The sequence below is a fragment of the Electrona antarctica genome, assembly GCF_951216825.1.
Source record: "Electrona antarctica genome assembly, chromosome: 7".
NCBI lineage: Eukaryota > Metazoa > Chordata > Actinopteri > Myctophiformes > Myctophidae > Electrona > Electrona antarctica.
In genome coordinates this window covers 57,921,585-57,982,201 of record NC_136812.1, presented here as the reverse complement: position 1 = coordinate 57,982,201, position 60,617 = coordinate 57,921,585, and the positions used below count along the sequence as shown (strand labels likewise).

Sequence of the window (60,617 nt, the reverse complement as noted above, 5' to 3'; positions counted from 1 at the left end):
AGACAGACAGACAGACAGACAGACAGTGGCCCCCAAAAATAGCAGACCTGCAAACTCATAGCGCGGCACCGAGTGCCGCGCTAGACAGCCAGGGGGGGGGGGGGGGATTCAGACAGCCAGGGGGGGGGGGGGGGGGGGGTATTCAGACAGCCAGCAATGGGTAGAACGCTCCCAAAAAAAATTAGTCTCTGTGACACATCTAGGGGCCGCAATCTGCATTCAAAGATGTTTCTAGAAGCTTTATCATTGGTCGAAAAAAACCCAGTCGCAATGACTAACCAGGAAGCAGACAGGCAAATCGACCAATGACAAATTGGCTTCTAGGAAAATCTTTGAATAGAGACACACGGGGACTACAAATTCCACGCCCCCAAATGAGACAGCGTCCCCACTTCTGCTCCGTTGGAACGGACGTGTACTGCAGGCCAGCCCATAGAAGTCCATTGAAATTCAACTGTAGTTAGCCTACTTTTAAAATAATATGAAATGAACTGGAGACTATATTGATTTGAATACAAATATGTTTCCAAATGTATGAAGTGTCTTTGTCAACATATATTGTTGTTTTCTCAATAGAGGATGTATTTCACATTTAATTTACCACTTGAATGAGTTACCCATAATGTTAACGGAGCAGAGGGGAGACGGCAGACAGAGAACCTGACGCTTTTAAGGACGTCACTACCTTTACAAGGCTACGAGTGGAATTCTCAATAATACATCCCGATCCCGACTTACTTTGTTATTCATGTCTATATTTTGAACATGTCACAGGCTTACTAATATGTTCTACCTACCGCGGAGCTCCGACGGTGTGTTTTACCGCTGTCAACTTGTTGTATAATAATTAACTTGGCTGAATAGTTGCATGGGGAACTAACCCAGCTAAATGGAGGAGTGACATCCTGACATTTTCAACTACCTAGTGAATTCTCCAGATGAGTATTAATAATAGTCTTGCAAGATGCTGTTTAGATCATTTTCAACAAATACAAGCATATACAACGAAATACAACAAATATATCTGGGTATTGAAAACCTCAAGGGATGCAACAGTGACGTATATACCGTGCGACCACTTTGACTTGATATTTACAATGCTAGCACTTTTCACAAACTGATGGAGTATATTATAGTACATTGTGGGTTGTATATTGAGATGGCAGGTATGACATTGAAAAGGACAAATGGCACACTTTATTAGAACACAAAAAAATGGCTACAGCCTCAGTAATGGACCAGTGAAATTAGGGTATTTCATGATGCCTCTCATAGGGATTGCATTGGCAGCTGCAGTACATCGTTCAGTTGAAACGGACCAGAAGTGGGGCCGCTGTCTCATTTGGGGGCGTGAAATTTGTAGTCCCCGTGTGTCTCTATGCAGATTGCGGCACGTAGATGTGTCACAGAGACTTACATTTTTTTGGTAGCGTTCTACCAATTGCTGGCTGTCTGAATACCAAAAAAATAAAAAGGTCATTACAATTTTGACATATTATTGCTTATAGCAGCTTTAACTCTGAGTGAACAAAAGGAACTTGTACTAGTTAGAGTTAGGCGCGATTCATACTCCTATTTTAGAGCCGAATAAAAGTGGTTTCGGTTCTGTAGAGCCTACAATGTGACGTCATTTGAGGTTCGGGGGGGGGGGGGGTACCGTCCTAAAGTCGGCTCTCTGACGAGCCGAAATCATTTCGGCACTACAGCGGTAAAATAGGAGTATGAATCGGCCCTTACAGACCTGTTATCGTCATTCAGGGCTACCTTTTTACGTGTTTCTGGTAACTTATTTTATATTTTATATGATCCGTGACAAAACTGGCCACTTAGGGACGGAGCTCGATAACCGATACCCGAAGAAATCCGATAACAAGCTTATTGAGTACCCGTTATCAATAAGATTTGGGCTTATCAAGCCTGCTATCGAGCATAAAGAAATGTATTAATCATCCCAGCTGGCACAAACATGATGTCGGTCTAAAAGTGTATTGATACCTGCCAACCCTGCAGGGCTGGTAAACAAAGTGTATTGATACCTGCCAACCCTGCAGGGCTGGTAAACAAAGTGTATTGATACCTGCCAACCCTGCAGGGCTGGTAAACAAAGTGTATTGATACCTGCCAACCCTGCAGGGCTGGTAAACAAAGTGTATTGATACCTGCCAACCCTGCAGGGCTGGTAAACAAAGTGTATTGATACCTGCCAACCCTGCAGGGCTGGTAAACAAAGTGTATTGATACCTGCCAACCCTGCAGGGCTGGTAAACAAAGTGTATTGATACCTGCCAACCCTGCAGCGCTGGTAAACAAAGTGTATTGATACCTGCCAACCCTGCAGGGCTGGTAAACAAAGTGTATTGATACCTGCCAACCCTGCAGGGCTGGTAAACAAAGTGTATTGATACCTGCCAACCCTGCAGCGCTGGTAAACAAAGTGTATTGATACCTGCCAACCCTGCAGGGCTGGTAAACAAAGTGTATTGATACCTGCCAACCCTGCAGGGCTGGTAAACAAAGTGTATTGATACCTGCCAACCCTGCAGGGCTGGTAAACAAAGTGTATTGATACCTGCCAACCCTGCAGGGCTGGTAAACAAAGTGTATTGATACCTGCCAACCCTGCAGGGCTGGTAAACAAAGTGTATTGATACCTGCCAACCCTGCAGGGCTGGTAAACAAAGGGACACTTTTAATGTGACGGTACACATATTAACCAGTTTCTTTAATATTATTTTATTGGTAAAAAGGTCAATTGACAATATAAAGCAAAGTTCTTTGTTTACCCAGGGGTAAGTGGACTAAGCTCGAGATGCTTGTTTACAGCCACGCCCTGCTCATAGAACAGTTCATGGTTGGGGTTCAAGGGCACTTCAGCGGTGGTAATTTTAACGTGCCGGTCTCGGGGATACGAACTGGCGACCTTCCGGTATCAAGACCGCTCCGCAAACCGTTCGGCCACCGCTGCCTCATAAGCCTTCTATGGGGGTCCCAGAAATAGAAATGCCATTAAATTGTGTCGTCTTTAGCCCATTCTGGGCAGGAACCCCTGTTGGTGTTTTAACCCATTTAGGGGTTTAGACGTCGACAAAATAAAACGTTCGCTCTAAAAGAATATATATTCAAAGATCTGTGCCGCATTTTTAAAAATAGCAGACCTACAAGCTCATAGCGCGGCACTCGGTGCCGCGCTGTGAACTTGTAGGTCTGCTATTTTAGACAGACAGACAGACAGACAGACAGACAGAGACAGACAGACAGTGGCCCCCAAAAAATAGCAGACCTAGAAGCTCATAGCGCAGACTGTCTGTCTGTCTGTCTGTCTGTCTGTCTGTCTGTCTGTCTGTCTGTCTGTCTAAATTGAAAAATAGCAGATCTACTGTCTAAATTGAAAAATAGCAGATCTACAAGCTCGTAGCGCGCCACCGAGTGGCGCGCTACGAGCTTGTAGATCTGCTATTTTTCAATAGCTAAAGTGTACATGAATAAACATTCTACCGCGTCGCTCCTTACTGTAAAACATGAACAACAACATATAATACATGAATAAACATTCTACCGCGTCGCTCTTTACTGTAAAACATGAACAACAACATATAATACATGAATAAACATTCTACCGCGTCGCTTCTTACTGTAAAACATGAACAACATATAATACATGAATAAACATTCTACCACGTCGCTCCTTACTGTAAAACATAAACAACAACATATAATACATGAATAAACATTCTACCGCGTCGCTCCTTACTGTAAAACATGAACAACAACATATAATACATGAATAAACATTCTACCACGTCACTCCTTACTGTAAAACATAAACAACAACATATAATACATGAATAAATATTCTACCGCGTCGCTCCTTACTGTAAAACATAAACAACAACATATAATACATGAATAAACAATCTACCGCGTCGCTCCTTACTGTAAAACATGAACAACAACATATAATACATGAATAAACATTCTACCACGTCGCTCCTTACTGTAAAACATAAACAACAACATATAATACATGAATAAATATTCTACCGCGTCGCTCCTTACTGTAAAACATAAACAACAACATATAATACATGAATAAACAATCTACCGCGTCGCTCCTTACTGTAAAACATGAACAACATCATATAATACATGAATAAACATTCTACCGCGTCGCTCCTTACTGTAAAACATAAACAACAACATATAATACATGAATAAACAATCTACCGCGTCGCTCCTTACTGTAAAACATAAACAACAACATATAATACATGAATAAATATTCTCCATAATATACTCCATAATTCTCATTTTTTTCCCATGAAAATATTTATTGTCTCTTAAAGAGTGTAACAAATGGAACCAAATGGACCCTTACAGGTCTACAAATGGAACCAAATGGACCCTTACAGGTCTACAAATGGAACCAAATGGACCCTTACAGGTCTGCAAATGGAACCAAATGGACCCTTACAGGTCTGTAACTCTTAGAGAGAACCAAATGGACCCTTACAGGTCTGTAACTCTTAGAGAGAACCAAATGGACCCTTACAGGTCTACAAATGGAACCAAATGGACCCTTACAGGTCTGTAACTCTTAGAAATAACCAAATGGACCCTTACAGGTCTACAAATGGAACCAAATGGACCCTTACAGGTCTGTAACTCTTAGAGAGAACCAAATGGACCCTTACAGGTCTGTGACTCTTAGAGAGAACCAAATGGACCCTTACAGGTCTGTGACTCTTAGAGAGAACCAAATGGAACCAAATGGACCCTTACAGGTATGAAACTCAGTGTAACAAATGGAACCAAATGGACCCACAAAGGTAAACATTTGAACCGTAGTGTTACCTCTAAATGGAAATGGAAAATGAAGTCGTCTTCCGCTTGTAGTTTTAACGTTAACACCCGGAACCAATCTGGCAGCTTCCAATGTTTTTAGCTAGCCGACTGTAGGGCTAACAGATTAGCACAGTACTGTACTGGCTGTAGTACAGTAGCCTACAGTTCTTGCGTGCGGGACGGACCGTCGGAACAGGACGGGTCCCTCGGACGCGGCCGTGGATCTCCCGGGGGTGCACCGGGCACCCCATTTATGATTATGATTATTATGATCGCCCTTTTTTTAATAGCCTACTTTATTATACAGAAACAAAAACACAATAAAACATGAAGACAATGAATGCTTTGTTCCTGATCATATCTGTTCTTATCCTTAATTGTTTCCATATCGCCTATCTTTTTTCAGTCCTGTGTGTGCATGTAGGCTACTGGTCACCGGAGGAGACAATACATTCATTTATTGTTTTAATTTATTTATTTACAATACATTTCTAAGCGATATCTTTATATAGTGCTGGGTGTGTGGATGACCTAATGCAATGATAGCCATTGCATACATTGCAATCGGATTTAGAATTAAATTAATCGATAAAATAACGCATTATTCAATGATGCATTATGGCTACGCACTGTGGGTGCAGATAGCCGATCTACAACCATCATAGCGACATAGCCTATATGTAATAGGCCTATATATGATGATAATAATAATAATAGATAAACTAGCCAAATGTGTTTCCTTGCACACTTTTGATTGCACCTGTTAAAATCTTATTCAGCTGTGAGCGGATAGAGATAGACAGACAGACAGACGTCAATCATGTCACTGCAGTTCAATTAATTTGAACTAATGCTAATAGTTAATGCTTTAACTAAAACTTTTAGCATCAATAATAATCGTATAGGCTATTGGCCTACTTCCTCTTGTTAAACATTTATAAAGTCATGATGGCACTTCTTTGAAGCCCTATGCTAAAAAGATAAGATTGCATTGCATTATAGAGAACAAGACAAAATGTTTGCGTGCGTGCGTGCGTGCGTGCGTGCGTGCGTGCGTGCGTGCGCGTGCGTGCGAGCAGGTGTGTGTGATGTCGGCTTTGCCACTTTGGCGTGAACTCTGACCGGTCTGTGTAATGTAATGGACTGCCAGGACGGGTGACGGTGTTTACAACAATTTATCTGTTAAAACTATTTATCTGTAAACATCTGTAAAATAAAAGTGTAAAGGATCGGACGACGAGTTATCATTGACCTGTCAATCAAGGCGTGCGCAAATAGCCGTATAGCCAATATTCCTGTACCGCGGCGATGGAACATCAGGTGCAGTGCCGCACTGTGTAGGCCTACCTTGTGTATAGCTGCAGCATCAGGTCAGGATGTAGGCCTAATGTTTACAAAGACTGTAGGCATATAAGCCAGGCATGACAGATGACAAGCAGTTACTTGAGCTGAATAACAGTCTAAGTCCACACTAATATATAATATATAAATACATGATGGATTAGGGGTCACGACAGCTATGCCTTTTCGGGGAGGTGTCAGAATAAATTATCGACTTCTTAGACTGTTATTCGTCTCAACTGCTAGGCTAGGCCTATACCAAAGATGTGTCACCCACGTTTGATTACTCTCTTGTGTTTTACAAAAATGTGTGAAACCAGAAATGTTTCAATGCAATAGGTGACTGACTGTGTATGTATGTGCTTGCAAATATAATGGCAAAACAGGATGTCATTGTGCTTTGACAAATCAGCAGAACAGCAGAGGTTTGTTTTCCTATAAAGTTGGTGTGCTTTTTATTCAAGTTTGGAGGAAGCTTTCCAACCATTAGGCCTACAAAGCCATGTATAGGCCTGCCCTATAGACTATAGGCCAGGCGTATAGGCAACCGTTTTGAGATGAAGTGCAGGTGTTTTTATTTACTTGATAGTCATATTAGGCCTGTAATATCAACATTAATGGCATTAAATAAAAAAACATGTCAGACTCAAGTGTATGACCTTGACTGCATGTGATTAAGTTTATGTGCATGCGTTGTTTACAGTCTAGGCACACAGAGGTTGTTTCGAGGGTGTTGATTGATTGATTGAAGTATGTATTAACAGTTAGCAGAATGGGTACATTTCACTGAAAACACAACTCAATACAAAGACTGTTAGGATGACACACTGATAAAGAATTACACTTGTTTACAACAGTTTTTTTCAATTCATCATTCATCAGTGTGGGACATCAGAAGCAACTGTAGTATAACTGAAAAATATCTGTGCCCTTGATTTTTTAATTATAAATGTGGACTCAAATCAAGAAATTGAAGTGTGTGTGTGTGTGTGTGTGTGTGTAACAAGTTAAAGCATTAACTATTAGCATTAGTTAAAAATAGCATTTCATTGAACTGCAGTGACGTCTGTCTGTCTGTCTGTCTGTCTATTGGTGGGATAAATTAGACCTTTTAAGCAGTTACCATTACTTATAAGAGTGTGCACCCTAGCTGTGCTCAAGCAAGGTTAACCTGGCTAATATCACACAACCGGCAGGCCATTCTTTTTTTGCCAACGGCTGATTCGGTCTGGCTTATTAGCCAGGCTAACGCAAGGTCACAGAGAGACAGAAAGATTTCTATATAGTGTCTGAAAAAGTAGAGACACATCAGAGTTCTCCAGGTCAGACGACCCCTCTGGCCTGCTTCAAGGGGCGCCCCGACCAACGGACTGATATGATCCAATCTAATTTGTGATGTGTGAATAAGTATCCCGGGCAATCATTAAAATATGCCAGTTCTTATAATTCCATGACTTATGTTTACAGCCTGTTTATTGGACTATCAGATAATTCTCGCACGATAACGAAGCATCACTATCTATCTATCTATCCGCTCACAGCTGAATATTTTAAGGTAGCCCTTTACAATAACGACCTGTTATAAAGCATTTATAAACATTTATTTAAAAAATTGCCTTTTTTTAATGTCGATTTGGCCTTTTTTAACATTGATTTAGAGGAATACAGACATCCCACCCTAGAAAATAAAATCACACCCATGTGAAGTGAGTGGGGGAGGGGGGGTTAAGACCCACAGGATCGAGCCCAGGGTGCTGGGCCGGTTCCAGCGAGCCGCACCGCGTCCAAAACGGTATATGACGGAGTTACCATGTTAGGGGCCCCGGGGGTCCCCGGAACCTCCAGACCCCCAGGAACGCGCCCGGGGGACCGGGCCGGTTCCGGTATGCCGCCCCGAGTCAGAAACGGTTGAGAAATGACAGAGCTACCGTGTCGGGGTCCCTCTTCTGTACTGTACTGTCACTGTACTGTACTGGCACACCCGAAATCATCATAAATACATGCAGTTAATATGTGCGTGTTTGTTTGTGTGTGTGTTAGGTTGTGCACAGGTGGTGAAAAACAACCATGATGTTTTCGTGCGCAGACCCAGCCAGCCAGCCATGCCAGCCACACACATAGGCCAGTCACACACATAGTGCTCAGATCCAGCATATAGCTCCATAAGGGAGTGGTTGGACCACTCAAAAAATCCTACATATTTGTGGATATATTTTCTTTTTTTTGCTTAAACTGCAAAATAAAATTATATCTGCATATGATGCTGAATAATAACCCACATTTTGTCCATGTGTCCATGTGTGCCCATGTCTCCTATTAAATATCCATATCGGTTTACATAAAAGTCAGACTTTTAAAAACGTATTCTGATGTGATAAAACAGACTACATCACAAATTAATCACCCACCTCAGTGGAACTCTGTCTGTCTGTCAACAAAACAAAAAACTGAAGATTGGAGAACCTGATTTGGATAGGGACACATGATCTGATGCAGGACAATGTCACTGACAGAAAGAGAAGATGGGTCTGTTGCCACATTCATTCACCCCATAATCTCAGTGGAAATTGGGGAATATGTTGTGAAATAAAAACTCTAAATTTGGGAAAATGCCTTATTTTTTTTACATTTTCTTATTTCATGATTTCCCCATGCCCACACACCTGTGGGCACTCTCTCTCTGCCTCCCCAGAGAGAGAGAGAGTCCCCCTATCTCTCTCTGCCTCCCCAGAGAGAGAGAGAGAGAGTCCCCCTATCTCTCTATGCCTCCCCTCTCTCTCTCTCTCTCTCTCTGCCTCTCTCTCTCTATCTCTGCCTCTCTCTCTCTGCCTCTCCCTCTGCCTCTCTCTCTGCCTCCCTCTCTCTCTGCCTCTCTCTCTCTCTCTCTCTGGCTCCCTCTCTCTCTCTCTGAACAGAACTAACGACGAGTCGCGATGCGGCCCCTCCCCCTTCACACACGCACACTCTCTCTCTCTCTCACACACACACACACACACACACACACACACACACACACACACACACACACACACACACGACTTATGTGCACACTGGCACCGTTCCTCATCTCGCGCAAGAGACGCCAGAGAGATAGTCACTTACTCACTTGTTGTGGAGGCTATTTTTGGCACATGATATGCCCCCCCTCACCGTGCGTATTGTGCGTGCGTGAGAAATGGGAGGTGTGGCGTGGCCACATTGCGTGACTGTCACTCTCAAAGCGTGAAAGTTGGCAGCATTGCCGTTTACAAATGTTTAACTACTATTGATGCTAAAAGTTTTAGTTAAAGCATTAACTATTGCATTAGTTAAAAATAGCATTTTATTGTACTGCAGTGACATGATTGACATCTGTCTGTCTGTCTGTCTGTATCCGCTCACAGCTGAATAAGATTTTAACAGGTGCAATCAAAAGTGTGCAAGGAAGCACTTTTTTTTGTGATCAACTTTTTATTTTATTTTTTGTTAAAAAGAAAATGGGGTTTCCCCCACCCCACCCCCCCACCCCCCAGGTTGAACAGCGAAAGGAAGCACATTTGGCTGGTTTATCTATTATTATTATCATCATATAGGCCTGTTACATATTCATATAGGCTATGAGGTTGTAGATCGGCTATCTGCACCCACACAGTGCGTAGCCATAATGCATCATTGAATAATGCGTTATTTTATCGATTAATTTAATTCTAGATTAATGATCTATTATCTTAGTGCTAAATCCGATTGCAATGTATGCAATGGCTATCATTGCATTAGGTCATCCACACACCCAGCACTATATAAAGATATCGCTTAGAAATGTATTGTAAATAAATAAATTAAAACAATAAATTAATGTATTGTCTCCTCCGGTGACCAGTAGCCTACATGCACACACAGGACTGAAAAAAGATAGGCGATATGGAAACTGTTAAACAAAGCTAGCGCATCGCGTCAAACCAACAACAAACTCAAAGCTAGCCTGAAACATGATGGAGGACAAACACTCAGAGAGACAGATATACTGTTGCCTCCCAGACAATGGCTGAGAGCTGTATGTTTATTTTCACTTCCTTATATACACAGCTCACTTGATCACGTGACCGGTATCAGGTCACGTGCTCTTAAAGGTATAGATACAAATATACACAGTGATATATATATACAGGCAATTAATGATCATACATTCCAATATATAAATATACATACAGTGACAATGATATATTTATATACACAGACAATTAATGATCACTTCCAATACATCTCAACACCCCCACTTGATCGTGAATTGGTAAACATAAAGATAAATAACCAAACAAAAAACAAAGAACCCTTGAAAAAAAACTTTGGACTGTGTGTTATTCTTCAAACATGAAACCCTCAAAATTTCTCAATTGACACAGCCTGGCTGGTTTTGTCATAACATCGGCAACCATTTGTTCAGTTGGACAATACTCGAGAATCACTTTACCATCATTGACAGTTGATCTTACAAAGTGGTATCTTATGTCAATATGTTTTGACCTCTGTCTCTGTACAGGATTTTTAGCTAACGCTATTGTACCTTGATTGTCCTCGTAAATCTTTGGCTGCATGTAATGAAATTCATCAATACATTGTAACAATTGAATCAAATACAAACACTCTTGTAGAGTTGCCGCTAAAGCCATGTACTCAGCTTCACAAGTTGAAAGTGCTACGGTGTATTGCTTTTTAGACCTCCATGAAATCAAAGGGCCCTCTGGGTTTAGGCTGACACAATAACCACTAGTGCTACGTCTGTCACTTGCATCCTCTGCCCAGTTTGCATCACTATATGCTATAAAGCCTAGTTCCTCACATTTCCTATAGCATAAGGATTTTTCCCTGGTTCCCTTCAGATATCTCAGCACATGTTTCACTGTGATCCACTGCTCTTCTGTTGGTTTAGAAAAATATTGTGAAAGTTTTCCCACTACAAAACTCAGATCTGGCCTGGTACAAGTAGTCAAGTATATTAGACTACCCACAACTTCCCTGTACTTTCTCACATCCCCCAATGACTCACTGCTGTCAGTGTAGTTCAATTTTGCCTCACAGGGGGTTGTTCTTGGCTTGCAGTCCTGCATGTCAAATCTAGTCAATATGTTGTCAACATATTTCCTTTGTGACATAGTCACATAATGTTCACCTTGTTCAAAATCAATACCAATGAAATGTTTCAATTTGCCTAAGTCTTTCATTCTGAATTTTGCTGTAAGCATTTCTTTGACATCAATCATCACATTGTCATCACTTGCTGCAATTATTATATCATCGACCCAAAATAAAATGAATACCTTTTGATCCTTCATTTCCCTTGTGTAAACACAATAATCAACTGGGTTCTGAATAAATAGATTTTTAGTTAAAAAATCATGCAACATCTTGTTCCAATTTCTCCCTGATTGTTTTAAACCATACAAAGATGTATTTAGTTTACACACCAACATGTCCCCATTCTCAGATGTAACTTCATATCCCTCTGGTTGTCTCATGTAAATCTCAAAATCTATTGGTGCATGCAAATAAGCCGTTTTGACGTCCATTTGGTGTAAGATCATATTCTCTTGTGCTGCCTTTTGCATCAATACCCTCACACTAGTCTGGTTTGCCGTTGGTGAAAAAGTCTCTTCATAATCCACACCTGGTTTTTGATTGAAACCTTTGGCTACATAACGTGCCTTGAATTGTTTAGATTCATCTGCATTTGTTTTTAAAGCATACACCCATCTACCCCCCACTATTTCTTTGCCTTCTGGCAGTTTAGTCAGGGTAAACGTGTCATTTTCCTTTAGTGATTCAATTTCCTCATCCATAGCTCTTGCCCATAACTTAGAGTCAGGTGATGCCATTGCCTGCTTTACTGTGTGTGGCACATCACAAATGACTCTATAACAATAATCAAAGGTTATGTCATCTAGGTCATCAGATTTTACTTGACACTCATAATCCTCCAAATACTGAGGTGGTTTCACTTTTCTTCTGGGATATGTTGCACTCTGGCCACTGTCACCTGCCTGAGCACTGACCAAATCATCCATCTCCCCTGCTTCTTGTTCCTGTATCTCACTGGTTTGGCCATCTTCACCTGCCTGAACATTTGCCAAATCACTCATTTCAACAACCACCTCTTGTGTCTCGTTAGTTTCCCTATCTTCAGGGAGGTGGAGGTGTTCTTGTGTCTCGTTAGTTTCCCTATCTTCAGGGAGGTGGTTTACAGTCCTTCCCCCACTGCAATCATCATCCCACTCTGTTTGGGTCTGAATCTCAATGACATTCCTTTGAATGAACTTTACCAATCTGTGCTTATTTACCTTCCCAGTGTCGGGACAAAACACTAAATAGGCTGGGCTATTCTTATCATATCCCACAAATATCCCTTTTTCACATCGTGAATCCAACTTTTTCTTATTTTGTTTATATGCATAGCATGGGGACCCAAAAGTTCTCATTCTTGAAAGGTTTGGCCTCTTTCCTGTCAGCATGTAATATGGGGTCTGTCCTACATGCTTATTGAAACATCTATTTCGAATAACAGCAGCCGTCATTACCGCATATGTCCACAATTCCCTTGGTAATTTGCACTCAATCAGCATACATCTGGCCATCTCAAACAGCGTTCGCCAATTTATTTCAGCTGTCCCATTCTGATGGGGTGAGTATGGAGCTGAGGTCTCATGTCTAATGGACTTTCCGCTTAACAATGCCTGAAAGTGACCAGAAGTATACTCAGTACCATTATCCGAATACATAATACACTTAATTTTCCCATAAGGTGAAACATCGGCAATGTACTTCTCTGTAGCTTGGACTGTGTCACTCTTAGATTTCAAGAAATAAACAAAAGTAGCTCCTGAATAGTCGTCAGTAAATGCTAAAGCATATTTGAATCCGTCTTTAGCCGTTGGATCAATTGGTCCAGATAAATCTGTGTGTACAAGTTCTAATGCTGCTTTAGCTCTTTGGTCTGGTTCTCTATTTCGGCTCTGAGCAAATTTACCTTCTATACACACATCGCATGACAACTTGGAAATATCAACCTTAATTTCCATACCATCAGTTACATTCTGCAGTTTTAACACATCTTCGTAGTTGCAATGTCCCAGAATCTCATGCCACGTCTTGATGTCATAGCACCCATGACATTCATCAACATCAATACTCTCATCAACGGTGTTTACATAAAACAACCTGTCATGTACCTTAATGTCGAATGTCGTGCCGTCTCTCTGGATGAACTTGTTCTGTCCCTCTTTGAAGATGAATGTGGCTCCATTTGATGTTGCTGCGTTGACTGAGAAAATGTCTTGGGGAAAGGATGGAACATACAGCGCCCCCTTCAGCATCGTTTCCACCTCTCGACCCTTGGTATCTCTCAGGAAAAACACTGCAGTACCTCTCTTCAGCGCTACGCCAGAGGCCCTCACTCCATCAGCCATCTCCAGAACATTCCTCCGTGGCTCGAAATTCTCATCGAAGTTTCGGAACTTCTTCACGTCGGTCACAATATGTGACGTAGCCCCGGTGTCGACCATCAGCCCTCTGCTCAGAGTATTACTCCGACAAAGTCTCTGCTTCGGTCTCCCGGCGCCGTCCGAGTCGCGGTTCACCTGGCCCACCTTGAAGGCGAATGTGTGCTCCTCTTCATCCTGCGTCACATTGACGTTGTCTTTCCGTCTTCTTCGTCTGCAGTTGGTGTCGTTATGTGTTGGACTTCTGCAAAGACTGCACCACTGTCTCTGTTCTTTCTGACCAGCAGCATCTCCGCACTCAAACGATTTGTGCCCCCTCTGGCCGCAGTTATAACAGGACAGTCTCACGTCGTTGTCCTTGCTTCTTAGTCTCATCACGCTGTGATCCCCGTAACTGCTACTGAACCTTTCAGTGATCTCGTAACTCCTCAGTTTGGCCTTAAAGTCGGCGAAGGTGATCCTGTCGTCACTTTGTGCGATGTGGATGGAAAATGGCTTATAAGATTCTGGCAGCCCCTTCAGAACCATAGCTGTTAGCAAGCCATCACTCAAAGTCTCTTCCGCATTCCTCAGTGCCGTGATAGCTATTTCTGCTCGTATAATATAGTCTGTCATTGTTTCATCTGCAGTTTTCCGGAGCGACGTCAGCTCTGTGTACAAACTGATCACCCTCGGTTTCCCCTTGCCCGCATAGTGATCTTTCAGAATCTGTAACGCCTTTCTTCCGTCATCCGCTGCCTCACGCATAACCAACGACAAACTTGTATCATCGAGCACTTGAACCAGTTCAGCGTATGCGTTTTCATTTTTCTCGGCGTCCTCAGCGGCTTTTACCTCGGCTGCTGCGTCTCTTACTGCGGCCTCATCTCCATCGAGTATTTCTTCGTCGTCGATATCGGGCTCGTACAGTATGGTGTCTTTCAGCCCTTTCAGCCGGAGGTAACCGAGAAATTTTACCAACCATAATTCAAAGTTCCTTTCATCTCCGTCAAAACTAATTCGGCTCCATTGGCTACCGTTGTTTCTACCACTGGGCTCCATGACCTGTTGAAGGTAGCTAGCGCGTATAGCGTCAAACAATCGGTAGTTCAAAGCTAGCCTGAAACATGACGGTGAATGAAATAAAGCGACACAGAGAGCAGATATTCCTTTTGCTTCTGAGACAATGGCTGAGATAGCGAGTGTTTATTTCAAGTCATTATATACACGTCAGACACAATTGGTACATCCGGCATCCGGTCATATGCTTTCAGTATAAAGGTATATATATAAATAGACATACGATGATATATATATATATATATATACACAGGCAATTAATGATCATCTTAATACATTCCAACAGACCCCAATGGAAACAAGCCATAATAGGCTTTCTTGGGCTATAAATCCTTTTACCAGACCTTGTATTGAACTTTACTTTTCCTGTGCATTTTTGTTCCTGCAAAAGTATTTTATCAATAAAATAAACAAATAAAATGTCAATACAATACAATACAATACAATGGGGGAAAAAAATAGGTTGACAACGCACCTTTTGGACACCAAGTTCCATCCAAAAATGTTAAAAAATAAAATATTTGAAAAATGGTCTTAAGTAGGCATGTCCCGATACCGATACTTGTATCGGAATGCCCTCCGATATGCCCTTATTTGGTCATATCGGAATCGACAAGTACGCCCCTTACCAATCCGATACCATCTTTTATTTAATCACGTAATGCGCGCAGCACGGTGAGACGGGGCCGCCGGTATTGAAAACGCGCATCTCCAGCCGTAGGTGTGAACGGCTTTGCCGACGTGCGAATGGGGGACAATTTAAAACAAAGGCGGCTTGCTGTAGTTTGCAGGTAACATAAATTTGCATGCACAAGGGCTGCCAAGTAGACTATCTTTTGTTGTTTTTCTTTCTCCCCCTCTCTTCGAAGTTAGACTGGACAAATAAACTCTTAACTGACTGGGCCACGGTGGTCTGACGCTCATGGTAACTTGCGCCGTGGGTGGAACGGGTGGAACATTTTGGTTACATTTTAATGCATCTGTCAATAATGCATTGTATTAAACCCAAATGCGATACCTTTGCATCATGTCTGCACCGAGTCGAAACAACACGGGAGCCGTCAGCTGCTAGCCTGGCGCGGCCAGACTCATATATGATATATATTTGCGGGGAGGAAGCGTAGTTATAATATCTCCCGCAGATCGATTGAATAGTCTCACATAATACGTGACGTATTCCAATGTGCATCAGTGCATGCAACTTCTCAATCTATCGTTGCTGAAAAGGCAGAGCTACAAGCTCACAACGCAGTGCAACCAGACGCGGTGTGAGCTTGTAGACTGGCTATTTTTGGTGCGTGACACCAACGTACGATGATGTATACATTACGCATTTAAAGTGACTGTACACAATTAACAGTTCCCTCTGTCTTTTAGAAAGGCACTGTATAAGGCCCTAGTAAAATGTAGTGCAAAGGGATGCCTTAGTTGGTTAAAATAAAGAGAAGATTATTAAAATATAATAAGCATATATATAATATGCATTGTGTGTGTGTGTGTGTGTGTGTGTGTGTGTGTGTGTGTGTGTGTGTGTGTGTGTGTGTGTGTGTGTGTGTGTGTGTGTGTGTGTGTGTGTGTGTGTGTGTGCTTGCATGCATGCAAAGTGGAACATCACCAGGGCTAAACTTCACTTTATTCTACGTGATAACGCAACCAACATGAGTACATGTACTTTACACTTTTTTTTTTAAAAGCACTGGTATCGGTATCGGTATCGGTATCGGCTAACACATAAATTGTTGGATCGGAATCGGATCGGAAACGAAAAAAGGGTATCGGGACATCCCTAGTCTTAAGTAATGTAACGTATACATCAGGGGTGGTCAACTGGCTGCCCGGGGGCCACATGTGGCCCCCACCTTCACTTAATGCGGCCCGCATGTTAATATCAGAATACTGATATAGTAGGGGAGAACGGGGTAAGATGAGCCAGCGGGTAAGTTGAACCACCCCCTTTATCTAGAAAACTAGAAAACCTTAAATCTAGTAAGCATCCATCATTTACACCTGGCTGTGAAGTTGGGAAGCACATGGGGGAAGTGGAAAACATTCTTTTACACAAAAAACAGGTTTTTGTCAGTCAAAGTAAAATGTCAACACATGTAAAATGATGATGTTTTACAAAGCAAAATGTACCTAGGTCTAAAATGTAATATCATACAATTTACAATTTAGGCATTTAGCAGACGCTCTTAATCCAGAGCGACTTACATTAAGCAATACACGTTGATGATTTGCCAATGGATAGAACCATGTGAATCATTTAGCAAATAAATTGTCTGAAGTAGCTTATTCTAGTTATTGTTTTCTAAAATGGAGGCTGGGGTAAAATGAACCAATGTCCGGGGGTAAATTGAGTCAATGGGAATCACTATTCATATTTTTTTTATTATGTCTTTGCTACTCAAATTATACTGAATGACCTTTAATTTGCATGTACATACTCATTTAAGAGAAGTTTGCAATATTGTATTAACAATATTGCAAATATAAGGTTCTGAATAACAAACTTTATTTAATTGTCTTAATATTGTTTAAATAACAAATAAATAAGACTATATATTTGCAAAAGGGAAAACTGTTATTATATTATTATCGATAAGTGAATACATTATCTGTTCAAGTTTAAGCTTTTAACATTCAAATATCATGTGGTTCAACTTACCCCTCGACTTGGATCAACTTACCCCTTACCTGGGGCAAATTAAGCCACATTACCACTTTTTTTAAAAAGGTCATATTTTCATGGCCCTTTGTCATAGATGCTTACTCATCATTTCAGTTGATAGAAGACATCCTGAAATATGGGTAGATCATTAGATTTTACTTCCATCTCATTTTGCCTTGCTTCCAGGACAACTTAAGCAGTGGTTCAATTCAGATTTCACGGGGGCCAGTTTCGAATTGCAGCCGTCCGTAGGTGCCCCTTGAGAGCGGATTTGAAGGAGTCAAGGGATTTGCATGTCTTAATGACTGTTGGTAGGGCATTCCACATTTTGGTGGCATAGGAGCGAGAAGAATTTAGTCCCTAATGTATGTATAATGACCAGTATTAAAATGTTATTGTCTTTTTGTGTCCAATGTAGTTATGTTAACAGTTCATAAAGTTAACATAACTATAACTAAATGCATTTCAAATTCAATAAGAAGGTTACTTTTCAGGATTCAAATTCAAAAATAGCAAAAATAATTCAGGTTTTCAATTCAAATATAGCAAAAAATAGCTGATCTACAAGCTCAAAACGCATCGCATTGCGACACGTTTTGAGCTTGTAGATCTATTTTTTTCTACGACAGTAATACACACTGTGGCCCTCTGGAGTGAGTGTGGAAATATATTGGCCCTCGCCAAAGTTGCCCACCCCTGGTATACATGATGTGAACATGCACGGTATAGTGACGGTATATCCTTCAACTTCTTGTTCATGCCACAAAATACATGGATATATACAGGTTTTGTAGCAATTTGTAGAAACATTAGCCAGGCCTTAATTGTGCAATATTTCTATTATTAAAATATCCACTCTTTCATTGAGTGAGCTGCACACCTATATGTTGTTCCTCTTCTTGACCAGCAGAGGTCACCGTTACCCTCTGAATTATAATACAAAGACAGAGAGCGAGAGAGAGGTTCTAGTAGGGGAGCCTATCAATCAAATTTTGATGCCCGTGATTTTGGAATGTTAATTTTTGGAGACAGGTATATCTTGATTCTTGGGGTTACCAGAATGCCAAAAAAACATGTCTCCAATTTTTTATGTCAGGTTTAGCATGTTTAATTAGCATAATTAGCTAATAAATTGTCAAAAACGGAAATGGCAATAACTTTGCTTCTAGGTAACTTATAAAGGTGATCTAAGAGTCTGAGTCCATGTTTGTGATGTCCAGAAATGCATCTGTTACCATTGTGAAGTCATACAAGCTTTCCTAATTAGCATAATTCCCATAAATTATGCAAAAACGAGGTGAACATCAGCAAATTGCTGCATGTTTTACTTTTAGTCAACTTTGAAAGCTTCTCACAGACTCCATGTGTATGTTTACAACTCCAGGAATAATTATCATCCTATGAATAAATCATGCAACCTTTTGTCTATGTAATAATTATGTAATAATCACACCAAAACCAGAAATAGCTGTATTTCTTTGCTTTAAGTTAATTAATACGCATGATCTTACAGACAGTGTAAGTCTGTTTGCATGTCTAGAAAATATTAGAAGCGACCTCGCACTAAAGGGCTGGGCGAGTGCTGGTGCTTTGGAATGGGGGGTCAGATCAACATATCTGCCTGGGTCATGACAGACTGCTGGGCGAGTGCTGGTGCTTTGGCATGGGGGGTCAGATCAACATATGGAATGTATTCTGAACTGGCCATATATGGAGCGTGTCTTGAGTGTACAGGGTTTGATGAGGTCAGATCAACATATGGAATGTCAGAACAGGTCAGCTCCATATAGAGATCTAATTTAATTTTCGGGCCTGTTGAGAACTAATAACTTTGGGGCAGGCCCGTCCATAATTTCCTAAAGGCGACCTGCAGTCGCAAGAAAGAACAATATGGGAAATGGTCACAGAATTATCAGATTGTTTATTCTAATATTTACAGAAAGTTTTGAAAATTGAAGGGTCTCCATCTTCGTCGTCATCGTCAATCCCCAACAGATGTGCCTTGCTTACCACACACCTCTAATCATCTGCCCCACACATGCACATCTCAGAGCAGTTCAAATTTTAGATCGACAAGAACAATGTGATATGCACTGTGATTTCTTGCAGACACATTTGATCAGTTGGGTAATGGTGGCTGGCCCGTGGGTATCCCGTGTTGTGACTGGCACCAGTTGAGCTCCCTCAGCCTCCCATCCATATTCAGTTGCTGGTTGGCATCTGTGGGTTAGGTACGTGCTGCGTCAGAACTGAGCCTTTTTGTAGCTCATAGTATATACAGTAGCAACTGCAGATACCACCTCCACAGGACACCTGTTTAGACCTGGCCAACAGGTTAAATTCCCTGGAGCTGTCTGATCAGCTCCAGAGACGGCATGGAACCCTGGTAAGGCTGAAGTCCTCGTTTTACCCAGTGCCTGCACTACTGGCTCCAGCGATGATACGTTTTTTGTTCCCCACACCGGTGATGAAATAGATGTCCTTGCACAGCTGATGGTACCGTCGTATTGTAAGAACAAAGACATCAGTGTCAGGGGACTCAATGTAGAGCTGTGTTGCCCCTCTTCGGACAGCATCCAGGCTGTGCAGGATTATCCTTGTGTCAGCCTCTTCCTGTACGCTGTGGAGATGTTTTACATCGATAGAGTTTGAGTGGACAGCCTGCCTTGACGTGATTATAAAAACATTGGGTTTCACCTGGAAGTGTTGGAGGGCTTTCTTAGCAAGATAAGACAGTCAGCTCATCTTTGGTGCTGATACCCGACAAGAACTGTTTTTCTGACACTTCCCTATCGGTGTGTTGTCTTCCACATGATAAGTGGTAGGGGCCCGGGGCTTTCCACCCTGGCGTCGGTCAAATACTACATGGATCTCACTATGTTCTTTGGTCTTCCTGTCCAGTGTGGCTATGGAGTGGTCAGCTTACTGGGAACATGTCTTGATCCATGGTGGCTTTCCCATTGCCTGTACCAATGCCATTCCATCTATGACAGTTACACTCTTAGCTGGAAGGGTACAACTGTCAAAAAAGATTGAAGCATTTGTTTGCCAGCTGTACGAGCCCGGTACAAATCCTGTGGATGTTGATGAGCTCAGGTGGAGGTTATTCACAAAGAAACAATTAGAAGCCGAGAAGCTGCCACCTACACAAGCAGCATTAAATCAAGCCATTACCCATGCATATTATCAGGCAATGGTATGGGATCAGGACCACGTACCTAACCCACAGATGCCACCATAAACTAAAAATGGATGGGAGGCTGAGGGAGATCAACTGGTGCCAGTCACAACACGGGATACCCACGGCCCAGCCACCATTACCCAACTGATAAAATGTGTCTGCAAGAAATCACAGTGCATATCACATTGTTCTTGTCGATCTCAAAATTTGAACTGCTCTGAGATGTGCATGTGTAGGGCCGATGATTAGAGGTGTGTGGTAATGTAAACAAGGCACATCTGTTGGGGATTGACGATGACGAAGACCCTTCAATTAAATGTGTTTTCAAAACTTTCTGTAAATATTAGAATAAAAATCATGTGATAATTCTGTGACCATTTCTCATATTGTTCTTTATTTTATGAGGGATATATATATATATATATATATATATATATAAAGCTAATAATGGAAAGGTTGCATATCCTAGTTATGGAAAGAGAATATTTTCTAGACATGCAAACAGACTTACTGTCTGTAAGATCACATTTATTAATTAACTTAAAGCAACGAAATACAGCTATTTCTGGTTTTGGTGTGATTATTACATAATTATTACATAGACAAAAGGTTGCATGATTTATTCATAGGATGATAATTATTCCTGGAGTTGTAAACATACACATGGAGTCTGTGAGAAGCTTTCAAAGTTGACTAAAAGTAAAACATGCAGCAATTTGCTGATGTTCACCTCGTTTTTGCATAATTTATGGGAATTATGCTAATTAGGAAAGCTTGTATGACTTCACAATGGTAACAGATGCATTTCTGGACATCACAAACATGGACTCAGACTCTTAGATCACCTTTATAAGTTACCTAGAAGCAAAGTTATTGCCATTTCCGTTTTTGACAATTTATTAGCTAATTATGCTAATTAAACATGCTAAACCTGACATAAAAAATTGGAGACATGTTTTTTTGGCATTCTGGTAACCCCAAGAATCAAGATATACCTGTCTCCAAAAATTAACATTCCAAAATCACGGAAAGTGATAGGCTCCCCTACTATTCAGATTGTTTTTGTTTGACCCTCTGGAGATGTTTCTGGGATTGTGTTCACCCCGCCGCCCCCGCCCCCCTCAGCCCCTCCTACTCCAGTCTTATTTAAAAACCCTCCACAGTTCACTGTGAAATAGAGACACACACACAGAGACAGACAGACAGAGAGAGAGAGAGAGAGACGAAGGGACAGACAGACAGACTGAAGAAACTGCGCTCCTTTGTGATCCGTTCTGTCAGCGTTTCTCATGAGAGACAACATGGAGCTGTTGTTTGTTCTGCTGTGGATGTTTCACCTTCATACAGGTAATGTACATACTACTGTATAGCTGCTTTATACTGTTTATAATGTTTATGTTTAATTATAACCTCATTAATCTGTTTATTCACCTTCATAGTTCACACATGGGTAATGTTATGTTTTATTATAACCTCATTAAATCTGTTTATTCACCTTCATACAGGTAATGTAGCTCTGCTTTATGCTGTTTATATGTTAAACAGCATATGTGATTAATCTCTTTATACTGTTTATCTGTTTTATTATAACCTTATAATCTGTTTATATATTTTATTATAACCTCATTAATGTGTTTATATGTTTAATTATAAGCTCATCAAAGTGTTTATATTTTTAATTATAAGCTCATTAATGTGTTTATTTGTTTAATTATAAACTCATTAATCTGTGTATGTTAAATTATAAACTCACATTAATATGGTGAATAAACATATAATTGTGTGTGTACAATAATGTATTTTGCATTGAACATTGGAACGCATTTCTCTTTGCCTTTGTGGGCTTCGTAATCACAGATCGCACATCAGGGCAGATAATATGACAACAAATAACTTCATTACACAAAGAAATCACTGACACGTTTAATCCTTAAAGTTACCATTCTGTACGGGAACCCCTTTTGTTGTTTCAAGCATTGTTATACTTTAGCTAATGAGTGCCGCGCTACGAGCTTGTAGATCTGCTATTTCTTTTTTAAATCGTGAAAATGTGGTGCAAATCTTTTAATATAAATTCTTTCACAGCGAACGTTTAAATCTTTGCTTCTGGGGAGGTCACTGGAACAACATATTTTCAGATGGGGGTCGGCAGCCAATTACATATATTTTGGGGCTCCTTGACGTGAAAATGTTTGAGAACGACATGGGTTTTTCAGAAAACTCAGGATTTAGAAGACATAGAATCGTCCTCAGGTTAAGAAAGTGTACACAATAGCAGAAAATAGCTGTTGTAAGCATGCAGATCTGCTATTGTCTACATGTTTCTATACATGGGAACAACTGAGGGAGGATTATGCAAAAATAATTGTGAATATCTCAAATAACTGCGATAGACGATCATGGGATAATTGTGACACGCATAAATGGAGCTGCTTTACACCGTTGTTCTGTTTTATGTTATTATAACCTTATTATTCATGTGCATCATTATACTGTGTTTCATCATTCATCTGCGTCACGTGAAACATATACGCATGTGTGTGTGTGCGTGCGTGCGCATGTTCACTGTAGTTGCTTGTTGTTACATTGAGACAACTTAATGTTATTCGTGTCTGTTGGCTTATTTAACGTAAATACATGTGTGTGTGTGTTCTGTTCACTGTAGTTGCTTTTTGTTACATTGAGACAACTTAATGTTATTCGTAATTGGTGTCTGTTGATTTTCTTTTCTCTTTAATTGTTATCCCACGATTTTGTAACCCATTTTCACCCCTGTGTCAATTATCTAATGTGATCCTGGGCTCTACATACCCTCCGCCAACCTAGTCCCCATATATGGGGGACATGGGGAGAGCAACAGACTTGAACTCATGCTTCCTTCATGCCTGAGTGTCCAAGTCGCTCCTTTACACCTGACTGGGGTGAGTTTCCCTGTTTGGACGTAGCGCGTGGAGGGAACACGTTATTCCAACCAGTTCCTTTCCCCTCCCTCAGGCGCCCCGGCTGGCCAGGGGGAGGCAGTTTAGAGACCAGGATTACTGCATGTTTTTTGTGAGGGTACCTACCCTAGGGGACACGGGGAGAACATGCAAACTCCACACAGAAAGGCCCTTTCGCCAACCCCGCCGTGTGTGTGTGTGTGTGTGTGTGTGTGTGTGTGTGTGTGTGTGTGTGTGTGTGTGTGTGTGTGTGTGTGTGTGTGTGTGTGTGCGTGTGTGCGCGCGCGCGTGTGTGTGTGTGTGCACGCGCTTCACAGGAGCAAGCGCATGGAGTGTGCACGTGGACCAGAGGCAGGCGGTGCTCAGGTCAGGTGACCGCCACAAGGTGCGTTGCTGGGCAACGGGATGCGGTAACCATAGTAACCATGACGCCGGCGGTAACCAATTGAGCGACAGGGCGGCGGTCACGTGGTCCATCATGGAGGACCGGCCCATGCCCGCCGACCTCAGGGTCACCGGAGGTCAAGAGGTCACGGCCCTGTTTGACCCCGTCACGATCCAACACGAACATACGTACATCTGTAGAGGGCGCTGTGGAGCGCAAAGTAGACAGCTGACCACCAAGATACATGTTTACTGTAAGATATTATTATTATTATTATTATTATTATTATTATTATTATTATTATTATTACAATTATTATTATTATTACTACTTGCGCTGCAAGTACTGTAATCGGCTGCGTGCGTGCGTGCGTGCGTGCGTGCGTGCGCGTGCGTGCGTGCGCATGCGTGCGTGCGCATATGTCGGTAAGAATGGTGGTCTCTTATTGGCTGTTGATAGTGACATAACTAAGGTACGTTCCAAAGTTCGTATAAGGTCAATAACGGGTCTAAAGGATTTAGAACAGCAGTTGTAATAGACATTAGTTAGTAGCAGTACTTGCACGCTCTGCTTGCGCACAAGTAGGCCATGATTGGCCTACTTGTGTGCAAGGCTTGTGTGCAAGGCCTCGACAGAGTGCATTTCTAGTTAATATTACTGTCATTAATGTATTATTATCTTTTTTTTGTTGGACTGTGGATTTTATTTTTGAAGGGCGCAAGCCCCTCTCTATAATATGTCCAGATTTGTAAACACAAACATTGAAGACAAAAGTGAGAACGCAAACTGTGATTGTGATTGGCCTGAAAGAGATGGTGTGTGTATGATGACAAGAGCGCCCCTCACTTCACATGGGTGTGATTATTATTTTTTGAGGGGCGCCGGCCCCTCCGTTACACAGGTTTAATGTTTGTCTTTAGTTCAATGTTTGTTTTGTAAACGCCATTGACAATGGGACGTCATTTTGTCCCTCATTGCGTCATATTGTCTCTTTATTGTTAATGGCGTTTAATGTTTGTGTTTGCACCGTTTGTTTTACATCACCATTACATCACCTAATCACCATGAGTTGGACTTGAATATATATAGCGCCCCTCACTTCACACGGGTGTGATTTTTTTACACCCGTTCCTCGTCATCCCCGTCTTCCTCCTTCACAGTGTTGTTTTTGGCAGTAAATTTAGATTTTAGTTTTCATTTAGTTTTAGTCACATTTTAGTCACCTGGAATGTTTTAGTGTTAGTCTAGTTTTAGTCGACTAAATATCACAAGATTTTAGTCGACTAAATCTACAGTTGATTTAGTCGAACAAAATGTATTTGTGGCGGGCCTTGATGCCGTCGTAATAACGCGTCAGGGCTTGTAGATCGTCTATTTTCAGCATGCAACAAATTGTAAGATGACTTATACTGGATCTCTTGTCCACTAGTCCCTTCCTAACATTAGTCTTTAGTTTTTATTTGTTTTGACGAAATTGTCAGTATATTTAGTCTTAGTTTTAGTAACCATAGCTTAGTTTTCATTTAGTCTCCATTTAGTTTTCGTCAGTGGAAAAAGGTAGTCGACGAACATCTTTCGTCTTAGTTTGTAGTCGACGGAATCAACACTACTCCTTCACTTCCGTCTTCTCGCCCCTTTTGTCCATGTGGTGGACGTGCTTCAGCTTGTCGGCCAGCCGCTCCGTGACGACGCGCGCGCGCCTCGTCCAGGATGTGGGCGCGTTTGCTGAGGAGGCGCGTGGGCCAGCTCGTAGCGCTGCTCCGCGTCCCGCAGGCTCCTCGGCGGACCCTCCTCGGCCTGCCGCTCGCGTCTCTCCTCCTCGCCGCTCTTAAGGGCCTGGACGCGCTGCTTCTTCTCCTCTGTGCTCTTAACCCATTTAGACCCGAGGACGATTCTACAAATGTCTTCTAAATCCTGACAGTTCTCTGAAAAACCCTATGTTTCTATGTCAGTTGTGTTCAAACAGTTTCATGTCAAGGACCCCCAAAAATATATGTAATTGGCCGCTGACCCCCATCTGAAAATAATGTGTTATTCCAGGGACCCCCCCAGAAGCAAATATTTGAGTTAAAAACGTTCACTCTGAAAGAATATATATTCCAAGATTTGTGCCACATTTTCACGATTTTTTAAAAATAGCAGACCTACAAGCTCGTAGTGCGCCACCGAGTTCAAGCAGTACATTCATGCTCTGCTTGCGCACAATGTAGGCCATGATTGGCCTACTTGTGTGCAAGGCTTGTGTGCAAAGTAAGCAATGTATTATTATCTTTTTTGTTGGACTGCAGGTTTTATTTGAGGGGCGCCACTTCCAGCTTTGTGTAGACAAACATTGAAGACAAAAGTGAGGACGCAAATTGTGTCTGGCCGGAAAGAGATGGTGTATGATGACAAGAGCCCCCATTACTTCACAGTTCACATCAGTGTTGTTTTTGGCAGCAAATTTTGATTTTAGTTTTAGTCATAGTCTCTTAAATAGTTTTCATTTAGTTTCAGTCACATTTTCTACAAGCTCACAACGCGTCGCGCTGTGACACGTTGTGAGCTTGTAGATCGGCTATTTTCAGCATGCAACCAAGTGTAAAATGATTTATACTGGATCTCTTGTCCACTAGTCCCTTTCCTAACATTTTCTAGTCTAGTTTTTATTTGTTGACAAAATTGTCAATATATTTAGTCTCAGTTTTAGTCACCGTAGCTTAGTTTTCATTCATTCAGTGGAAACAGGTAGTCGACGAACATTTCTCGTCTTAGTTTTAGTCAACGAAAAGAACACTGCTTCACATGGGTGTGATTATTTATTTTTTTACGAGACACACACGACATGCTTGTTCAACAGAACGGATCACGTGGTCCCTCCGCTCCTCGGTACTCCAGAGCCTTGCCACCGCCGCCGTCTGACTCCTCCCCCGTGTCCTCGTAATCCTCCTCGTCCCCGCCCAGTGTTGTTTTCGTCGACTAAAACTAAGACGAAAATCTTTCGTCGACTACCTTTTTTCACTGACGAAGACTAAATGTAAACTAAATGTAAACTAAGCTATGATGAGTAGGCTATACCACTAAAACTACTAAAACTATACTAAAATGTTAGGGACGGACTAGTGGACAACAGATCCCGTATCATTTTACACTTGGTTGCATGCTGAAAATAGCAGATCTACATGCTCACAGCTCGTCACAGTGCGACGCATTGTGAGCTTGTAGATCGGCTATTTTCAGCGAGTGTAAAATCAGTCATTATGACGGCATCAAGGCCCGCCAAAACACATTTCAATCGACTAAATCAACTGTAGATGTTGTCGACTAAAATCTCATGACATTCAATTGACTAAAACTAGACTAACACTAAAACACTAAAATGTGACTAAAACTAAATATACTATTCAAGAGACTACGACTAAAACTAAAATCTAAATTTGTCAAAAACAACACTGTGATTTTTTTTTATTAACTTTTTCGACCCCCTTCTTGACTCGGCCTCGGACCAAGTACTACGCGTCGATGGATTGCTACTGGCGCCTGGCCGGCGGCAGCCACTTCCTGCGCGGGAGCAGTTTCTTCAGGACCTTCAGCTTGAGCTCCACCGTGGAGAACAGCTTCACCACGTCCTCCTCGTGCGCGAGCGGCCCGTGGGGCCCGTCCACGTGCGCGGGCAGCCCGTGGGGCCCGTCCACGTGTGCGAGCAGCCCGTGGGGCCCGTCCACGTCGACGTGCTTCAGCTTGTCGGCCAGCCGCTCTGTGACGGCGTGCGCCTCGTCCAGGATGTGGACGCGTCTGCTGAGGAGGCGCGTGGCCAGCTCGTAGCGCCGCTCCGCGTCCCGCAGGCTCCTCAGCGGGCCCTCCTCGGCCTGCCGCTCGCGGGCGCGTCTCTCCTCCTCGCCGCTCTTTAGGGCCTGGAATGCTGCGTCCACGCGTTGCTTCGCCTCCTCGCGCTCCTCGGAGAGCGTCTCTTCTTCCGGCTGCCGGAGCTCCCTTCTCTCCGCGGCCGCCTCCTCCTCCGTGGACAGAAGGGCGTCTTCGTCGTGGGCACTCTTTTCCCCCTCCGGAAGTTTCACATTTAGCTCCATTTCAGCTACTCTGTCGTCCAGAGATGACTCGACAGCGCTTCAGGCCGTTCCAGCTGTGTGCTGTATGCTGTGTGCTCAATGTTCTGTGTTATACTTTATTTGTTTTTATTATGTTTTCTGTTTTGTAAAGCGACCTCGAGTACACGGAAAAGCTGTTCTTTAATGAGAACTCACACTGAACATGGAAACGTAGCTGAATGATTGACAGTAAACACTTTATATACCATGTGATCCTATACGAGGTTTTGACACCAGCCTTGCCCAAATATGGAAATTAGTTTTTAGGACAATGTATGAACAACCTACACGTTCTACCTCTGTTGGAGTCCCCCAGGGGTCTGTATTTGACCCCAAGTACTCCAAGTCTGTTTGCCAAAATAGCCAATCAAGCTTGTAGATGTTATTATTAGGGGAGATGTTGTAAAAAGAGGGACTGCTATGGCTTGAGCCCTTCTTATCGCTGCTTGCAGCTATATTCTTCTTCTTCCGCCAAAAATATCAGTTCTGGCTTAACCGTGCAGTCGTTTTTTGCTAAACTTGGCAATATGGTAGATGGTTCTGCCAAACGGTGAGGACGCAAAGCCCACGACCATTGGCCAAAGGGTGGCGCTATAGCACTCAATTGAAAATGCTAACTTTTAACAGGCATAGCTCATGAACCGTTTGACCGACGGCAATAAATCCTCGATACGCATCAACTCATGCCGAACTACTTTCGTGACCTCTGACCTTTAGATCTCCCACGATTTAGAATTGTATGAAAAACTGTTAAATTGGATCCTGCGATTGTTGATCAAAATGCAAGAAACATTCTACACGTGAACTTTGGACCAATATCTAAAACATTGTGTTTTATTTTTATTTAAGTTGAAAAAATCACACCCGTGTGAAGTGAGGGGTGCTAATATATTAAAGTCTAACTCATGTTGATTAGGTGATGTAAAACAAACGCTGCCAACGCAAACATTAAACGCCATTAACAATAAAGAGACAATATGACGTAAATAGCACAATATGAGGTAAATAGCACATTATGACGTAAATTTTCCCTTCATTGTCAATGCGTTTACAAAACAAACTTTGAACTAAAGACAAACATTAACTAGAACTGCACTCTGTCGAGTGCCTACTAGCTTGTTGCACAGTGAATTATTAGGTTTAGCTATTTGCTACGTACCTACTTTTTGCATGTAAAAAAGTAGTATTATGAAGTATGGTAGAAGTTTCTATCTATAAAGAAAATACAGTTCTATCGATTTAGAACTGTCCTGGATCCCTTTTTAGTTAAGAAAAATAAATCATCGATATCTGATGAAAAAAAAAGGTATATAAACTGAAATAAAACATGTTATCACGTATACAGTATAATTATTTAATTATTTATTTTAAATTGTCAATTGCTTTAAATTTACTTATCTTGGACTATAATGCTATTAATACTAAATCATGGTCAGAGTAATAGGTATCTCTAACTTCAATTTCTGTAATAATACTTTCACATTTGTTAAAATATACATGACTCTAAAATACTTCCGTAATCTGTAGTTGGATTTGTGAGTAATTGTTTAAAGACTAATCTGCCTAACCCCTAACAACAATGAATTACGTAATGTTGTAATTAATATGCATGAGTGACGGCTTTCGATGGTGACGTATATGTCGATCAGTGTCGGGTGGATTAAAGGAAATGCCTCTATGTATATGTATATGTAATTTGTAAATTGATTAGCGGTATACTGTGGTTACTTTGCGCCCCATTTGATGCGTATGTATCGTCCCAGCATATGACGTCAGGGCATAACTGGTATAACTAGCTCTCAATGATGAGGTAATAAAGATGTGGATTAAAGGACCCAATGCCAGGGTGTAATTGGTTTTCGATGGTGACATAATGACGATATGTTTTCTATGTATATGTAATTTGTAAGTTGATTAGCGGTATACTGTGGTTACTTTGCGCCCCATTTGATGCGTATGTATCGTCCCAGCATATGACGTCAGGGTATAACTGGTATAACTAGCTCTCAATGATGACGTAATAAAGATGTGGATTAAAGGACCCAATGCCAGAGTGTAATTGGTTTTCGATGGTGACGTAATGACGATATGTTTTAGTGTAGGGACGATTAAAGGTAATGCCCCTATACACATGTATGTAATCTGGCACCACTGCCGTATCAGGCACAAGTAGTCATTACGTCATATGCTGGGACGGCGCATACGCATCGAACATCGTCCTGGACGAAACTAGTACTTGCGCGCTCTGCTTGCGCAAGTAAATAGGATGGGCTGGCGCCCCTCAAAAATAAGCTTTTGAACCTATGAATATTGCAGTTTTATGAAAAATATTGTTCTGCCCCTAATACATACATGCAGAGTCACATGTTTATGAAACTTTACAGTATGGTAGAGGCATGGTCATGCCAAATAGCACTGAAACCGATCTTACTCCCATTGGCCAAAGGGGGGGCGCTATAGCAATCGTTTGAAAATGAAAACTTTGAACAGCCTTAAATCATGCCTCGTTTGGCCAAAACCTGTTCATGCTCGACAAAGCCGCCAAATGCACAGCAGTGGATTTGAACCCACAACCACTTCCACCAGGAAGTGATGTAATCATGTGTGAACAGGAAGTGATGTCATTGTTTGAACAGGAAGTGATGTTTTTTTCAGCTTTTCCAGAGGACCCGGTGGTTCAGGGTCACGAGCTCTTGGAGGCGGGACAGGAAGCCACGCTGCACTGCGCTGTCAATCACCTGTACCCCGGCGAGCTGGCCACGTTCCATTGGCTGAGGGGAGGAGGACATGTGCCGCTGCACAGCCAATCGGGAGAGGCGGTGGGCGGGGACAACACCGTGGGCTCCTCCTACACCTTCACGCCCGGCAGGGAGGACGCAGGAAGTGACGTCACGTGCCGCGTGACCCTTGACCTCGAGGGCGTTCCCGCCGAGGAGCAGACGAGGGAAACGACGGTTACCATGACGATCAAATGTACGTACGTGTTCTCAATGTGGGGTCTGGGGACCCAACAGGGGTCTGAATGGAACCTTTATTGGTCTGTAACTTTGGGAGTGATTGATTGATTGATTGATTGATTGATTGATTGATTGATTGATTGATTGATTGATTGATTGATTTGTTTATTAGACAGAAATGTAAACTGCTCAGGTGTACAGTTTCTGTGAGCTTCTATAGAGGGTATGCGACTATGCACATGCATAAAGAGAGTGGCAAATTGAGTGGCAAAGTAAGTTTAACGTTGTTTAATGAAATCAGACTTTTCTGTGTGGATGTATGGGCTGTAAATCAGATAGGACCTTTCTGTGTGGATGTATGGGTTTTCTGATAGGACCTTTCTGTGTGGATGTATGGGCTGTCAATCAGATAGGACCTTTCTGTGTGGATGTATGGGTTTTCTGATAGGACCTTTCTGTGTGGATGTATGGGTTTTCTGATAGGACCTTTCTGTTTGGATGTATGGGCTGTCAATCAGATAAAACCTTTCTGTTTGGATGTATGGGCTGTCAACCAGATAGGACCTTTCTGTTTGGATGTATGGGCTGTCAATCAACCTTTCTGTTTGGATGTATACTGTATGGACTGTTAAGACCAGAAAGTAGTTTTTTGCCACTCCTGCATAACTTCCCGGTATGATGATTATGGCACGTGCATACCCTCTATATAATCTGCTAATAGCCAACGCTAACATCTAATATGGCACGGATGCTGTCCCAGTTTCCATGGCTTAAACATAGATATGTTATCACCTAATCAGATGGCACAGAATGATCTCTTTGTCACCCAAGAAATGTTGCCAGAGTCCGATCATTTCTCTCTCAGGCTGACACAGAAAGGCTTGTTTTTTTTCACTAGAATGCTTGATGACTGTAAAGCTCAAATAAGCAGAAACAAACGGAATGTTTGTTACAAATGATCCAGAACGCAAGAAGCACACGCATGTTGACAACGAGCAGACGAGAGCGCACGCACGCACGCACGCACGCAAGCACGCACGCACGCACGCACGCACGCACGCACCCACGCACCCACGCACATTAAGCATATTTGAAGTCCTTTAGAAGGGGCGCTATCCCCTCCTGCAGCTTTGTGTGTTTGTGTGTACCAAATTTGAGATGATTTGATTGGCTGAGCTCGGATGATGTATGACGATAAGAGCGCCCCTCACTTCACAGAAGTGTGATTTTTTAAAATATCCTTTTACTGGTTTTTGAGGGGTGCTAGCCCGTCCTATATTCAGCTATTAGTGTAGATTTCCGTTTTTGACAATGAATGGAGAATGAATGAATGAATGAGAAATTATGAATGGTCATATTTGGACGAGCAAATCAGCTATTTTTGTCCTACGCAAAGATTAAATTCCCATTGACAATGAACGAAGAATTTACGTCATTATGTGTCTGAGCAAATAGACATCATGTTACGTCACGATGATGTATGATGATAAGAGTGCCCCTCACTTCTCACGGGTGTGATTTTTTAAAATCATTAAATGGAAATGCAACCGGCCTATTTTTGTCTGCAGTGCTTTCCTATAGCCCGGCAGGTGCTGCTAGTCTGTAGCATTAGCCTCGACCACCTTGCAGGATTATGCAAAGCCTACTATTATTCGTTGCTGTCGGGAGGAAACCTCATAACTCAATTTTTTAGGTTTTTGACTTTTTTTTGGCATAAATCAGTGCTATTGAACACCCTTTATGTCTGTGTGTTGTTTCGAAAATATTGAACCAATGGAAAGTAGTAAAACGTGCTTTGGAGTGGACAAAACCTCCTAACACCATTGGACCCTGGAAATGTCTGCTAAAGCAACTAACTCCACCACCTCTCCCCCTCTCATGGAGGTAATTGACAATATATAAAGTTACAACACCAACTTTGACGAGGCTGTATTGCTTTGTTTTAAAAATATGAGGTTTTCTTAATTTCCTGAAAAAAAAAGAATATTTTCCATTTCCTGAAAAATGAACATTTTGGAGTTATGAGGGCCAATGAAAATGGATGGATGGATGAATGAATGAAGTTGTAATGAAGGTCCCGTTGTGTTTTTCAGATTCTCCAGAGATCGTGTCCATCTCAGAAGCGGTCCGTGTCCGGGTCGGCTCTGCGGTCACTCTGTCCTGCGAGGCTACGGGCAGTCCAGAACCGCTGGTCCACTGGAGCTTCATAGACACCGCTGGTTGGACCGTACCGCTCGTACCGCCGGTTCGAACCCCCGACCTGACGCTGGGCGATGTGGGCGTGGCCCAGGGCGGAGTCTACGTCTGCCACGCCTCCAACCTGGCAGGCAACCAATCGGCTAACGTCACCGTCACAGTGCTGGGTGATTATTATCAAAACATCGTCTCTCTCTCTCTCTCTCTGTGTGTGTGTGTGTGTGTGTGTGTGTGTGTGTGTGTGTGTGTGTGTGTGTGTGTGTGTGTGTGTGTGTGTGTGTGTGTGTGTGTGTGTGTGTGTGTGTGTGTGTGTGTGTGTGTGTGTGCACGCGTGCAGTGGAATGTTTCTGTAGTCTCACGTTTCTAAGACAACTATTCCACAATCTAGTCTCGCGTAGCCAGACAACAGTCTATTCCACAATCTAGTCTCGCGTAGCCAGACAACAGTCTATTCCACAATCTAGTCTCGCGTAGCCAGACAACAGTCTATTCCACAATCTAGTCTTGCGTAGCCAGACAACAGTCTATTCCACAATCTAGTCTCGCGTAGCCAGACAACAGTCTATTCCACAATCTAGTCTCGCGTAGCCAGACAACAGTCTATTCCACAATCTAGTCTCGCGTAGCCAGACAACAGTCTATTCCACAATCTAGTCTCGCGTAGCCAGACAACAGTCTATTCCACAATCTAGTCTTGCGTAGCCAGACAACAGTCTATTCCACAATCTAGTCTCGCGTAGCCAGACAACAGTCTATTCCACAATCTAGTCTTGCGTAGCCAGACAACAGTCTATTCCACAATCTAGTCTCGCGTAGCCAGACAACAGTCTATTCCACAATCTAGTCTCGCGTAGCCAGACAACAGTCTATTCCACAATCTAGTCTTGCGTAGCCAGACAACAGTCTATTCCACAATCTAGTCTCGCGTAGCCAGACAACAGTCTATTCCACAATCTAGTCTCGCGTAGCCAGACAACAGTCTATTCCACAATCTAGTCTCGCGTAGCCAGACAACAGTCTATTCCACAATCTAGTCTCGCGTAGCCAGACAACAGTCTATTCCACAATCTAGTCTTGCGTAGCCAGACAACAGTCTATTCCACAATCTAGTCTCGCGTAGCCAGACAACAGTCTATTCCACAATCTAGTCTCGCGTAGCCAGACAACAGTCTATTCCACAATCTAGTCTCGCGTAGCCAGACAACAGTCTATTCCACAATCTAGTCTCGCGTAGCCAGACAACAGTCTATTCCACAATCTAGTCTCGCGTAGCCAGACAACAGTCTATTCCACAATCTAGTCTCGCGTAGCCAGACAACAGTCTATTCCACAATCTAGTCTCGCGTAGCCAGACAACAGTCTATTCCACAATCTAGTCTCGCGTAGCCAGACAACAGTCTATTCCACAATCTAGTCTCGCGTAGCCAGACAACAGTCTATTCCACAATCTAGTCTCGCGTAGCCAGAACAGTCTATTCCACAATCTAGTCTTGCGTAGCCAGACAACAGTCTATTCCACAATCTAGTCTCGCGTAGCCACACAACAGTCTATTCCACAATCTAGTCTCGCGTAGCCAGACAACAGTCTATTCCACAATCTAGTCTCGCGTAGCCAGACAACAGTCTATTCCACAATCTAGTCTCGCGTAGCCAGACAACAGTCTATTCCACAATCTAGTCTTGCGTAGCCAGACAACAGTCTATTCCACAATCTAGTCTCGCGTAGCCAGACAACAGTCTATTCCACAATCTAGTCTCGCGTAGCCAGACAACAGTCTATTCCACAATCTAGTCTCGCGTAGCCAGACAACAGTCTATTCCACAATCTAGTCTCGCGTAGCCAGACAACAGTCTATTCCACAATCTAGTCTCGCGTAGCCAGACAACAGTCTATTCCACAATCTAGTCTCGCGTAGCCAGACAACAGTCTATTCCACAATCTAGTCTCGCGTAGCCAGACAACAGTCTATTCCACAATCTAGTCTCGCGTAGCCAGACAACAGTCTATTCCACAATCTAGTCTCGCGTAGCCAGACAACAGTCTATTCCACAATCTAGTCTCGCGTAGCCAGACAACAGTCTATTCCACAATCTCTGAATGCTACAGTATATAGTAGTGCTGTAGGTCCTGGAGGCAACAGTCTGGCCAGAGCCATCTAATAGAAGGGTTACGATATAGAGGGGGCGGAAACCGAGCGCTCGGGCGTTGTTCATGCAGCCTGAACTGAGACAAGCTGGAGTTGGAAATACATTGTTTTCAACGAAGGTGCCGCAAATATTATGGGCTATTTTAAGCATGTGTGCAACATAACAACTGTTTTAAAGTATTGTACAGTAACAACTAAAGTCTCTTTAATGTTTATGTTGTACTATTACTACAAAACAATCTAAAATAAAGGGATTTAAGATCATTAAAGCTGGGCTGTTGCCTGAGTCCAATGCATTTCTCCCTTTCTTCCGGTCCAGGACTTGTCCCTATTTGTTGTCCCCATTCTCAATAGAAGTCTATGTAGGAGAGCCGCCATTGGACTGGCCCCATGAAGTGAACGCAGTTTGCGTAACTCTGTCTATATCTAAGGCTCTGAGTCTGGCCCCGCAAGACTACTGTTTCTATAATAATAATAATAATAATAATAATAATTATTATAATAATAATAATTATAATAATAATAATAATATTTTACAGCGCCCCCTGTCAACACATCTCTGTCGGTGCATCCGGAGGAGGCGATGGAAGGTGACAGCTTCACCTTCACCTGTCAATCATCAGGAAGCTCCTCCCCTGAAGGGTGGAGACTGGTGCTGAGCCGGCGAATCAGAGGGGAGAAGGAGGAGGAGGAGGAGTCCCGGCAGATCATGGAGGCGTCCGATAGGTCGTCCTCCGTGTCTGTCACCCTGTCAGCGGTCAGCATGGAGGACTCAGGAGTTTACCAGTGTGAGGCTCTGAACCAGTATGGATCCCAACTGGTCACCAAGAACCTCTACGTCAAAGGTAACACTTAAAAACAAACATGGGTAGATTCTCCTTCTACAGCGGTGGTTTCCAAAATTTTTCATGTCAAGGACCCCCACATTGACACTAATTTGCCCGCAGACCCCCATTTGAAAAGATATGCCAGGGACCCCCATGAGAGAAGATTTTTACGGCTCTAGCAATGATTCTCAACCCGTTTAATTTCAAGGACCCCCAAGTTTGACATGCATTAGTCTACGGACCCCCATTGAATGGCATTTCTATCTCTGGGACCCCCAATTTATATTGCAAAATCAATGTTATTTTAACTCTGAGAGTGTACGAATGTACGAATGTATTTGTACACTCTCTGAGTTACAGACCCATAAGGGTCCATTTGGTTCCAAACTATAATTTAGCTGGTGACCCCCTGGAACTCCCTCAGGTACCCCTGGGGGTCCCCGGACCCCACTTTGGGAACCACTGTTCTACAGCACTGCCACCCAAGTGTGGAATGCCCTGACACCTTCCCTAAAAAAATGAAAATCACTGGCGTCCTTTATTACAACAGGCCTGAAAATCCAGCTTCCAGCAGGCCTAAGGGAGAGGACATGATCGCTCCTCCCTTAGGCCATTTAGACTGAGCTCACACCTTTCATGCAATTCTCGTGCTCGTTGGATGCTCGTTGGGTGTTGTGTCATGGCCGCCCAATGTATTTCCAATGGAGGTCACATGGTTTGACCCAACATTGTGTTGTGTGAGGGGGAGGGGCGCAGTCGTGCGCCCCTCCCCCTCACACAACACAATGTTGGGTCAAACCATGTGACCTCCATTGGAAATGCATTGGGCCGCTGGGCGGCCATGACACAACACCCAACGAGCACAGAGAATTGCATGAAAGGTGTGAGCTCAGCCTTAGACTTGAGGACGATTCTACAAATGTCATTTCATGTCAAGGATCCCAAAAAAATATCTGTATTTGGCCGCCGACCCCCCCATCTGAAAATATGTTGTTCCAGAGACCCCCCTAGAAGCAAAGATTTGAGTTAAAAACATTCACTCTGAAAGAATATATATTCAAAGATTTGCGCCACATTTTCACGATCTATCGGCACCAGAATTCCCTTTTAGTTAGACATACCATTGGTCCGATATCTCAAACCCTCACCCTAACCCTAACCTCCCATGGGGCAGCACACCTAAACCTAACCCTCTCCCAACCCTTAACGCACCCCCAGAGCCGGACTTACTGTTGGGCTAGGGTGGGCTTTATAATTTTTGAATTATAAAATTGTAAAGTGAAATCCAATTCAAGTGAAATGTGTGTATTGTTATTGTATTTAGTTGTATTATGGTTAAACCATTGAGAGCTTCTGCCTGCCTGCCTCTCTTTTTAGGGGCCTGGGTACCCCAAAATGAAAACAAAATAGCCCAATTTTTTTTCGGCCTCGCGGCTACGCCGCTCGGCCAAATCGCAAAATGCACGGCTCTGCCGCGCGCCCCAAGGGGGGCCCTCAAATTTACTCCAGACCGGGGGCCCTCAGCAAGGTAAATCCGGGCCCGGGTCACGCCTCACCAACCTTAATCTGGTCGTTTTAACGCATCCCTCACCAACCTTAATCCGGTCGTTTTAACGCACCCCTCACCAACCTTAATCTGGTCGTTTTAACGCACCCCTCACCAACCTTAATCCGGTCGTTTTAACGCACCCCTCACCAACCTTAATCCAGTCGGACCAATGCTATGTCTAACCAAAGTATGCCTCCCCTCCCATCCACTTGCATTCCGGTGCCGTCTCCATTATTTATACTAGCCCTTACCCGTTGTGAGATATTGCCCCCCCCCTGCTGGGGGTACTGCACCCTGGGTGCGTTTTCACATTTTTAATTCACTAATAAATTCATTATTAATTTATAATGTGTTAAATTGGAAAAAGGGCTTCGTTAAGACCTCCATATTATTATGGTCAATGCCTGTGTGAAAAGTGGGAGCGATTGGTGCAGGCGGTGAGGAGATAACGCGGTGTTTCTGACAGACATTCAGACATTCAGACAGACAGACAGACAGACAGACATTGACTGAATTATAGTATGATGATGATATCTATGCTCAAACTGAGTGGAAGTCGAGTGGCAAGGAGCCGGTTTCAAACAGGGCCTGGGAGAGAGACATAGTGGGAGACAGTGGTAGCCTGGTTAATAAACCAGACCGAATCAGCCGTTGGCAAAAAAAAATTGCCTACCAGCGGATTACGGTCTGGCGAGGCTCAGTAGCTCTTTCCTACAACCGAGAACAGGTCGGACCAATCGGGACACGGTATGCAATATGGGCGGGCTTTGGTACAGTGACGTTCAATGCTTGAGACTTTTGACTGACAGTAGCTCTGACCAATTGCGTCAAAGAGAAAATGTTTGAACCCGCCCCCCGGGAAATGAAATCCAAGTGGAGCCAGCCCAGACTAATATACCGCGACAGTGTTGTGTGATATTAGTCTGGCTTATTAGCCAGGCTAAGACAGTGGGGGTTGAGAGACAGATGGAGGCATGGGGGGGGGAGAGAGAGAGAGAGAGAGAGAGAGAGAGAGAGAGAGAGAGAGAGAGAGAGAGAGAGAGAGAGAGAGAGAGAGAGAGAGTAGAAGACAGTGGGTGAGAGAGAGTGGGAGAGGTGATCTGGTTGGCCTGTGTTGCGCCACTTCCTGCAGATGTGTTGACTATAAGACTTAGTTCTGACATGAATATGTGCTGACTGAAGAGAGAGAGATGGTGGTGATGATGGGCAGACGTACATGGACTAAAATGTATTCTGCGTGGGGTTTTAAATCAAAAGGGCCCGGCCTTATTGTGCTTCTTAATTATTATATATATTTTTTTTATATGAAACAAACACTAAGGGAGAAAACAAGCAAAAAGAAAAGTGCAATCAGCCATGACAGCGGTTAGAATTAGAATAGCCTCCTGTCTTAAAAATAAAATCACACCCGTGTGAACTGAGTGGTGTAAGGTTTTATATAGCCTGATCAGCTCTGATCTGACGTAATTAAATCACACCCGGATGTGATTTCACAACTGGCTTTTTTTGTGCAGAAAAAATGAGCATGGTTGCTACGGTCATCCAGTTCACCCGGGTGTGATTTAATTACGTCAGAAATTATTTTGAACATAGCAACCATGCTCATTTTTTTCTGCACACAAAAGCCAGTTGTAGGAGTGGTTAACACCACTCAAAAACACCAGTCGGGTGCACGGGCATCCTTGCAGTGACAGTGACATCCTGTAGTTTTTGCTGTTTTTGACAGCACATTTTGATTTAGTTTCTAGTTTTCTAGTTTGTAGTCATAGTTTTTTGAATCATTTTCATTCAGTTTTAGTCACAATGTTTTAGTGTCTAGTTTACAATCTAGTTTTAGTCGAAATATCTACAGTTGATTTAGTCAGCTAAAATGTATTCTGGAATACATTTATTAGGGGCACGGGGGCACAGTCGGTAGTGCTGTCACCTCACAGCTAGAAGGTCCTGGGTTCCATTCCTGCTGGGGACACCGTGGTCGCTGGGGGCGTGCTCCCTCATCAGTGCCCATACCCGAGGCGGGGTTGGCGAAAGGGTCTTCCTGTGTGGACTTTGCATGTTCTCCCCCTGTCCCCTACCTAGGGGTAGGTACCCTCACAAAAACATGCAGTAATCCTGTTCTCTAAACTACCTCTCCCTGGCGCCTGATGGAGGGGAAAGGAACTAGTCAGAATAACGTGTTCCTTCCACGCACTACGTCCGAAGCAGCTTGGACTCCTTGCATAGAAGGAAGCATGAGGTTAGTCCGCTAAAAGTCTAATATCTCCCCGTTTTGCTAAGAAAACCTGTTGTTCCTGTTGTGTTACAGTGAAATCGGTGAACTATGAATAGAGGGTATGTGCATGCATTTTAGAGCGATTTATTTGTTTTATTTTTTTCTATAGTCCTACTAGATCCCAGGAAATTACATCTGGCCACAAAATATCACAGGATCTACTTAATGTGAAGGGGGGTACCATACTGTGTTGTATGGCTTAACATGTCAGTTTGTCACCTCCCCCTTCACATTCAATAGAACTTTTGTGGCCATGAGATGTAATTTCCTTGGGTCTAGATTCTAGACCCGACTCTAGATATATACATATATACATATTTAGCCCCATGTTCGAATGCCCCCGCCCCCCTGTAAAAGATGGCTAAAATCGCTAAAACGAAAGAAAGCAGCAAATGAAAAAATAATGACACTCATCTTTTACTTTCTGTAATAACAACCTAAAACATGAACCTTGGTTGAAAAAACCTAAAGTTGTCCTTTAACGTCGTTTAATACATTTTTTAAATTTCGACGTCAGGCCTAAATGGGTTAAGGAGAGGAGGAGGCAAGGACAGAGTGTTGTACTGTTACTGTATGTATGCACTGTTGAAAAGTGTGACCTTTACGGTTGGATCATGGCTAACGGCGTAGCCGTGTAAAGAACATCAGGTTTCCAATCCAACCCAATCCACTTTATTTATATAGCGCGTTTCAAAACTCATGGTTTACAAAGTGCTGTTAGGCCTACAGTAGAAAATAAAATCAAATACACTACAGTTGGGTGCCACCGATATTGTCCCTTATCATTTGACCCATTTAGGCCTGACCTCAAAATTAAAAAAAATCCATCTAAATCCTTCAGTTTGCTGAAATAAATATTTTCACGATTTTTCAAAAATAGCAGATCTACAAGCTCGTAGCGCGCCACTCGGTGGCGCGCTATGAGCTTGTAGGTCAGCAAGAATACAAAGTACAAACAGTGAAGCAACTGAGACACATCACAGAACAGTACAAGACGCAACGGCGTCACAGTGAAACAAAACATTTACAAGGACCGAAGAAACTCGAGCGGGGTTAAAAGCCATATGGTATAAAGTTTGTTTCCATCATGTTTAAAAGTCACTGTGGTTTCACTTCTCTACTGTTTATTTATACCCATCATGTGACAACAGACAGCGTGACATAATGTATACATGATGTATGTATGTAGGTATGTGCTGTATGGTCATGTGACATCAGCGTGTGTGCTGTATGTAGGTCAGTGTGGAGTCATAATACTATGGGCTCCATTTTCGTCACAGCTAAACCCCTTATCCCTAAACTTCTTTGCCTTTTTTTTTTTTTACTATTTTGCAAAACATTTTTGAATAGTTCAAATGGCCAGTCTTACAAGCTCACAACGTGTCAATGTAGATTGGCTAGTTGAACTATTGAAAAATGTTTTTCAAAATAGTAAAAAAGAAAGTTTAGGGATAAGGGGTTTAGCGGTGACGAAAATGGAGCCCTATATGTCTACTCTGTAACTGTAAATGTGCATTATAATCTAATGCAGGGGTTCTCAATGTTTTTTGGCTAGTGGGGACCCCCGGAAATGCTGTCTTGTGACGCCCGCCCCGCCCTGCTCCCCTCCCCACCCCCAATACCATCTGACTGCCAAAATAACCTTAATAATAGAGAAAATATATCATAAATGAATACTGAAACCAGATATAATCATTAAGGAAAGTTTAAATGCATGCACTATGTGTACTACAGTATGTAAACTCTCAATTTCCATTTTCCAGCCATTCAGTTGCAAAATAAATGTATTTTTTATTTTTTTGAAAACAATTTGGGGACCCCCCAAAATAATTTGGCGACCCCCCCCGAGGGGGGTCAACCCCACAGGTTGAGAACCCCTGATCTAATGGATGTGTTCTACTCAGTCCAGTGAATCAGCGGTCATCGTCATGCTGCATGGAGTGTGGTACTGGACATTTTTGTAAAAAAAGAAATATCCATTTCTGTCACAGACTTACATAAAGAGATGAGCCTGAAGGATCATGGCAGGTCTGTAACTTATTGAGAGTGTAACACATGGAACCAAATGGACCCTTACGGGTCTGTAACTCTGAGAGTGTAACACCAAATGGACCATTATAGGTCTGTAACTCTGACAGTGTAACACATGGAACCAAATGGACCCTTACGGGTCTGTACCTCTGACAGTGTAACACATGGAACCAAATGGACCCTTACGGGTCTGTACCTCTGAGAGTGTAACACATGGAACCAAATGGACCCTTACGGGTCTGTAACTCTGACAGTGTAACACATGGAACCAAATGGACCCTTACGGGTCTGTAACTCTGAGAGTGTACACATGGAACCAAATGGACCCTTATGGGTCTGTAACTCTGAGAGTGTACACATGGAACCAAATGGACCCTTACGGGTCTGTAACTCTGACAGTGTAACACATGGAACCAAATGGACCCTTACGGGTCTGTAACTCTGAGAGTGTACACATGGAACCAAATGGACCCTTATGGGTCTGTAACTCTGAGAGTGTACACATGGAACCAAATGGACCCTTACGGTTCTGTAACTCTGAGAGTGTAACACATGGAACCAAATGGACCCTTAGGGCTCCATTTTCGTTTGAGCATTTGAAATACACAATTTGGGTATTTAGCAGTGGGGAAGGGGTGTTCCCCCACTAAAGTGGCTATTTTGGTCACCTGTCTAAGGCCCAGGCTACACGTATATGGATATTTTGCTAAACGCACATTATTTTGTGCGTGTGGGCCTTTCAGCCTCACGCAAACAGCGTTTTCGGCCACTCAAACGGAGGTTTTTGGAAATGGATAAATAAGTGAAGATTTTCGAAAATATCCGGATCAGTGTAGCTGTGTAGTCATGCGAAACGGAGCTTTTGAGAAACGATGATGTCACCGCTTATTAGCGCATATTATTTTTACTATAATTAGGTGAGAAATTCAGCTTAATTGTGCCTGCATGCTGAAACTCGGATATTGTTCATGTTTATATATCACTGTTAACAACTTTAAAACTCATCATATGTTGCATCAACTGCAGTGAGCAAAGGCTCTGCTCTGCTGCATCCAATAATACATATATCAGCCTACTAGTCCAGTGCGGACTGGTGATTTCATTTGTATTGGTACTGAGTGCGAAGCTTGAGGTTAATTGCGGACCGCTACAGATAAACTGTGGATATTAACCATAGAGTATATAAAGGATAGAGACTGAACTGGAGCACTAGCCCCGCCCCCAAGCTATTAATTTCGATGAAGTTGCTCAGTGGCGTTTTGAAGCACCCGGAAGACTGCCGGAAGTACCTCCTCCGGACCTCAAATTTGATGTCCGGGGTGACGTATGGGTGACGTAGGGAGTGATGGTCCTACGTGTCCGTGCACGGGTCCGCCTGCAGTCCTTCCTCTTACCACTAGGGCCCAGAGCTTCAACGTTGGAGCGCCTCACTGGCCCCTTGATATTAACCTACCAAATAAGGACCCAGGTCAAATGCCATTGCAGTAGGCTACACCTGCAACAACAAGTCTATGTGTGGTGTGTGCATAGCCATGGGAAACTATATTCTCGTGCTGTATTTTGCTCTCCCATTTCATGGTCATGGAGGAGAGAGAGAGAGAGAGAGAGAGAGAGAGAGGTGTGCATGGTGAGAAGTAGGCTATACAGTGGGTCGCCGTGCGCATATATGGCTCTCTCCTGTTTAGGTAATAAAGGGCGCACCCTTGACTGCATTTGTCACTGTGCCTGCATGCCGACAAGTGTGCGTGTGAACTTTTATTAGCCTACATTATAACGTGACATTTATTATACACCTCAAATATAGGCTGGGGTTGCTATGGTGATCAATTTGCTCAACACTGGACCAGGGATCACCAGTGGTCCCTGGTCACGATTAATCGTTAATATTGAATTATACTAATCGATTTTCATTTTGGACACATTTACACATCCCTAATATGTAGGTAAATAATACTGTGCTTGGAGGTATAAGAATTCATCTTTGAAGGTACAATACTGAATAATGTTCAGTGTTCGTTTTTACGAACAATGGACATGTTAGTGAATAAAATTACATGTATACAAAGGATAGGCTTTGAGCTTCGGGCCTATGCCTTTTTGATCAACCGTGAGAAATAGTGGATGTAAAGTTTAGTGTGGTGATTGATGTTGCACTTGACTTGATCGAAATAAACTAAACAAAACTATGCGTATACACTATAGAGTGCTATGTCTACATAAAATGCTATCTAAGTTACATAAGTTGAGCCTATGCATACGCCTGTAAGGTCGTCGAGGCTAGTGCTACGGCAAGTGCTACAGGCTAAGGGCCGATCCATACTCCTATTTTACCGCTGTTTCGGCGCTGTAGTGCCGAAATGATTTTGGCTCGTCAGAAATTTTCAGTAGCACCGAAGAGCCGACTTTAGGATGGTACCCGCCCCCCCGAACCTCAAATGACTTCACATTGTAGGCTCTACAGCGCCGAACGGACTTTTATTCGGCTCTAAAATAGGAGTATGAATCAGCCCTAAAATGGAGTCTGAAGAGGTGGGTTTTCAGACTACGGCATTACATGGGGAAGAGTATATTTTGCACTCCGTCCGTCCGTCTGTGCACAGCCAATCTCCAAAACACACACACTCCCTAGATGCCAACAACAAACCTCCGGCCTGTTATAATGCCACCATGAGGCAAATTTTCACAGTTTTAACTATAACTGCACCGATCTGCGTGAAAGTTTGCATGCACACTCCTTTGATGGCCTTTGATCTGCATTTTTCACATATGCCTTTTATTAACGCCACCAGGAGGGCCACTTTTGTAAAACATTACAGTACACAGTATGTCATGTGATCAAGATGGATCTGTCCGATTCATTCCATCCTAATTGGCTAACATTGGCTTCCAAAGTTTGAAGGATTGGCCCGTTTTGAACAAAAAGCCTGAAATCGTGAACGCAGTGTGCAATTTACATGAAATGTTTCACGCACTTTCCTACTTTCCTACTGAGGATGAGGAATAAATCCCACCCTTTTCACATTGGCCTGTTATAGCGCCACCAGGATAACCTACCTGGCCTGGTGGAGACCTGTGCTCCTAGGATAACCTACCTGACCTGGTGGAGACCTGTGCTCCTATAGGATATCCTACCTGACCTGGTGGAGACCTGTGCTCCTAGGATATCCTACCTGGCCTGGTGGAGACCTGTGCTCCTAGGATATCCTACCTGACCTGGTGGAGACCTGTGCTCCTATAGGATAACCTACCTGGCCTGGTGGAGACCTGCCTGTGCTCCTAGGATAACCTACCTGGCCTGGTGGAGACCTGTGCTCCTAGGATAACCTACCTGGCCTGGTGGAGACCTGTGCTCCTATAGGATAACCTACCTGGCCTGGTGGAGACCTGTGCTCCTATAGGATATCCTACCTGGCCTGGTGGAGACCTGCATGTGCTCCTAGGATAACCTACCTGACCTGGTGGAGACCTGTGCTCCTAGGATATCCTACCTGACCTGGTGGAGACCTGTGCTCCTAGGATAACCTACCTGGCCTGGCGGAGACCTGTGCTCCTAGGATAACCTACCTGGCCTGGTGGAGACCTGTGCTCCTAGGATAACCTACCTGACCTGGTGGATACCATGTGCTCCTAGGATAACCTACCTGGCCTGGTGGAGACCTGTTCTCCTAGGATAACCTACCTGGCCTGGTGGAGACCTGTGCTCCTAGGATCACCTACCTGGCCTGGTGGAGACCTGTGCTCTTAGGATAACCTATCTGGCCTGGTTGAGACCTGTGCTCCTAGGATATCCTACCTGGCCTGGTGGAGACCTGTTCTCCTAGGATAACCTACCTGGCCTGGTTGAGACCTGTGCTCTTAGGATAACCTATCTGGCCTGGTGGAGACCTGCCTGTGCTCCTAGGATAACCTACCTGACCTGGTGGAGACCTGTTCTCCTAGGATAACCTACCTGGCCTGGTGGAGACCTGTGCTCCTATAGGATCACCTACCTGACCTGGTGGAGACCTGTGCTCCTAGGATAACCTACCTGGCCTGGTGGAGACCTGTGCTCCTAGGATATCCTACCTGACCTGGTGGAGACCTGTGCTCCTAGGTTAACCTACCTGGCCTGGTGGAGACCTGTGCTCCTAGGATAACCTACCTGGCCTGGTGGAGACCTGTGCTCCTATAGGATCACCTACCTGGCCTGGTGGAGACCTGTGCTCCTAGGATAACCTACCTGGCCTGGTGGAGACCTGTTCTCAGAGGATAACCTACCTGGCCTGGTGGAGACCTGTGCTGCTATAGGATCACCTACCTGGCCTGGTGGAGACCTGTGCTCCTAGGATAACCTACCTGACCTGGTGGAGACCTGTGCTCCTAGGATAACCTACCTGGCCTGCTGGAGACCTGCCTGTGCTCCTAGGATAACCTACCTGGCCTGGTGGAGACCTGTGCTCCTAGGATAACCTACCTGGCCTGGTGGAGACCTGTTCTCCTAGGATATCCTACCTGACCTGGTGGAGACCTGTGCTCCTATAGGATAACCTACCTGGCCTGGTGGAGACCTGTGCTCAGAGGAGAACTTTTTTCTAGTTATGTATCTGTTTATTTGTTTACTTCCAGCTCATCCCCTGAAGGTGGTGGTGTTGCCGGCGACGACCACCGCGTCAGAGATGGGATCGGACGTGTTCCTGTCCTGCCGGGCTATGGGATGTCCCCACAGTGCTACCATGTCCTGGAGCAGAGTGTCCCACGATGGACAGACATACAGCAGGACAGAGGGACAGGTCCTGGCGCCCGACCCCAGCCAGAGACCAGAGGACTCGTTGGTAAGGCTGTCACCAATCATGATAAATTATGCCAAATAATTGTGATTATCTATATGATTAAGTGAATCACAACGTAATCATCGTCAGAACATTCAAGTAGTTCTGATGTGATTGTGACAGGCCTCCTCACTGGCACCAGAAGATCCAGTGTCTCTCAGTCTAGGACCAGGGGATCCAGTAGAGACCACACTGGGACCAGGAGATCCAGTGTCTCTCAGTCTAGGATCAGTGGATCTCCGACTGGGACTGGTGGATCTGTCAGACGGCGGTATCTACGTCTGTCAGGCTCAGTGTGGCTCCGTCATCAGAACCAACACAACCACCGTCCAGGTGTTCTGTGAGTTATAGAACCAACACCACACCCTATAAGCAGTAACCACCTTACCCATTAACACCTTGGAGGCGCAAGACGAAGATCACCGTCAAGTTCAAGTCCACGGTCAGTTGCCCGAGACGGAGATTGATTAATCTCCGTCAATTTGGGCTATGAAAACTGATCGCATCGCTCTACAGCCTATAGGAGCGCTTGTTGCACAATCCTTGGTGTTGCACAACAGTGACACGTCATCGAAAATGTTCCCTGCCTGTTTCGCTGACGACAACGAAAATCTTAAAACATTCATAACTCGCAATCTAAATCATCCCGTCTAATTATGAAAAAATATTGTGTGTTTGACGGCCCTCCGCTGTCCAGTCGCTAGTCGCGATTGATTTATTCTTACCTCCCGTTGTTGTCGATCGACTCTAGAGTGGTGTGGCTATTGTTAGCTGCTACACACACATTCACAACAACTTCCGGTCCGCCGGTAAAAGTGGTCCGGGCGCTATAAACGATGGGCACATTTTATTAATGGATTAAATAGGCCCGAGCCCTCAAGGTGTTAAAGGGAAACCTTTTTGCATATATAATATATGTTAACTGCAACCCTCGGTCGCAATAATAATACCTGATGATCATGTTTTAGGGTGGGAAAGAAATCACGACACTCCATCTTTAAGGATACTGTACAGTTCTTATAAGTAAATATACTTAGTTACTTCCCACCACTGTCTGCACACCAGTGTAGTCACTCAGTGATATCTCACACCAGGGGTGCCCAAAACATGTAGATTGTGATCTACCAGTAGATCACCAAGGCTGTGCAGGTAGACCTCACGACATGGCCCTAACAACAATATATAATATTTAAATATATCTTTTTTTTAAAAATGCATTTTTGGCATCTGCCACTTGAATTAAGGTGACTTGATTGATTAACATCAACTATTCCAAAGCCCCCATCAGTCAAAAAGGTGTCTTACACACATAGACAGCTATATGAAGGTGCATTCACTTCTAGTGATTTTTACTAGTTGACTAGTTGCCTAGTTTACTAGTCGACTAGTTGTTTAACTAGTTTTGTTTTATAATCTTTATACAAAAACGAGAAAAGAAAATCAACTAGTCAACTAGTACCAACAAGGTCGACTTTGAATAGTAGACTTGTTGCTTAAAGCCTTAGTGTGGGCACCCCTGTCTTATACACAGGGACAGCTATGGTGTCCCTGTGTGTAGGATTGATTCCACTACTATTAAGCTAGCTAGACGGTAGATTGACCCATTTATTTGCACAACAATAGAAACGGCAGATAAACCATCTTCAAGCACGTGATCTTTCATCGTTGTCCTTATTAAGAAGAAGATAAGAATGTGTCTTGAAATAGAATTTCTCAGTGAGTCTTTGAGATGCAGGAGGGAGAGAGAGAGAGAGAGAGAGAGACAGAGAGAGAGAGAGTGACAGAGATAGAGTTTCATGTTTCATGTAGTTAATTTCAATAAGAAGTTAATTTCATCTGATAAATATTTTTTCAAATAGCAATCGTCACAGAATCCACAGCTTTCATCTGTCAAATGTGAACATTTTGTGCAAATCGAAATATAAAAATGTAATATAATTATTATGTATTATGCGTTAAAAAAAATTGCTTTAGAAATATATAATATTATATAACTATAAAATATTTTATTCCGGAGGTCCCTGGAAACTTTTAGATGGGGGTCCGCAGCTAAATATGTATCATTTTGGGGCATGTCTCCTGTAGCATGATACTCAAACTCCGTCCCGCGGGCCACATCCTGCCCGTGACACAATTCTGACTGGCCTCAAAGGCACGCAGCCAGCAAGGTTTTAAACTGAGCAGATAATTGGACCTTAATTCCATTCCAGAGATAAATTGCCAAAACATGTTAAGAAACGGCCATTACAATTGGTGATTTTCGTTTATCCCATTCTGTACGCCGGGAACCCCTTTTGGCAAGCATTCTGTTATACTTTAGCTATTGAAAAATAGCAGATCTACAAGCTCATAGCGCGGCACCGAGTGCCGCGCTACGAGCTTGTAGGTCTGCAATTTTTTGAAAAATGTGGCGCAAATCTTTGAATATATTTCAGAGCGAACGTTTTTAACACATATCTTTGCTTCTTGGGGGTCCCTGAAACAACATATTTTCAGATGGGGGTCGGAGGCCAAATACATATAATTCTGGGGGTCCTTGACATGAAAATGTTTGAGAACCACTGACATAGAAACATGGGTTTTTCTAGAAAACTGTCAGGATTTAGAAGGCATTTGTAGAATTGTCCTCTTATTTGAGAACTGCAGTGTAATGTGGGCCCAGTCAGACAGGAATAAATGACTGTCATAATGCAACTGAAAGAGAGATGTACTGTAGCTCTATAGCCTCTACTAAATATATAAGTATCAAATTCCTCTGCTTGTACTGTTGTGTCATTGAAAGAATACACATGCATGGCCACTTGTCTTTGCATACGTTACGTGGAAATAAAGCCAATCAAAGAGAGAAGTTGCCTGCCCCTGGCCCCTTGCCATTTTTTTGTCCGTAACACAGGCTCAGCTATTTGAGTAGCCCTATAGTATGCTCTGATGAAGGCTGCATAGCCGAAACGCGTAAGCGTTCCTTTTTGGTGTGTGCCAATAAAGAAATGGAAATGTGAGTACTTTGTCCACCGCTTGTTTAATTTTTGGATGTGCTACCTATTTGGAATTATTTTAATTCCTGTTTTTTGATGTATACTGGATTTGGGTCTGGCACTCCACTGAAAACCATTGCTGATGTGCAACCTCTTTTTCTCATTTAGCCCTATAGTATGTCTCCTAAAAGAGAGTAGAGAGAGACATGTCCACAGGCTCAGCTATTTGAGTAGCCCTTAGCATGTCTCCAAAAAAGAGAGTAGAGAGAGGACATGTCCACACAGGCTCAGCTATTTGAGTAGCCCTAGCATGTCTCCTAAAAAGAGAGTAGAGAGAAGACATGTCCACAGGCTCAGCTATTTGAGTAGCCCTAGCATGTCTCCTAGCAGAGTCTCATGGAAGCCAGAACATTTCTCTCCTGTGTCAAAGTGTCCTCTAAGCTGTAAAACAGACTGGGTTTTCTGGGTTTCTCCCACTCATTGTTTGGACACTCTGTTGATCATTGGCTAGGACTGCAAAGGTCAAGGGTCAAAAGAGAGTCAGCAAAGCTTTGGGTCTGACACAGAACAGGCACGCACGCACGCACAGTCACACACACACACACACACACACACACACACACACACACACACACACACACACACACACACACACACACACACACACACACACACACACACACACATTTGCAACCGTCAGCACTTACTGTGTTTGAGTGATGTTGTGTCTTCCATCACATGTTGTTATCATCATATCTTTATATTATATCTGTATATTATGACAAACCTCTTTCCTCACATCTTTCAAGTGACTGTAATGTTTGTCAAGGTTTGTAATCTGCTAATACAGTCTGTTTAGGACAGATAAAATAATAAAAATTTTATATTTCGCCCTAAACATAACATTTTGTAACCAGCAGCGCTTCACTTATGAGCCGTGGAAAAAGCTTGTTTTGATCAAAAACTCAATCTGGGGAAAACAATCGGAGATAAAAGGGTTGTAAGAATTCAGTTAACATTGAAGTGGACTGAGGGGAACTTTTTTCACTTCCTGTTTATCAATTGCCCAGCAATCCAGGCGGTAGTGAAAGTCATCCATTGGGAGGGGTGGGAAAATCACACTTGTGTGAAGTGAGGGGTGCTCTTATCATCATACAACATTATATAAGATTTTAAATTAAAGCTGCTATAAGCCTATATGTCAAAATTGTTTTTGTTTTTGTTTTGTTTTTTCAGACAGCCAGCAATGAGTAAAACACTGCATTCAAAGATGTTCCTAGAAGCTTTGTCATTGGTCGAAAAAAAACCCGGTCGAAATGACTAACCAATCAGGAAGTAGACAGGCAAATCGACCAATGACAAAGCTTCTAGGAAAATCTTTGAATGCAGCTTGTGGCCCCTACATTTTTTTGGGAGCGTTTTACCCATTGGCTGCCCCCCCCAAAAAAAGGTCATTCAGATTTTGACATATTATTATAGCAGCTTTAATGTAATTAAAAAGTTAAAAAGTGTAATTAATATTTATTGTTTCTTCTCCAGCGTTCCCATCAGATCCTGTCGTCACGGAGACGCAGGGGGCGCTCCTTCGCTGTGCCGTCAATCACGTCTACGCGGCCAATCAGCTGCTGAGGTTCCAGTGGCTGTCCGGGAGCAGGGAGCTGGGGTCAGAGGTCAAACAGCTGACCAATCAGAACGTCTCCTATGAGCCGACCAATCACAACATCTCTTCTGAGCTGACCTACAGTCCGGACGAGCGTCCGGAGGTCGTGACCTGTAGGGTCAGTCTGCTGACCGCTGGAGAAGAAGTCTGGAGAGTCCGCGAGACCAACGTCACCCTGAGTGTCCACTGTGAGTCGTTCTGCTACCAAACTGTTACTGTCAGAGTCTGGGGTGTTTTAGAGAAGGGAGAAGAGTCTGGGACGTGTGGGGCGTTGTCCAGGGTGTTTTGGAGAAGGGAGAAGAGTCTGGGACGTGTGGGGCGTTGTCCAGGGTGTTTTGGAGGAGGCAGAAGAGTCTGGGACGTGTGGAGTGTTGTCCAGGGTGTTTTAGAGAAGGGAGAAGTGTCTGGGACGTGTGGAGCGTTGTCCAGGGTGTTTTAGAGAAGGGAGAAGTGTCTGGGACGTGTGGAGCGTTGTCCAGGGTGTATTAGAGAAGGGAGAAGAGTCTGGGACGTGTGGAGCGTTGTCCAGGGTGTTTTAGAGAAGGGAGAAGAGTCTGGGACGTGTGGAGCATTGTCCAGGGTGTTTTAGAGAAGGGGGAAGAGTCTGGGACATGTGGAGCGTTGTCCAGGGTGTTTTAGAGAAGGGAGAAGAGTGTGAGACGCATGGAGCCTTGTCCAGGGTGTTTTAGAGAAGGGGGAAGAGTCTGGGACATGTGGAGCGTTGTCCAGGGTGTTTTAGAGAAGGGGGAAGAGTCTGGGACATGTGGAGCGTTGTCCAGGGTGTTTTAGAGAAGGGGGAAGAGTCTGGGACATGTGGAGCGTTGTCCAGGGTGTTTTAGAGAAGGGGGAAGAGTCTGGGACATGTGGAGCGTTGTCCAGGGTGTTTTAGAGAACGGAGAAGAGTCTACAATGTGTTTTAGAGAAGGGCGAAGAGTCTACAATGTGTTTTAGAGAAGGGAGAAGAGTCTGGGACGTGTGGAGCGTTGTCCAGGGTGTTTTAGAGAAGGGAGAAGAGTCTGGGACGTGTGGAGCGATGTCCAGGGTGTTTTAGTGAAGGGACAAGAGTCTAGGATGTGTGGAGCGATGTCCAGGGTGTTTTAGAGAAGGGAGAAGAGTTATAATAATAATCATAATAATCATAATAATCATAATAATCATAATAATCATAATAATAAGGGTAATAATAATAATAATAATATGTTACAGCGCCCCCTGTGGACATGTCTCTGACGGTGCACCCAGAGGAGGTGATGGAAGGTCACAGTGTCACCTTCACCTGTCACTCATCGGGAAGCTCCTCCCCTGAAGGGCGGAGTCTGGTGCTGAGGAGAGTCAGAGGGGAGGAGTCCAAGCAGATGAAGGTGATTGATTGATGGATTGATAGATTGATTAATTGATTGATTGATCATCGCACATCATCTCATGCCGGCCAATCAGAATTTGCGTCCTCACCTTCGTCTTCAATGTTTGTGTGTTACGCAATGTTTGTGTTTAAACGAACACTCAAAATGGTCCATTCATTGTCACTGGCATTTAATATTTGTTTTGGTAGTTTGTGCACATACACCAAAGCTGGACATAGGAGGGGCTATCGCACCTGAATTATCATTTGGTTTCACTTCATTATTCAGACTGAAAGCCGTTTCTGGGATGGGCTTTGCCAAAGCGGCTGTCTTCGGCGATAGGTTCACACCGACCAATCAAAATAGTGGGAAAGCAGATGACGTCGTTGTCAATCGTTGTGGCTAACCCGCGTGCTAACCAAACAAACACAGGCAACGAGCGCTACTAGCACGTAAACAAATAAAACTATATATATATATATATATATATATATATATATATATATATATATATATATATATATATTTATATATATATATATATATATATATATATATACAACATATATATATGTCGTATGATGATGTTTCTAAAACCTGTCGTTTCTGTAAATAAACTATTTATGATTTCATAGCCAGATCGATACGGTCGCAAGTTATACCACAGTGGGGGAAGCCATGTTTGTTGTTTGACGTCATCGAGTTGAAACGACTCTGATGGCCAATCAGACGCTGACACCGCCGTAGCAGAATCACCAGAGCTCAATCGCCAGAAATTTTCACAATTCAGTGCTGGAGCCAGCGCTAAAGGCTCAATATACCTTATCAGTCAGTAATGAATGAGTTGTTGTTCCCCTCCCATCCTGCAGGTGTCCTCGTCGTCCTCTGTGTCCGTCACCCTGTCAGCGGTCAGCATGGAGGACTCTGGAGTTTACCAGTGTGAGGCTGAGAACCTCTATGGATCCACACTGGTCACCAAGACCCTCTATGTCAAAGGTTAGACCATTACCATGCATGTTTTCTAGTTGCTTATTTGGATGGGGGTCTACGGGCCAAATACACATCGTTCTGGGGGTCCTTGACATAACCACTGATATAGACGAATTCAGAAATGGGTCTCATGGTCGCACCTTACGTATTTCCTGTAGGCGGACTCGACATAGCTGCGGGGTTTAAACCCTCACCAGGCGCTCATACTTTAAATGCTTAGTATGAGGTATAAAGTACAGCAGCCCTGTGTTCATAAAACAGAAAGATTGGGTACTGGGTAAGACTGACGTTATGTATCTTTCAGGACCTTTCACTGCTTCGTCTCAACTATTACTTTATGGCTCTGGTCTCAGCCACAGCGGTAGATATTTTGACATTCCGTTTTTTTTTCAGGTTCATCTCGATGTTCTGGGCATCTTTGTAATGTTAGTGTTGGTAAAAAGCAGGTAAAAGAGTAACGTTTGAGGCAGACTAACATCAGTTACTCTACCGTTCACTGTAGTAGAAGAGGTGCGCCTGGTGAGGGTTTAAACCCCGCAGCTATGTCGAGTCCGCCTACAGGAAATACGTAAGCTGCAACCATGAGACCCGTTTCTGAATTTGTCTATAGAAACACAAGTTCAGTTCAGAAAACTGTTAGGATTTAGAAGACATTTTAAAACTGACATTTGTAGAATCGGCCTCAGGTCTTAAAGGGTTAAAGTGCTCATGTGGCCTAGTTGCAACACATGTGGGTGTGGTTATCTTGTAGCTCCTCTTATGGTCATGTGGGTGTGGTTATGTTGTAGCTCCTCCTCTTATGGTCATGTGGGTGTTGTTATGTTGTAGCTCCTCCATGTGGGTGTACTTATGTTGTAGCTCCTCTTATGGTCATGTGGGTGTGGTTTATGCTCTACGGTGGTCCAGGAGGGTCAGAACGTCCTTTTATGGTCATGTGGGTGTGGTTTATGCTCTAGCCCCTCCTCCTGTTGGTCATGTGGGTGGGGTTTATGCTATAGCCCCTCCTCTCGTTGGTCATGTGGGTGTGGTTTATGCTCTAGCCCCTCCTCGTGTTGGTCATGTGGGTGTGGTTTATGCTCTAGCCCCTCCCAGAAACACGACGGTGGAGGTGCTTCCGTCTACGGTGGTCCAGGAGGGTCAGAACGTGACGGTGTGCTGTCGGAGCGTCAGCTTCCCGCCTCCCGCCGTGGTGATGCTGAGGAAACTGACCAATGGCACAGAGCTCCGTTCCGCCGACGGGACCTTCCTATTGGTCAACGTGACGGCCAATGACACAGGGCTGTACCAGGTCAACGTGACCAATGAGCTGGGCTTTGAGACCGAGGTGTTCACCATCAGTGTCATGGGTCAGTTTATTATTATAATTAGTATTAATATTGTTTACTAGTCCAGCCAACTAGTCCAGCCAATCACAGCGTAGAATGGCACACCTTCCAGCCAATCACAGCGGCCAAGCACAGTGCCAATTTTGGCACCATGCATGGGCATTTTCCAGCAAGTTGGCGCCTCAAATTCGGTGCCTCAAATTTGGCGCCTCAAATTTGGTGGCAATTCCGTCTACAAATGTTGAGGACATTACTAAAATGGCCCCTCCCTTTATTCTGTGGTCCTCAATTTCGGCACAGAATGGTAGTTATCCCATTTACTTACAACGGCCCTTCCCTTTATACTGGCATCCTCACTTTTACGGTCACTATACTAAAATTAGTTACGATTGTTATTATTATTGTCTTGTTATTATTATTGTCTCCGCCACGCAGGCCAAAGGCTAAGATTGGCTTCCAAAGTTTTTCAGGAGTGCTCGAGTTTCGATCAAAATACCTCAAATCATGAACACAGCGATTCGATTGCAATACGTGTATAATGCTCAGTGTCAATTTTAATTACCTTTTTTTTTGTTTTTGTTTGTTGGTATTTAGACAGCCAGCAATGGTTAGAACACTCCCAAAAAATGTAGTCTCTGTGACACATCTAGGGGCCGTAATCTGCATTCAAAGATTTTCCTAGAAGCTTTGTCATTGGTCGATTTGCATGTCTGCTTCCTGATTAACATTCAGTCATTAACATTTTGACATATTATTGCTTATAGCAGCTTTAAGTGTTGGGCAGTAGCCTAACTAGTTAGTTACTAGTAATATATTACTGTCATAGTCATTACAATTTTGACATATCATTTGTCTTGTCTGCAGAGAGGACCACCTCCAGACCTCCAGGGGGCAGTCTGGCCAGCATCCTCATCCCCAGTGTGAGTGTGTTTGTGGGGCTGCTCTGCTCCGCTGCCGTCCTGGAGCACATGAGGAGAGCCAAGAAGAAAGGCTTCTATCAGTTAGCTAAACCCGCTAGCACTGCTGCTAGCACCGACGCTAGCTGTGATGCTAGCTCTGCATAGACTCAGTGAGTGAGTGAGTGAGTGAGTGAGTGAGTGAGTGAGTGAACGGTGTGTCCGTGGCAAAGACTTGGTCTTGTCCGTGACACATTTTAGATTTTGCCTTTTTACACACCTTTATAATGTTCTTATTTTGATCATAATATGACCCAATTCACCTTTAGCAAAGCCCCGCCCTCTCCCACTTAGACACTCCCACTTGGACACTTTCCAGCCAGGCTAATTCATTCCAATGTAAATATCATGGATTTTACACATTAAATACTGGTTCATTTCTTAAACCAGACCTTCAAAATCTCTTCCAATTCCGTCAACAAGGCCGTGCGTGACATTTAAAACAATGTTTTATCATATAGGGAAACTATTGATGGAGAGGTTTGTCTAACGAACCCATGTTATGCTTAGCTGTGATTGGACCATAGCAGTTTGGGGAGGGGCTTAGCTATAGGTCAATTACTGAATGTCAAGTCTGAGTGTGTGTGTGTTAGCCCGTTTGGAACCTCAGTCACTCTCTGCGCTTATGAAGTCAGCCAGTAGGCTACCATGTTTTCCCACTCAATCTTACAGAAGCAGTACTGCATGTGCATGTGAACGGGGGTTGACTGGCCAGCCACAGGCTGACTAATTAAGCTGTTTAATCCTGATTTAAGTGGTTGTTTCATAGTAAATACCTTAAGTTTTTGGATACAATAGTGCGAAAAGGGTTTTCTCCAGTCACAGTTGGACGGCCTCTACCCATTTCTATACCTATGCAGGGATATCCTGACTGAGGTTCCAAACGGGGGGGGGGGGGGGGGGGGTGTGTGTGTGTGTGTGTGTGTGTGTGTGTGTGTGTGTGTGTGTGTGTGTGTGTGTGTGTGTGTGTGTGTGTGTGTGTGTGTGTGTGTGTGTGTGTGTGTGTGTAGGATGGTGGATGAATGAGTGAGTGAATGAATGAGATATAATGGTAGATGTACAGGTCTGTTCTCTGACATTGTTAAACCCTTTTTTGAACAGTGGTGGTGAATGTACTGTACATTACAGTATGTACAGTATATTACCAGTGCAGTAATGTAGTGGTGCATGTACAGCATAATGTGTTTATATATATATACGTTGGACTAAGGTCTCACGAGCCAGGCTGATTTGACTGTTCAGTTGGAAGCATTTAGAAAAAGGGTGTGATCAAAACACAACTGGCCCGGCCGTGTTCCGGGGAGGGAAGCCGGGGGCGGGGAGGAGGGTGGTGTATGTACTCCTATGCCTATGGGATGGGTGGGGGGTGGAGCCTGTCAGCAAGGGAGTGTTGGGCGGGAGGAGTATAGGACTAAAGGGCCTTCCACACGGGAAGCGAGGAACGCAGGCGTTGTCGCCTGGATCAACGACAGGTCTGCTACAGGTCTGCTCAAGAGGGCCGCGACAACGCAAGCGTTAAAAAAAAGAAGCTAAACAGAATCCAGGTCTGGTGAGTCGCGGAAGCCGAGTGCACGAAACGAGCATGCGCGCAACAAATGAACAGTGGGCCAGGTGAGTCAGTATAGGATACAACGGCAGTGATGACACACAAATGTGTGTGGGGGGGTGAAAAAGGGGGTAAAACCAAAAGCACTCTAGAGATTAAAGCAAAAATGTTAAAGTGTCACTTTGTCATGTTAGGATAGAAACACACTGGCCCCTTTTCCCTCGGGATAGAACCGGTTCGGTAATCTTTCCCCTGCCTAATATTGAAGCAGTTCAGAGACAGTGTTTTTTTCAGCAAGTGTAAAATCAGTCATTACGACGGCATCGGAGCCCGCCAAAATACATTTTAGTCGACTAAATCAACTGTAGATTTAGTCGACTAAAAGCTTATGATATTTAGTCGACTAAAACTAGACTAACACTAAAACATCCCGTGTGACTAAAATGTGACTAAAACTAAATGAAAACTATTCAAGAGACTAGGACTAAAACTAAAATCAAAATTTGCTGCCAAAAACAACACTGTCCGGAACTGGAACCGAAAAAATGTCCGCTGGTTCCGTGAAAGCACCAATAAGGTTCCAAGAACCAGTCCTAGAACCAAAGTAATTTTTGGTGGAAAAGGGGCCCCTGTTTCTCTCTGATTGGTTCCTTGTTTTTACTGCAATTATTTGATTCAACCTTTTACATTGTTTAGTATGAATGTTACACATACAGTAACTGTCAATTCATTAATCAACCATCTTTCTTCAATTGTGATAATGAAATGTGTAAGTGTTTGTACAGTAAATCTTATTGCATAGATTTAATCATATATAGATTTGTACAGTAAACCTTGTACAGTATGTTTTATATTTTTTATTATTAAAGAGATTTATTTGTAACATTGTTTGTGTCGTTTGGATTGGATAACTAACAGATATGTTCGTTTTAATCGTCTTATTAAGGATTATGTGCTAAAGATAATCACACTGCACAAATTGTTAAAGAAGTACCTTTATATCTTTTGCAGCAGCTACAAACATTGGATGCATCTTTGCATCTATATGTCTTCCATTGACAATGAATGGTAGACTGGTATTACTTTGCATCTGCCCGTGTGAACACACCAAATGAGACTATATGAGAGAGCATTTAGTCTAGTTGTTAGCAGTGGAAAGAAGCCATAAAGTTGAGCGTTTCCAGAAGCACAGAGCCAGAGGATAGATAGAGTGTTCTGGAGGTCGAGGTGGCATGGAGCCGGATCAGAGCCATCCATCCATTCATTTATTTATTTATTTATATGAGAGCAGAGGCCCAGAGGCCACAACACACTGTGACAATCTTAATGCAGAGTCAGCTGAATGTAGGACGAGTGGCAGAGAGGAAGAGATTAATCTGCGCCGCTACGTTTCAGCTGCTGCTGCTAGCTAGCTAGCTCCTCTGCCGACCTCTGGGTGACCTCTGGATGTGACCTCACATCTCCTCGGGAGGTTCTCCTAGCCGTCTGTTAGAAACCTCTTAAGTCCAGAAATGTTCTTTTTCTTTTTTTCAGGAAATGCAAAGGAGAAAAAAAAGATCCAATGATAGTCATTATTTACTCACAAGCCCTTGTTTTTGAGTGGTGTAAACCACTCCTACAACTGGCTTTTGTGTGCAGAAAAAAATGAGCATGGTTGCTATGTTCAAAATAATTTCTGACGTAATTAAATCACACCCGGGTGAACTGGATGACCGTAGCAACCGTGGTCATTTTCTCTGCACAGAAAAAGCCAGTTGTGAAATCACATCCGGGTGTGATTTCATTACGTCAGATCAGAGCTGATCAGGCTACATAATACCTTACCTTATTTCATTACGTCAGACATTACGTCAGACCACAGCTGATCATGCTATATAAAACCTTACACCACTCAGTTCACACGGGTGTGATTTTTAAAGTATTTACCAGACACTCTTATTCACGGTGACTTTTCAATACGAATACATACAATTTATACAGAGCTTTTCTACTAACTCAAATGGAAACCGATAAAAACAACATCATTTGAATAGAAAGTGCGTAATGTCAACACCCATACATGGGGTGCATATATTTTGGTACGACGTGCTAATCCGACACGCAATAGTCTGTATATATACCCCAAACCCTAACCCAGGGATGGGCAACTTTGACGATGGCGAGGGCCAAATGGCCAATATATTTCCACTCCAGAGGGCCACAGTGCATATTACTGTCGTAGCAAAAATAGCCGATCTACAAGCTCAAGCTTGTAGATCAGCTATTTTTGCTATATTTGAATTGAAAACCTGCATTTCTTTTGCTATTTTTGAATTGGAATCCTGAAAAGTAACATTTTTATTGAAATTTCAAATGCATTTAGTTATAGTTATGTTAACTGTATGAACTGTTAACATAACTACATTGGACACAAAAAGACAATAACATTTTAATACTAGTCATTATAAGTACTAGTCATTTAATCCTAGTCGTGAAGTAATTAAAGCGGGTTTGAAATTGTAACAGCTGAAATCAGTATTCTGATATTAACATGCGGGCCGCATTAAGTGAAGGTGGTGGCCGCATGTGGCCCCCGGGCCGCCAGTTGCACACCCCTGCCTTAACCTAACCTAACCCTAAATGCACAGGGAAGCCACGGCTGCTATAAGCAATAATATGTGAACATTTTAATGACCTTTTTCTTTTCTTTTTGGTATTCAGACATGCCAGCAATAGGTAGAACTCTCCCAAAAACGTTTTAGTCTCTGTGACACATCTAGGGGCCGCAATCTGCATTCAAAGATGTTCCTAGAAGCTTTGTCATTGGTCGAAAAAAAAAAAACCCGGTCGCAATGACTAACCAATCAGGAAGTAGACAGGCAAATCGACCAATGACAAAGCTTCTAGGAAAATCTTATATATTTATATATATATATTTTTATATAATATTTTTTGGGAGCGTTCTACCCATTGCTGGCTGTAAAAACTGTAACTGGCCCGCACGTCGGACTAACGTATGCCCCCCCATAATGACAGAACGGAGCAGCATCAGTCTAAACTGTAAACAATATTCAGTACTATCAA

At 43.3% G+C, this 60,617-nt stretch overlaps 1 protein-coding gene across 1 annotated transcript; it reads left to right on the top strand.

The window, feature by feature from the left end:
• Positions 1–21,790: 21,790 nt before the first annotated feature.
• vcam1b (vascular cell adhesion molecule 1b) lies at positions 21,791–57,314 on the top strand. The gene is made up of 12 exons (XM_079505927.1): positions 21,791–21,910; positions 23,820–24,140; positions 30,628–30,945; positions 33,023–33,292; positions 35,812–36,117; positions 46,557–46,762; positions 46,883–47,099; positions 51,274–51,582; positions 52,601–52,755; positions 53,607–53,733; positions 54,810–55,073; positions 55,917–57,314. Exons 1-12 carry the CDS (start codon positions 21,853–21,855, stop codon positions 56,114–56,116), a joined length of 2,751 nt encoding a protein of 916 aa, XP_079362053.1. The 5' UTR covers positions 21,791–21,852; the 3' UTR covers positions 56,117–57,314.
• Positions 57,315–60,617: the final 3,303 nt, after the last annotated feature.

Excerpts from the sequence above, each read along its gene's own strand:
- vcam1b (XM_079505927.1), top strand. The coding sequence starts at position 21,853 with ATGAGAGACAACATGGAGCTGTTGTTTGTTCTGCTGTGGATGTTTCAC. Across the intron at positions 52,756-53,606 it reads AGGAGTCCAAGCAGATGAAG|GTGTCCTCGTCGTCCTCTGT; the intron begins GTGATTGATTGA and ends CCCATCCTGCAG. Across the intron at positions 55,074-55,916 it reads GTTCACCATCAGTGTCATGG|AGAGGACCACCTCCAGACCT; the intron begins GTCAGTTTATTA and ends TCTTGTCTGCAG.